This window comes from Pseudophryne corroboree, chromosome 1 (assembly GCF_028390025.1).
Source record: "Pseudophryne corroboree isolate aPseCor3 chromosome 1, aPseCor3.hap2, whole genome shotgun sequence".
Classification (NCBI taxonomy): Eukaryota; Metazoa; Chordata; class Amphibia; order Anura; family Myobatrachidae; genus Pseudophryne; species Pseudophryne corroboree.
The window spans coordinates 614,526,703-614,594,643 of NC_086444.1; the positions used below are offsets into that span (position 1 = coordinate 614,526,703).

Sequence of the window (67,941 nt, forward strand, 5' to 3'; positions counted from 1 at the left end):
CACAGTCAGCTACCTCATTGCGCCTCTTTTTTTCTTTGCGTCATGTGCTGATTGGGGAGGGTTTTTTGGAAGGGACATCCTGCGTGACACTGCAGTGCCACTCCTAAATGGGCCCGGTGTTTGTGTCGGCCACTAGGGTCGCTAATCTTACTCACACAGTCAGCTACCTCATTGCGCCTCTTTTTTTCTTTGCGTCATGTGCTGATTGGGGAGGGTTTTTTGGAAGGGACATCCTGCGTGACACTGCAGTGCCACTCCTAAATGGGCCCGGTGTTTGTGTCGGCCACTAGGGTCGCTTATCTTACTCACACAGTCAGCTACCTCATTGCGCCTCTTTTTTTCTTTGCGTCATGTGCTGATTGGGGAGGGTTTTTTGGAAGGGACATCCTGCGTGACACTGCAGTGCCACTCCTAGATGGGCCAGGTGTTTGTGTCGGCCACTAGTGTCGCTTAGCTTAGTCATCCAGCGACCTTGGTGCAAATTTTAGGACTAAAAATAATATTGTGAGGTGTGAGGTATTCAGAATAGACTGAAAATGAGTGGAAATTATGGTTTTTGAGGTTAATAATAATATGGGATCAAAATGACCCCCAAATTCTATGATTTAAGCTGTTTTTTAGTGTTTTTTAAAAAAAAACACCCGAATCCAAAACACACCCGAATCCGACAAAAAAAATTCGGTGAGGTTTTGCCAAAACGCGGTCGAACCCAAAACACGGCCGCGGAACCGAACCCAAAACCAAAACACAAAACCCGAAAAATTTCAGGCGCTCATCTCTATTCCAGGTGCCATGGAAATAAGGAGCCTGGTGGTAGTAGCATCATACCCACCCACTGCGCAGTGGGTGAAGTCAGTACCAGGCGGTTACTGATGGTAAGAGGAAATCCACTAATGGCCAGGTCCCATGTGACCCAAACCAATTCTGTGATTGCAGGGCGTAGCCAGTGAGGACGAGGAAGCGTCTGGTCACAGGCACAAACTATGCAAATATCTAAAATGTAGATTGAATATCCTGTACCACCTTCCAAAAAGTGTTTTGTGGTGGCCCAAACAAACCGGGCACTTCAGCCACAAAAGTGGCAGTCCCTGTCGCTGAAGAGCTTGGTCTGTTAAACTGTGCATGTATTTTTTAATATCCAACATAAGGGTGGATAGGAGAGCCCAAGGACAAGTCCATCTTGCACCACTTTTCATTTCTGCCACTGCTGTGTGGCAATGTTTCTTAGATGTACTATAAACTGCTGCGTGTTTGTGACGCTGCTCTGTCACTTAGTAACTAGCCAACTCGCTGCAACCTTTGGCCAAAAGCGGATGAAAACAATACTGTGAGCTGTGAGGTGGTCAAAATTCAATTAGTGGAAATTAATGTTATTAAGGTTAATAAAACTCTAGGAACAAAAAAGGTCCAAATTATGTGGTTTTAGCTTATTTTTACATTTTTGGAAAAAATACAAAACCAAAACTAAAACCAGTCATGGCTGAAATCCAAAACCGGATAACGAATTTGAACCAAAACCTAAACCATCTAAAATGGTCTGGTGCACATCTCTAGTTGTAAATGTATGACCTGTTCAATTGTTTAGTCCGATCCTTCATTTCTGCTTTTGTCACTGTGGCTGTGGGATAGCTGACATGCAGGAAAAAGGAAAATGTGCAACTACTGTATTGAGTTCTATTTTTGCAGTTGGAGGGAAGCTGGATGAAAACATATGACACCTGGCAAGGGTTGGGTATGGGATGCTGGCATTAAGGATGCCAGCGGACAGAATGCCAACTGCAGTATCCCATCTGCTTGAAATCCGACAGGGGCAGAAGAGGAAATTATCCCTAATCCTAACTCACCTTAACTCTCCCTCCTTGCAGCCTAACCCTAAACCTTTCTCTCCGCAGCCTAACCCTAACCTCCTCTCCCCGCAGCCTAACCCTAACACTCAATCCCTGCAACCTAAACCTAACCCTCCCCCCTTCGCAACCTAAATTTAAACCTCCTCCGTAGCCTAACCCTAACCTCTCCGGTATTCAGAATTCCAGCTCTCGGGATTCCGGCGTCGCATTCTGACAGCTTTCGGAATCCCAACTACATCACCCTGGAAAAACTGCCATTGAACATCTCTGGAAACTTCATGCACCCCAAAGAAGTTTTATATATAAGCCAAAAAAATTGCACATAAAATAGTGTAGACTTCTTTTTTATATTAAAAAATAAATCAGTTGACAAAAAAATAGAGAACCCTGATTTTTAGAGATTAAAAGCTTGTTCCATTTGATTGGTTTATGGTTAATCAGCCCCTGAGTTCAAACAGTACAACTACATTTATGGATTTGCTGCTGCTCACAGCCAAGTGATGTATACTAGGTGTATGCAGCTGGTGCCACTGCCCAGGGCACAGGGCTTCGGGAGTGGCACCATTGCTGCCCAGGTGGCACCTATATTTGGCTTGAAGACTGCCAGCTGGATGGAGATGGAACAAACTATCAGCATCCTTGTATCAGCCTAGGAGAATAGGACTGGCAACATGGTTATGTACTTGCCCCCTAGGCTAACATTTGCCAGCCAGCCTATGCCAGTGCTGCATTGTGTGTAGTATCTACCTAAACAGTCATATGGACAGATTCAATTACCCACAGGTCATACCGCAAAGTCTCTGCTCCTGAATAAAGTTCTCAGAGCTAATCAGTTAGAGATTGAGAGCAGCCCTGAGACAGCTAATGATATTCAGGTACAAGTACAGGGGCGGATTGGCCCACCAGGACACCATGACAGATTCCGATGGGCCGTTCCCATATCCCTCTCAGCCAGGCTGATTCACACTCAGACTGGGCTGGCTCACACTGCTTCCAGTACTTGCAGTTCATTGGAACAGAATCCGGAAGTTAAGCTAGAAAGGACTTCCGGGTCCCGCTAGCCGTGAAAAGTGGTGAAGCAGGTGTACCAACAGGGGACCTGGAGAAAGTTAACAAGCCCAGCAGCATCCTCTCCCTGGCCCCGGCCAAAGGTCTCTTCAATGAGCCTGTCCCAGGAGCAGCAGCATAGCTATGGTCGGAGCAGGGTTCACTATTCTCGCCACCACCTTAACTCCCGCATTTTCACTGAACTGGCCAGCGCGGCAACTGAGCACTGAAGGGGACCCAGCAGAGAGATTATTTTTAATTACATTATTTACATTATCATGTTGGTGTAAGGGTTAGGGTGTCCCCAGTCACAGTGTATGGTTGGGAAGTGGACAGGAGCAGGATGTACCTTGTTCTCAGGATGCCAGCTAATCAGGCAGCACTCACAGCCAACTTTGTAGCAGCATATGCATAAAGTCGCAGGTAAACATTAACATAACATAAAGCAAAGGAGGCCCCAACTGTGTCTATCTCAGAATCAGTACCTCTGAGGAGTGTGACCCCACCCTCTTAACAGACCCCTCCCCCTCAACAGACTCCACCCCCATTAGGGCTGCGTCCATAAATTTTCCGGGCTGGTGTTCGATCCCAATCCACCCCTGTACAAGTATTTAGGTAATCAACACAAGTAATCCTCACTTATTTTCTCCTCATTTTCACAAGCATAGTTATATTATTGTAATAATGAAAAAATATACACCCTTTGGGATTTAGGGAAGCTATGAATATTTTATAGCCTTGCAATTAATAACTGCTATACCTAGGTTTTCATCTTTCCAAAGTTACAGCAGTATAGTGTGTGTAAGCTCACCCTCAGCAAAATACTGGAATTACAGAAGAGAAAGTGAAAGAATGTTATTGTTGTGGTTGGGTTGTAGGTTATTTTCACATTACCAATGCCTTGAGGGCAATTTCGTCATAACCAATTGTTTCAGAAGCAATTGTTCAACTTTAATGGAGCCATATGTTGGATTTGACTAAGAACGTGTTGTAACATTCATCCTTGTTTCATAAACTTTACTGGTTCCTTGTCTCCTCTGTACTGTGTCCTAACCAAAACAGTTTGAATGCTAAACCTTATATTTTATATACTTTTCATCTATATAAAACTAGAATTCCCTCAGTTGTCATCCAGTTACACCCACTAAGCTGCAAACGGAGGACCATAGAGAGATTTATTAATACCTCTATATAAGAGAGGCTCATGCGCAGTGAAGTGTAAATACATCAGTTAGTCTGGGCACACTGGTATTTTATTAAGATTACTTTACTCTTTTTCCTTTATATAGCTGAAATGAGAAGAGCCGAATGCTCGTTTCGAGATCATTGTGCTCTATAGAGAAACAGTGGGTATAAATGCTTAAACAAAGTATGTGATATAAGAGTGACATGTTAAAACAGGATAAAGAAGAAAAACAAACAAGCTAAAGCCTTAATACTGTATGTCTTCTACCCCCTAGGGTTTAACAAAAGCAGTTGTTAAAAGGAGACTGCCAGTTCCCTTGAATAAAGAAATAAAAAGATTAACAGTGCTGAGCGTAACACTAATGCTTGTGGATTAAAATTATATTACAGTACATACACAATTATTATGTTTTTTATTGGTAAAATGAATTATACGTTTTATTAGGAGAACATGTATAAAACAAATAACATAAGTGATTTCAGTCTTATTCATTAAATTCATGTGCAATGATACTGTATATTAACATACTGTATTGTTATTAATAATGATTAAAAATGTGCAACTCAGAATAGTGTTTTCCTTAGAATGTATCCTAGGTCAGTGAAACCCGATGCGACCAAGAGACGTGTGAGTCCAAAAAGTGGCGTGGCTTCACATAAAGTGGCTTGGTCTCGCTGGAGTACCTCTGTCATCACTAAAGGGGCGTGGATTCATGGGAAAGCCTCTGATTACCCCAATCCGGGGGCATGTGGGATGCCCCCAGAGACTCTTCCAGCACTGCTGGCTCCTTCCCAGTGACAGGAACAGAGTGCTGCAGGTTAATGTCAAATTGCAGCACCCAGCTCCTGTCACTGCAGAGGAGTCGGCATTTTGGTGTCACCCCCTGGAAGGGTAACACTAGGGAGCTGCCCGCACCCCCTTTGAGACACCACTGCCCATGAAGATATTGATAAGCCTGTCATCATCATTAACTTGATGATAACTAGTATTGTAATGTACTTTCAAAAATAGATAAATAAAAACTACATCCGCCACATCTTTCAAAGTGGACTTTACACCAGTGCTCATTGCCGTTCCCCCACATTATAATAATTGTTGGGCAGACATATAAGCAGCATGATTTACAAGTCTAAATTCTTTTATTACTGTAAGTTTGTTATTTTTTTTGTAGTCTTTAGCAATTTTCTCTCTTAGTAACATAGTAACATAGTATCTGAGGTTGAAAAAAGACAATTGCCCATCGAGTTCAACCTATTTGTGGTCTCCTATGCATGATGATTTGACTAAAATTTCTGACTGATGCTGCTGTCAGCCGTTACATTTTATCCCTATTTATAGTAACTATAATGCATGACTATGCACCATACCCCTGGATATCCTTATCCATTAGGAATTTATCTAACCCATTCTTAAAAATGTTGACAGATTCCGCCATTACAACTCCCTCGGGCAGGGAATTCCAAACATGTATTGTCCTTACAGTGAAAAAGCCTTTACGCCGTATTGTGCGGAATCTCCTCTCCTCTAACCTGAGCGAGTGTCCACGAGTCCTCTGTGTTGATCTAACCAAAAACAGGTCCCGCGCAAGCTCTGTGTATTGTCCCCTTATATATTTGTAGATGTTGATCATATCCCCTTTAGTCTCCGCTTTTCCAATGTAAACATGCCCAGTCTTTCAAGCCTTTCCTTGTATTCCATCGTCTCCATGCCCTTAATTAGTTTGGTCGCCCTCCTCTGTACCTTTTCAAGCTCCAGGATATCCTTTTTGTAGTACGGTGCCCAGAATTGTACACAGTATTCAAGGTGTGGCCTCACTAGTGATTTATATAACGGGAGTATAATTCTCTCGTCCCTAGCATCAATACCCCGTTTTATGCATGCTAATATCTTATTAGCCTTCTTTGCTGCAGTCCTACTTTGGGTACTACTGCTTAGCTTGCTATCTATGAGGACACCTAAGTCCTTTTCCAGTACAGAATCCCCTAATTTTACCCCATTTAGTAGGTAGGTGTAATTTATGTTCTTGTTACCACAGTGCATTACCTTACACTTGTCTGTGTTGAATCGCATTCTCCATTTGGCTGCCCATGCTTCTAATTTAACTAAGTCGTTCTGAAGAGACTCGGCATCCTCCTCTGTATTTATAGCCTTACACAATTTGGTATCATCTGCAAAAATTGACACCATGCTACTCTAGACCTTCTGTTAGGTCGTTAATGAAAATATTGAACAATAGCGGTCCTAATACTGAGCCTTGCGGCACACCACTTAGCACTTCAGTCCAAGTTGAAAAAGATCCATTAACCACAACGCGCTGCTTCCTATTATCTAACCAGTTTTTGACCCAAGTGCATATTGTGCTTCCTAGCCCTGATTCTTGTAGCTTGTAGATAAGTCTCATGTGTGGTACAGTATCGAACGCTTTGGCAAAGTCTAAAAAGATTACATCCACGTCTTTACCCTGATCTAGGTTTGCGCTTACTGTTTCATAAAAGCCAAGTAAGTTGGTTTGACAGGATCTGTCCTTCATAAACCCATGTTGATTCCTTTTAATGACCTTATTGGTTTCAAGGAACTTCTGAATACTATCTCTTAGAATACCTTCCAATACTTTCCCCACTATAGATGTAAGACTAACTGGTCTATAATTACCTGGTTCAGCTTTACTTCCCTTTTTGAATATAGGCACTACTTCTGCTATACGCGGAAATGATATAGATTCTATTAATCAAAGCTTTCTATAAAGGCTGCTGTGCTATCACATTAACCAAGCTCCAGAAAGTGAAGCAACTGTATTGGCAATTTCTTTGGAGGGTGTTCCCCCCCACACACACTGATTCATGCGCCAGCCACTCATGCGCTGTAAGTGCCCAGTACCAGAATCAGGAAGCTCTTCACCCAGACAGGCGTTTATCAGTGCCCATCTCCCAGAAAGAGATTATTATTAAATTTGCATGAAATTGTACATTTTCACGTTATGTATATTCTAGAGCTGAGCGGGTTCGGTTCTCAGAGAACCGAACCCTACCGAACTTCACGTCTCGAGCCCGGATCCGAGTCAGGCTCGGATTTTCCCGCCTGACTCAGAAACCCGAACGCGGCAAAACGTCATCATCCCACTGTCGGATTCTCGCGGGATTTGGATTCCATAGAAGGAGGCGCGCGTCGCGGCCATTTTCACTCCAGTCTCGGAGAGTGTATTAAGAGGACGTGTCTTCAGTGTTCAGTGTCTGTGTGGGGGCGGGAAAGTGGGGTGGTGAGTCTTGTGCTGTGTTGTGCTGCTCAGTCCAGTCCAGTGTAGTCAGTGTATTGTGCTGCATCAGTCCAGCCAGTCACAGTGTTGGTGTCCTCTCCTGCCAGTGTAGCTGTATAAAGTGGTGCTGTGTTGTGCTGTCCAGTGTAGTCAGTGTATGGTGCTGCATCAGTCCAGCCAGTCAGAGTGTTGGTGTTCTCTGCTGCCATATATCTAGTGTAGCTGTATAAAGTGGTGCTGTGTTGTGCTGTCCAGTCCAGTGTAGTCAGTGTATTGTGCTGCATCAGTCCAGCCAGTCACAGTGTTGGTGTTCTCTGCTGCCATATATCCAGTGTAGCTGTATAAAGTGTTGTGTTGTGCTGCATCAGACCAGTGGTAGTGTCCTGTTCATCAGTCATTCCAGTGACGATATACTCTGCTGCTATATGTCCACTGCTGCCGTATAATAATTATAACAACAACCACAAGTCCCTTACAGTGTTGTTGTGTTGCATCAGACTAGTGGTAGTGTCCTGTTCATCAGTCATTCCAGTGATGATATACGCTGCTGCTATATGTCCACTGCTGCCATATAATAATAACAATAACCACAAGTCCCTTACAGTGTTGTTGTGTTGTGCTGCATCAGACCAGTGGTAGTGTCCTGTCCATCAGTCATTCAAGTGACGAGGCAGTCACAGTGGTATACGTTGCTGCTATATGTCCACTGCTGCCGTATAATAATAATAATAACAAGTCCCTTCCAGTGTTGCTGTTATGTGCTGCATCAGACCAGTGGTAGTGTCCTGGCCATCAGTCATTCCAGTCATTCCTGTGCCGCATATTGTCTTATATAACTCCCAAAAAATAATGGAGAACAAAAATTTGGAGGATAAAATAGGGACAGATCAAGAACCACTTCCTCCTAGTGCTGAAGCTGCTGCCACTAGCCATGACATAGACGATGAAATGCCATCAACGTCGTCTGCCAAGGCCAATGTCCAATGTAATAGTAGAGGGCATGTAAAATCCAAAAAGCCAAAGTTCAGTAAAAGACCCCCCAAAAAATTGAAATGGTCTGAGGAGAAACGTAAACTTGCCAATATGCCATTTACGACATGGAGTGGCAAGGAATGGCTGAGTCCCTGGCCTATGTTCATGACTAGTGGTTCAGCTTCACATGATGATGGAAGCCCTCATAACTGAGGCCTTGACACTTATGTTGGTGTTAGACGTGCACTCGGTATCTGCCATTAGTGCAGTGGGATTTAGAAAATTGATGGAGGTATTGTGTCCCCGGTACCAAATCCCATCTAGATTCCACTTCACTAGGCAGGCGATAGCGAGATTTTGCCATTTAATTCCAGTGATGTGAACGTGTAATTACAATGATTTTGACAATTAATGTCAGTGATTTATAATTATTAATTACAGTGATCTTGCCAATTAATTCAGTGATTTGGACATATAATTACAGTGATTTTGCCAATTAATGTTAGTGATTTATTATTATTAATTACAGTGATCTTGCCATTTAATCCCAGTGATTTGGACGTATAATTACAGTGATTTTGCCAATTAATGTCAGTGAATTATAATTATTAATTACAGTGATCTTGCCATTTAATTCCAGTGATTTGGACGTATAATTACAGTTATTTTGCCAATTAATGTCAGTGATTTACAATTATTAATTACAGTGATCTTGCCAATTAATTCCAGTGATTTGGACGTAAAATTCCAGTTGGAATTGTTTGTGTCGCTTGGCTTAGTCATACAGCTACCTCATTGCACCTCTTCGACATCTTTGCATGAGGTGCTGTTTGGGGCCTAGTTTTTGAAAAGTGCCATTATGTGTGACACTGCCGTATGAGTCCAGGGGTACTGCTGTATTAGTCCTGGGGTACTGCCGTATAACTCCACCAATTGCAGATTTTTTTAAAAGTGACTGGAGCGTGCTGGAGATGCTGTCAGTGGACCGAACAATTGCGGCCCACTCTCGACATTCAGCCACTGTGTGACACTACTAGATGGGCCAGGTGGTTGTGTCGCTTAGCTTAGGCCTACAGCAACCTCGGTGCACCTTTTTTTCTTCTTTGCATCATGTGCTGTTAGGGGCTTTTTTTTATATCTGCCCTCCTGTCTGACACTGCAGTGCCACGCCTAGATGGGCCAGGTGTTTGTGCCACCCACTTGGGTCGCTTAGCTTAGTCATCCAGTGACCTCGGTGCAACCTTTTGGCCTAAAAACAATATTGTGAGGTGTTCAGTGTTCAGAATAGACTGGAAATGAGTGGAAATTAATGTTATTGAGGTTAATAATACCGTAGGAGCAAAATTACTCCCAGATTCTGTGATTTTAGCTGTTTTTATGTTTTTTAAAAAAATCATCCAGTCAAAGCGACCCAGGACCCGTTTACGACATAGGGAGAGGTGGCGCGGAGATGAGCTCATCTCCCAGCACCTCCTCCACCCCCACTGCCGCCCCCCACCCCCTGCAGCTATGGTAACCGACCCAACAAATTGTCAGGTCGGGAAGCCACCTGTGAGGGTCCAATGCTGGACCCCACCTGGGAAGGACTGTTTCTAATTCCCGGGTGGGATCCTGCATTGGCGATGTTAAAGGGGGTTAAGGATCCTCTGTTTGATGGTGGGTGTTTTATCTCTAGTATCTGGCTCCCTCAGTCCACAGCCCTCATACTGCTTCCGCGTGTCTTTCTGGAGTGCAGTGGTGACCAGATCTGTTGTGGTAATGTGACTTCAAGTGTCGGGAGCCACATTTAAAGAAAGAAAGAGCCACATGCGGCTCAAAAGCCACAGGTTGGCCACCGCTGCTATAGACTGTTACAAAGGAAATCTGGAGCTTACGCAACTGAGAGCTGTATTAAGGACAGTTTTATGTCAACCAGCAAGGTAAGTGATGGAACAGAAAAAATTACTGATGTTGAGAACAATCTGCCGATGGTTGTGACAAATTTGTACTTTTTCATTTTTTTTCTGTTCTTTGTGCCTCAACAGAAATTATTAATATAAAAAGAGCTATTGTAGTAATAATGTTTTTTATTTAACTATTAACTAGAACAGGGGTGGCCAACCAGTCAGAGTCAAGGAGCCAAAAATCTTGTTAGGTACATCAAAGAGCCGTAGGCTAGCATGCAAAAATGGGGTGTGGCCTTGTGCCTGCTAGGCACCGCCCCTCATGTAAAATACATTGAAAAAGCCAGATCCACATAAATTACATTTTTAAAGCCAGATCCAACATAAAATACATTGAAGAGGTCACTTCCGCATAAAATAATTGAAAAATCCAGAACCACATAAAATATAATGAGACAATTCACATAGTACACTTCAGCTCTCCCATGTGTCACTTCAGCCAGCACCCTGCTGTGTCACTCCAGTCAGCTCCCCCACATGTCACTCCTGCTAAAACCCTCATGTGTCACTTCAGAGCTCCCCCCACCTCATGCCATTGTAGCAGCTCCTTATTACCCCTTTCACACCGCACAAATATCCCGGTATTGACCCGGCATATTGACGGGTGGACACAGGTTGGTGTGCAGTGTGAATGGGCCATGGTCGAATTCCTGGGTCACCTGACCCGGTAATTCAACCCAGGTTAAAAGCAGTGTTATTCCGGGGTTGAATACCGGGCCAGTGGCAGCGTAAACGGGTTCCGGGTCAATGCGATCCAGGACCCGTTTACTACATAGGGAGAAGCGGCGCGGAGATGAGCTCATCTCCCAGCACCTCCTCCACCCCCGCTGCCGCCCCCCACCCCCTGCAGCTATGGTAACCGACCCAACAAATTGCCAGGTCGGGAAGCCACCTGTTAGGGTCCAATGCTGGACCGCACCCGGGAAGGACTGTTTCTAATTCCCGGTTGGGATCCTGCATTGGCGATGTTAAAGGGGATTTAGGATCCTCTGTTTGACGGTGAGTGTTTTATCTCTAGTATCTGGCTCCCTCAGTCCACAGCCCTCATACTGCTTCCGCGTGTCTTTCTGGAGTGCAGTGGTTACCAGATCTGTTGTGGTAATGCGACTTCAAGTGTCGGGAGCCACATTTAAAGAAAGAAAGAGCCACAGGTTGGCCACCGCTGCCCTATAATATACTTTGCACAATTATATCTATTAAAACTGTTGGCAGTTACTTTATTACTTACTGCGTCTGCTATGTTGAATTGTGTGTGTAAAAAGAGCCATTACAGTATGTAAATGCCTCATATCCTTTCTACCTTAGTTTATGTGTCCTACGTACCTAGTTTAAATTAATATCATAAATTAAATCTAAACACACCTAAAACTGGGTAAATCAGAACACACCTAAATCTGGCAGATCAGTTGAGAATTTTATGATCAGCCAGATAATTGTATAATGTGTACACACATACAAACTTCATTAATAGCAAATCATTGCATGATTTTATGCATCCCTGAAAGATGTGATAAATTGAGTCAGGGTATTTTACACATTTTGCAGTGTGTACTGTCACACGACCAATTTGCCAACAGGAGTTCCAATAGTCATGGGGTGGATCAGGGGTGTCAGAACATTTATAGGTTGGGGGGCAAGTTAGAACCTCAGTTTGGCGCCCCTGGCGGTGGATCCACTGGGAGGAGGAGGCGGAACTATGGGAACTAAATGGAGGCTGCACCACAGTTGGGAGAGAGAGGGAGAGTACAAGGGAGAGAGGGAGAGAGAGAGAGAGAGAGAGAGACATGTGTCAGGTAGAGAGAGAGAGATGTCAGGAGAGAGCAAGAGGGAGAGTGTCAGGTAGAGAGACAGACAGTGTCAGGGAGAGATAAAGAGTGTTAGGGAGAGAGAGTGGGACAGGGAGAGAGGGAGGGAGTGGAGCAAGTGGGAGAGACACTACCTTATTTCACAGCACAGCCACACAGGTCTCCTATGAAGGGTGGGCACTCCTCAACATTAGGCCACGCCCCCTAAATAGCTGCAAATGACGGCGCTGCTCTGCTGGGAGTCAGGGTGGGGGTCCCTGCACTGCACGGAGGTTGTGATGTGAGGTCTTTCAACTGACCGCACATCACTCCTCCTGTACATCAGCTGGCGCCTCTCATGTTTGGGATGGGGGGGCGAGCTGCATCCTTGCACCCCCCACCCCCCATTCTGACGCCTCTGGGGTGGATAATGGATATGTACAGTAAATCAGTAATAATGTATCCCCTGTTGTCTTCTATCAGAGCAACTAACCATAGTCTTACGAATACCTCATGTATTATCTATTTTACATAAACTATGCCATCTAAGTTTTCCTTTTGTTATCAATGCGTATGCAATGCTAATGTATGCTGGTGAAAGAAAGTTTGCTTCTCCACTCTCTGGTGTGAAATGGCGCCTAATCACAAGGGAGGGACTTTTATATGAAATCCATAACATGCAAGATGCGACTCTGGTAAAATTATGCTTTACAGTACCTCATTCTGGGATCCTAGTTTGGCGGGAACACCCAAGTTGAGACTTGGAAACACACGGATCCCCTAAGTTTGGGTGTGTCCTGCTTTTGTAAAAACCCACTCCTACTGTATAAAAAAAAAATTCCTTTTTCATGTTTCCATGTCCATCTTTAGTGTACACTTGTTTACTGGAGATGTTCTCACAAAACCATGAAGTCTGTTTTCTATGATAAAAGAAAAATTGGAAAATGAAGTAATTAAAAAATACAAATAGAAAATGAAACATTCCCAAGCTAAGGAAAATCAGTTGTATTCACTATTTTTGATAGTTCTATTTTTTTTTACTGTAAGTTCTGCAATATCTTTGTGCTTGCTGTCTGATCGGGTGTAGTACGGCTGACCGGCGTTCAGGAGACTGCCGGTCAGCTTACCGACGCCGGGATCTCGGCAGCATACCACACCACGCTGCGGGCTCTGTGGCGACCTGCGCTCGCCATGGGTTCTATTCCCACTCTATGGGTGTCGTGGACCCCCACGAGTGGAAATAGTCCCTGTTGGTCGGCATGCCGACCATCGGGATAGTGAGGGGTCGGGATGGTGGAGGAGGTCATGTGACTGTCGGTCTCCTGACCACCGGTCACATGAATACCACCCGTCTGATCACCTCTTAAGTATTTGATATTTTAATGTATTTTACCCAAATGTGCCTTTAAAAATGTAAGCAATATCCTTTCCTTTCTATAATTTGTTCTTCTTTTTTTGTAATCTCTTTATTTATAATGGTAGCAGACATTGAAAATACAATAACAGACAGCGGAACAGTCATAACAGAATGTCCAACAAAGAAAATCAAATATCTGTATAAGATAGGTATAGATGTCATGACTAAAAGCATAAAAGTAATACAGATAATAGATCAAAAAATGTCATTTCAAATATGGACATAAAACAACTCAGATAAAAAGAGACATCATCAAACTAGACACTACCAGATTTTATTTTTTTAGGTACTTTCAAATCAGTAAAGCATACATATGATACCATTATAGACTAGAGTCTAAGAGGAATTATTATAAGGAAAAAGGAGGAAGAGAAAGAAAAAAATAATAATAATAATTAAAATAATAATAATAATATTAATAATAATAATAATAATAATAATAATAATAATAATAACTATTATTATTATTATTATTATTAGCCCAGGCCAGGCAGATTGTGATTAAAGTGAGAGTACCATGGTGTCCAAACGTCATGGAATTTGACTACAGTGCAGTAATGTACTACATGGAAACAGTGTACCAAACCTTATTTATCAAGGCTACAATAGACGGCGCATTGGGTTGCTTCCAGTTCAGAGCTATGAGCAGTTTGGCAACATTAAAAACATGTTCACAGATTTTATCAGAAGATTTAGACAACTCCGGTACTGGTAAGCAAAGCAATGCATGAAGGGGATCTTTAGGGGGAATGGAGGTGGTGAGACTTCCCAATAATAACATGACATTGTTCCAATATTCGGAAATAAGGGGGCATTCCTACCATATGTGAAAATAGGTACCTTTGTGTCCGCAGTTACGCCAACATAGATCTGAGGACATTGGATAGATAGAATGTAGCTTTTCAGGAACCAAATACCACTGAGTATAAATTTTATATGAATTCTCTTTCAAATTAGCATTTATAGAGGTCTTAGCTACTCTGACGGATAACTGACCATTCCTCAACATCTAAACATTTCCCTAGGTCTTTTTCCCATCCCGCTTCAAAAGATTCTTTAGTTGCGGGGTATGAAGAATCTAAAATAGAATAGAGAATAGATATAGCTCCTCTTCGTTCGGGTCGTATGTACATAAATGTTCAAAAGGGTGAAGGTCTCTAAGTGTCTGTGATTTGTTGAGGGAATGAATAAAGCTAACTATCTGCATATACGCAAACTGGTGGTTGGCGCACATCCCAAATTTCTCGCATAATTCGTCAATATAGAAATCGAGGATGGTACTGTGTAATTGCTCCAGGATGAGTATATTTATGTAGCTGACTCTAATGAGGATGATAATAATGTTGATGATTTTGATGCCAAAGATGTTGTTTGTGTAAATCAGCCAACAGTGGAAACATTTGTTGCCCATGATATGAAAAAGCTCATTGTCATTATGGGGCAAAAGACAAAAAAAAGCCTCCTCTTATGTGTTTAATTATTTCTACCCAAATCCAGACAACAATTGTAAAGATATCTGTATCAGCTATGCTGGTATTATATGAGCGTCCAGTATCCGCCATCAATGCAGTGGCTTTTAAACAGTTGATTGAGGTCCTATATCCCCGCTCCTAAATCCCTTGAGATTCCACTTCCCCAGAAAATCAATTCCCAGTCTGTACAAGAACATTAAAAAACCTTATTAGTATCCTCCAAAATGCCGTTGTACACACTGTCCACTTAACCACAGATATGTTGACAAGCGGGACTGGGTAAACTAAAAATTACATGACTGTGACAGCTAACTGGGTATGTGTATTGCCTTCAACAGCACAAACAGCAACAGTAGCAGCATCTCACAAATTCCAGCTCATTCAGACTGGCAGTTGCACCCGTTGTTGAAAAACAACTTCCAGCAGGCCTAGCAAACAGCATGGAACCTGGGAGTTATAGTTCAGCTGAAGAGTCACAGGCTGTTTTCTTCTGATGTAGAACAGCAAATCTTGGTCCCATTATCCCCAACAACCATCCTGAGCACAAAATAAACATCTGTTTACAGTGTGTACTATTAGAACCTCTCCAAACAAGGCCACCACCTTTATATTAATTGTACAAAAGATACATAGCATAGCTGTCACTCATTCACAAAAATGGCTGCATACACTGTGTTTGTGACAGGTGCTCTATAGATGTCATTCAGATAATCAGGTTTTATATGGTTGGTTGAACTTGGTTCACATAGGATTGAACACAAATGGGCTTCAGTGAGCCTGCTCCCATATACACCCCAAACATCTCTGTACAATTGTACAAACACTGCATAATCATTTCTGCCAAACTCTTCATGCTCAAATAGCGAACCTTCTCCAGGTCAGATATGTCTTTCAGGAACTGAACAACTTGATCCTACATTGAGGTTAAAAATAATTTTAACAGATGATTAGCAAACTTTCTCCAGGTCATAGATGTCTTTCAGAAAGTGAACAACTTGATCCGACATTGAGGTTGAAAATAATTTTAACAGATGATTAGCAAATCTTCTCCGGGTGAATGATGTTTTTCAGGAATTTAACTACTTGATCCTACAATGACCATGAAAATAATTTTTACAGATGATTAACAAACCTTCTCCTGGTCGAAGATGTCTTTTAGGAACTGGACAACTTGATCCTACATTGAGGTTAAAAATAATTTTAACAGACAAACAGATGATTAGCGAACCTTCTCCAGGTCAGAGATGTCTTTCAGGAACTGAAAAACTTGATCCTATAATGAGGTTGAAAATAATTTTAACAGATGATTAGCGAACCTTCTCCAGGTCAAGATGTCGTTTCTGGAACTAAACAGCTTGATCCTACATTAAAGGTAAAAATAATTTTAACAGATGATTATAGCATTTAAAAATACATTGCCATGTATTTGCTGCCCACTGCTGCCGCTTCGCTTAGTCAGCCAGCTAGCTCGGTGCAACCTTTTGGCTTAAACTGGATGAAATGAATATTGTGAGCTGTAAAATTGTCAGTATAGAGAGAACTTACAGGAAATAAATGTTTTTGAGGTTACTAATACTGTAGCAATAAAAACAGGCCCAAATTTCTGTGATTTTAGCTGTTTAAATTATTTTTTTTTCTTTTTAAACACAGATCCAAAACTAAGACCTGCAAGGGCGGTTTTGGCAAAAATACAGATCCAAAACACAAAGGAGATACAGATACAAAACATGGGGGTCAGCACACATCTCTAGTTGTAATACCCTTTATTAAATAACACATTTCAATATACTGCCATACCAGGGATACAAACCCATGACCTGTTGCATTACAGTCAAATACCCTACTCATTGAGCTATTTGATCCTGCATAAAAACTATGAGATTTCTAACTATATGAAGCAGCTTGCACTTTGTAAAAAAAATAATCAGCATTGCAAATGAACAGACCTATGTAGTGGGCAGCCACACATCCAATCCCTTGCAGTCACACACTACATAGATCTGCTCAGCTGCAATGTTCATAATTTTTTCATAAAATACAAGGTAAGCTTCAAATAGTTAAAATCTCTAGCTTAGTATTCTCTAGATTTCTATGATAGCTCAATGAACAGAGTGTCTGACTGCAATGCCACAGGCAGTAGGTTCAAATTCTGGGTATGTCAGCATCTTGAAATGTAATAAAGGACAGTGCGACTGAATAACAGCAAAGTTACTTTCATGGCTATCGTTTAGGTATTAGCGATGAAAGGAGTGAGGTAAGAGACAGGGGCGGATGCTGGGCTTCAAAAAGGGGGGAAGCTACAAGTGAAAGTAATTAAAAACGATAGTTGACAAGTGCTGCCAGCAGCGCCCCCTACCCTAAAGGGCTATGTGCGATGGCATATTCCGCACATGCCTAGTTACCGCCATGGCAAAAGCTTTAGTATAAAGCCCTCTGCAAGTTTATCTCTTAGCACATATAGCATTGCATTGCATATTACAGCATTGCGAGAGCAAAAGTATTAGCATAAAGTCTTCTGCAAGTTTAGCTCTTAGCACATATAGGGCCAGATGTAATAGTAGCAGAGTTTACTGGAGGTGCAGGATGCTAGCTGAACTCTGATTTTTTTTTAAAGGGGCAATCATGTACTAGGCATTTTAGCGCTGTGTGCAAGAAACGGCATTGGCGCCCCCTCTCCCCTATGCAAGATAGGGGCAGTGCGTGCCATAGGCGCGTAAAAAATGTATAGGGCCGTGGCTTCATGAGGAAGGGGCGTGGCCACAAAATAATATCAATTCATACTACGGTGCACAGTAGTCTCCATTATTCAAATTACGCTGTGCAGTAGCGCCACTACACCAGGTAGAACCCCTTTTACACATTACGGCAGTCCTCTTTTTTACGCATTTTGGTAGACAGTGTCCCCTATTTACACATTACGGCAGACAGCGTCCCCTTTTTACACATTACGGCAGGCAGCGCCCCTTTTTACACATTACGGCAGACAGCGTCCCCTTTTTACACATTACGGCAGACAGCGTCCCCCTTTTTACACATTACGGCAGACAGCGTCCCCCTTTTTACACATTACGGCAGTCAGCGTCCCCTTTTTACACATTACGGCAGACAGCGTTCCCCTTTTTACACATTACGGCAGACAGCGTCCCCCTTTTTACACATTACGGCAGACAGCGTCCCCCTTTTTACACATTACGGCAGACAGCGTCTCCTTTTTACACATTACGGCAGACAGCATCCCCTTTACACATTACGGCAGACAGCGTCCCCCTTTTTATACATCACAGCAGACAGCGTCCCCTTTTTACACATTACAGCAGACAGCGTCCCCTTTTTACACATTACAGCAGACAGCACCCCCCTTTTTACACATTACGGCAGACAGCATCCCCCTTTTTACACATTACGGCAGACAGCGTCCCCTTTTTACACATAACTGCAGACAGCGTCCCTTTTTTACACATAACGGAGGACAGCGCCCCCCTTTTTACACATTACGGCAGACAGCGTCCCCCTTTTTACACATTGCGGCTCTATAGAGAGGTAAATAGAGAGATAGAGAGCGAGAGAGAGAGACAGATAGATACTTACCATCTATCCCCGCTGGCAGTCAGGCTGCTAGGTGCTGGCAGATCCCTGGCAGGGGAGAAGGAGGAGGAGGGAGGGGGACTGGAGCCGCAGCAGCGCTATGTAATTGGTAGAGGTGCCGCTGCAGCAGTTCCCTCTCCTTCTGTATTGGCTGCCTGCTGCCGCTGTGAATGCTGGAATGAGGAAAGCGCATCCCAGCATTCACAGCAGCGCCGGGCAGCCAATGCGGAAGGAGAGGGGACTGCTGCAGCGGCGCCACTACCAATTACATAGCGCTGCTGCGGATCCAGTCCCCCTCCTTCCTTCTCCTCCCCTGCCTCCGGCGCTGCTGCTCTCCTCCCCTGCCTCCGGCTTCTCCAGCGCGGTGTACACAGCAGAGGCGGCTTTAAATGAGTCAATTTGACTCAATACAAGCCACTGGCCGTTGCGCTCTCAAGGCGACTGTGCTGTGTGCCAGGCACACCTGGCACACACGTAGTTACGGCGCTGGCAGGGGGTTTCCCTTATTCAGTGATGCAATCACAACTGAAATGCAATCGCATCGCTGGTGGCCATTAGCAAGCTGGACGGTCTTGCCCTGTGCTGGGCGGACCCCAACATGCGATCGTCAGCAGTTGCATGCTTGGGTCTGAACTGCAACTGAAGCTGAATAGGGTCCAAGGTGCTTTGCAAGTTTAGCTCTTAGCACATATAGGGGGGAATGTAATAAGTTGTGAGAATCAGAAAGTGACAGTTCTCCTGTTTTTTAAAGTGGCAATCATTTAGATAGCAAAATTAACCTGGTTTTGCCATGTAAATGATTGCCACTTTGAAAAAACCTCTAAGAAAATCTCTCACTTTCTGACTCTCACACCCTCGGCTGGATGTAATGGGGTATGAGTTTGAACAAATGTGCTAACAAATGGGCTCCTGAGGAGCGCACAGCAAATCAGGAAAGTGCTATGATGTGGCACTCCCTGATTGGCTGGTGGGTCTCCAAGTGACAAGTCTTGAAAAAAACAACAACTCGCACTTTATTACATCTCACATACCCTCCAACATGACCCATTCCATTAGGTACAAAATGCTCTGTTCCTGGACTTCCTTGCCATTGGCAGTTGCAGAGGAGGGGTTGCAGCACAGTTCAAAATTTAAATGGGGGGCCACACCAACTGCCAGTGAGTCCCAGATGGCAATGTCTGGCAGTGTTTGGGGTGACAGTTGGTGTGGCTCCCCTATTTGCATTTTGGACTGTGGTGCAGCCTCACCTCTGTAACTGCCACTGGCAAGGGAGTCCCCGAGCAGAGCATTTTGTACCTAGTGGAATGGGTCATGTCTGAGGGTATGATCCCACCGCCTATTACATTTCACCCATAGAGTGAAGCATGAAGCCAGCACAGCTCAGCATTTAAAATATTTTGTTTTAAATGAGCAGGCAAGTATCATAGTAACATGGCACCAACAGAATTTGACATAAACCTACACTTCATTAGCATTTCCATTTTAAGCTAGCAGGTGAGTAGCGTGAAACGAACAAAATATAAAGAAAAATAGGATTTTAATACCTACCGGTAAATCCTTTTCTCTTAGTCCGTAGAGGATGCTGGGGTCACATCAAGAACCATGGGGTATAAACGGGAACTGCAGGAGACATGGGCACTTTAAGACTTTCAAAGGGTGCGAACTGGCTCCTCCCTCTATGCCCCTCCTCCAGACTCCAGTTATAGGAACTGTGCCCAGGTAGACGGACATTTCGAGGAAAAGGATTTATTGTTAAACCAAGGTGAGATACATATCAGCTCACACCTCAAGCACGCTGTACAACATGGCATTCAACATAACGCAAGTCAACGGCATGAACAACGTCCGGCTGACTAAAAAACGTAACACAACATGTGTTGAAACGTAACAAAAAACTGCAGATACAGTACGCACTGGGACGGGCGCCCAGCATACTCTACGGACTAAGAGAAAAGGATTTACCGGTAGGTATTAAAATCCTATTTTCTCATACGTCCTAGAGGATGCTGGGGTCAGTCACATCAAGAACCATGGGGTTATATCAAAGCTCTAGAACGGGAGGGAGAGTGCGGATGACTCTGCAGCACCGATTGACCAAACATGAGGTCCTCATCAGCCAGGGTATCAAACTTGTAGAACTTCGCAAAGGTGTTTGAACCCAACCAAGTAGCCGCTCGGCAAAGTTGTAATGCCGAGACCTCCCGGGCAGCCGCCCAGGACGAGCCCACCTTTCTGGTAGAATGGGCCTTCACCGATTTCGGTAACGGCAATCCAGCCGTAGAATGAGCATGCTGAATCGTATGACAGATCCAGCACGCAATAGTCTGCTTGGAAGCAGGAGCTCCAATCTTGTTGTGAGCATACAGGACAAACAGAGCCTCCGTTTTCCTAAACTGAGCAGTTTTGGCGACATAAATTTTCAAAGCTCTGACTACATCGAGAAACTTCTATTCCAGCAAGGAGTCAGTAGCCACTGGCACCACAATAGGTTGGTTCAAGTGGAACGACAAAACTACTTTCGGCAGAAATTGCTGACGAGTCATCAACTCTGCTCTATCTTCATGGAAGATCAAATAAGGGCTCTTGTGAGACAAGGCCGCTAATTCAGACACCCGCCTTGCGGATGCCAAGGCCAACAGCATGACCACTTTCCAAATGACGAATTTCAACTCTGCATTCTGTAAAGGATCAAACCAATGAGATTGAAGGAATTGCAACACCACGTTAAGATCACACGGTGTCACTGGGGGCACAAAGGGAGGTTGAAAGTGCAACACGTCTTTCACGAAAGTCTGAACTTCTGGAAGGGAGGCCAATTGTTTTTGAAAGAAAACCGATAAGTCTGAAATTTGTACTTTAATTGAGCCCAACTTTAGGCCCGCATCCACACCAGCTTGTAGAAAATGGAGAAAACGTTCTAACTGAAATTCTTCCGTAGGAGCCTTCCTGGATTCACACCAAGACACGTATTTTCTCCAAATACGGTGGTAATGTTTAGACGTTACTCCTTTTCTGGCCTGAATAAGAGTGGGGATGACTTCCTTGGGAATATCCTTTCAGGCTAGGATCCGGCGTTCAACCGCCAAGCCGTCAAACGAAGTCGCGGTAAGTCTTGGAACACGCACGGCCCCTGCTGTAACAGATCCTCCCTCAGAGGAAGAGGACAGGGATCTCCTATGAGTAATTCCTGAAGATCTGGATACCAAGCCCTCCTTGGCCAGTCTGGAATAATGAGGATCGCTTGAACCTTTGTTCGTCTTATGATCTTTATCACTTTTGGAACTAGTGGAAGCGGAGGAAACACATACACTGACTGAAACACCCATGGTGTCACTAGGGCATCCACTGCTATTGCTGGAGGGCATCTCGACCTGGAACAATTTCTCTGAAGTTTCTTGTTGAGGCGAGACGCCATCATGTCTATTTAAGGAATTCCCCAAAGACTTGTCACTTCTGTAAAGACCTCTTGATGAAGACCCCACTCTCCATGATGGAGATCGTGTCTGCTGAGGAAGTCTGCTCCCCAGTTGTCCACTCCTGGAATGAAGATCGCTGACAGAGCGCTTGTATGCCTTTACGCCCAGCGGAGAACCTTTGTGGCCCCTGCAATTGCCGTTCTGCTCTTTGTTCCGCCCTGGCAGTTTATGTACGCTACTGCTGTTATGTTGTCCGACTGAATCAAGACGGCCCGATTGTGAAGATGTTCTGCTTGCAGAAGGCCATTGTAAATGGCCCTTAACTCCAGAACATTTATGTGTAGACAAATTTCCTGGCTTGACCATCTTCCCAGGAAGCTTTCCCCCTGTGTGAATGCTCCACAGCCTCGGAGTCTCGCATCCGTGGTCACTAGGATCCAGTCCTGGATCCCGAACCTGCGTCCCTCTAGGAGGTGAGAGTTGTGCAGCCACCACAGGAGTGAGATTTTGGTCTTGGAAGACAGGATTATCCTTCGGTGCATGTGCAGATGGGTCCCGGACCACTTGTCCAACAGGTCCCACTGAAACACTCTGGCATGGAATCTGCCAAACTGAATGGCCTCGTAGGCCGCCACCATCTTCCCCAGCAACCAAGTGCATTGATAGATCGATACTCTTGCTAGTTTCAGAATTTGTTTGACCAGGTTCTAAATTTCCAGAGCCTTTTCTACTGGAAGAAAAACTCTCTGTAATTCTGTGTCCAGAATCATTCCCAAAAACGACAGCCGTCTCGTCGGAACCAACTGTGAATTTGGCAAGTTTAGGAGCCAACCATGTTGCTGCAGAATTGTCAGGGAGACGCTAATGTTCTGCAGTAATTGGTTCCTGGATCTCGCCTTTATCAGGAGATCGTCCAAGTACGGGATAATTGTGACTCCTTGTTTGCGCAGGAGAACCATCATTTCGGCCATTACTTTGGTGAAAACCCTCGGAGCCGTGGACAGACCAAACGGCAACGTCTGAAATTGGTAATGACAATCCTGAACTGCAAACCTCAAGTAAGCCTGATGTGGATAAATGGGAACATGTAAGTAGGCATCCTTTATGTCTACCGACATCATAAAATCCTCCTCCTCCAGACTGGAGATCACTGCCCGTAGAGATTCCATCTTGAATTTGAATTTTCTCAGGTAGAAATTGAGGGATTTGAGGTTCAGGATTGGTCTGACTGAGCCGTCTGGCTTCGGGACCACGAACAGGCTCGAATAAAAGCCTTCTCCCTGTTGCGACAGGGAAACCCCGACAATGACTTGATTGTGACACAATTTTTGTATTGCGGCGCATACCACCTCCCTGTCCGGAATAGAAGCTGGCAAGGCCGATTTGAAAAATCGTCGAGGGGGAACGTCTTGAAACTCCAGTTTGTACCCCTGGGACACTATTTCTAAAACCCATGGGTCCAGGGCCAAACGAGCCCAGCACTGACTGAAGAGTCTGAGATGTGCCCCCACCGGTGCGGACTCCCACAGAGGAGCCCCAGCGTCATGCGGTGGATTTGGCAGAAGTCGGGGAGGACTTCTGCTCCTGGGAACCGGCCACGGCCGGTGATCATTTACCTTTTCCTTTTCCTCTAGAAGCAAGGAAGGAAGTCCCTCGGCCTTTTCTGTATTTATTGGGCCGAAAGGACTGCATCTGATAGTGGTGTGCTTTCTTTTGTGGTGCAGGCACATAAGGTAAAAAATTATGACTTACCCGCGGTAGCTGTAGATACCAAGTCAGCGAGGCCGTCACCAAACAATACACCACCTTTATACGGTAGATACTCCATAGCTTTCTTAGAGTCAGCATCAGCATTCCATTGATAAATTCACAATGCTCTCCTAGCTAAGACTGCCATGGCATTGGCCCTTGATCCGAAGAGGCCAATATCCCTCGCAGCTTCCTTTAGGTAGACTGCAGCATCCCTGATATAACCTAGTGTCAAAAGAACGCTATCCCTATCCGGGGTATCTATTTCAGATGACAAGTTATCTGCCCATTTTTCGATAGCACTACTCACCCACGCAGATGCAATGGCTGGTCTGAGTAGCATACCCATGGTGACATAAATGGATTTCAATGTATTTTCCTGCCTACGATCCGCAGGATCCTTTAGGGCTGCCGTGTCAGGGAACGGAAGAGCCACCTTTTTGGGCAGCCATGATAGAGCTTTGTCCACAATGGGGGGGGGGGGGTGACTCCCATTTTTCCCTATCCCCAGAGGGAAACGGATACGCCACTGGAATCCTTTTGGGAATCTGAAACTTTTTGTCAGGATTTTCCCAAACCTTTTCACAAAGCGTGTTCAGTTCATGAGAGGAAGGGAACTTTGCCTCAGGTTTCTTTCCTTTATACATACAGACCCTAGTATCAGGAACAGTAGGGTCCTCAGTGATATGTAATACGTCTTTTATTGCCACAATCATGTACTGAATGCTCTTTGCCAGTTCTGGATCTAATCTGGCATCACTATAGTCGACACTTGAGTCAGTGTCCGTGTCGGTATCCGTGTCTGCCAGCTGGGCAAATTAACGTTTTTGTGACCCCGAGGGGTCTGGACTTGTAACAACACATCCTCTACGGATTTCATCCGTGCCTGGTTCTGAGACTCAGATTTATCCAATCTCTTATTTATCAGAGCCACATTTGCATTCAAAGCACTCAAAACATTCACCCAATCAGGTGTCGGCTGTGCCGACAGGGTCACTCCCACAGCTGTTTGTGTCCCTAACATAGTCTCCTCCTGGGAAGAGTACTCTGCCTCAGACATGCTGACACACACGCACCCAACACACCCAGACACACTGGGCCTATAGGGGACAGACCCACAGTAAAGCCTGTCAGATGGACACAGAGGAAGTTATTGCCAGTTCACAACCCAGCGCTCAATCCCGGTCTGAAACACCACAGAAAATGCCCCAGACCTGCAGCGCTTTTATAATTAACATATAATGCACCAAAATAACTGTGCCCCCCCCCCTGTTTTTCACCCTGATACTTATGCAGCAGTGTGAGGAAGGACCAGCGTCTCTGCAGCCTTGTGTAGAGAAAATGGCGCCGGGTTGTGTGCTGTGAGGGCTAAGCTCCGCCCGCATAATGTCGTGCTTCAGACCCGCTCTTTTCAAATAAATTTTTATACTGGCGGGGGTCCGGACAGTGCCCTGGCACTATGTCCATCTTGCCAGCTACTTATAGAGGTCATATATGCTGCCCAGGGCGCCACCCCCCACCGCCCGCGCCCTGCACCCTGTAGTGCCGCTGTGTGTGGGAGCATGGTGCGCAGCGTGCGAGAGCTTCGGTACCTCAGAAGCCGTCACTGAAGTCTTCTTTTCTTCTACTCACCTGTCTTCTGACTTCTGGCTCTGCAAGGGGGGTGACGGCGGGCTCTGGGAGTGAACCCCTAGTCATACCTAGCGATCAGACCCTCAAGAGCTAATGGTGTCCTGTAGCCAAAGAAGCAGAGCCTTTAAACTCACAGAAGTAGGTCTGACTTCTCTCCCCTAAGTCCCACGAAGCAGGGAGACTGTTGCTAGCAGTCTCCCTGAAAATAAAAAACCTAACATAAGTCTTTTTCAGAGAAACTCAGTAGAGCTCCTCAGAGTGCGTCCAGTCTCACTGGGCACAGATTCTAAACTGGAGTCTGGAGGAGGGGCATAGAGGGAGGAGCCAGTTCACACCCTTTGAAAGTCTTAAAGTGCCCATGTCTCCTGCGGATCCCGTCTATACCCCATGGTTCTTGATGTGACCCCAGCATCCTCTAGGACGTATGAGAAAATCATATACACTAACACATTTAAATTGGGACCAGTACAGTGACATTTCAAATAACCCTTGAGCATGAGAGCATAATCATTAGTCCTAAACTTTCACCTAGCAGCATCGCGGTGACAGCCTAACAGCAGAAGTATCTCATTGTAATCAGCACCTTAGACACATATAAGTAAGGTCACAAAAGAAAGGGACAGGTTACTACACAGACTTCAATAACTATTAGCAGAATTTCAGCATATGCAAATAAACATTTGTATTACCTTGTCCAAGAATAAGCATTACACTGCGTCAGAGCAGGGGTCCCAGTTCAATATGAGGGAGAGCACTTGGCATAGCAGTGAACAAGTAAATAGCCCTAACTTCCTTCAGTACTTTTTACCTCAATAGTCCCTTAAGTTGGCCCCACAGTAATTCCCAGGCCTAAGCGCTTATAGAGAGGAAGAGAAGTCTAACCCCCTTTTCTTTTCAACAAGCAGGACAGACTCTGCAGCGGAGGGGCATAAGATAAAAGCGGTGTATCTCACCACCCACGTTGTGGCTCCTCTGCCTTCTTACTACCAGCATCAGGTCCTCCGATCACCAGCTCCACCCAGGATGTACTATACTGCACTGGGCAACTGTGAATAGGAATCTGGGGCAGGTCCTTTGCTGTTGTCACAGCCACAGCCTCTTGTCCTTCCCTTCCAGCTCCCTTGTAAACATGCTACGTCTGGGACTTATAGCAGGTGTCGACTCCTCACCACCTTGGTCTATTCTGAGTCTTCATGTAAGATCAATGTCAGGGTTGATTCTATATCGGAGTGGGAGAAGGGACCTTCTGACGTACCTAGGGGAGGAGACACGTCTCCAGGGGGAGGAGCTACGGCCGAACAGGTTACCCGAAAAGTACCCTCGCGGGCTCGCTTCGCTCGCCACGCTTCGGGCTCGGTGGCTCGCTTTGCTCGCCACCTAATTACTAAAGGTAATAGTTGGTGGCGGGGATAGTATAGGAACTATCCCGCTGGCCTAGCTCCTCCCCCTTGTGTCGTGACTCCTCCCCCTGACGGAAAAGGTCCCTTAGCCCACTTGGATCTAGCTTCAACCTCAATGTCAGTGGCGCAGAGAGGGGGGAGCAGGTATGAATTACCCAGGCCCAATGGAGGGGCCAGGAAATGGCCGGGTCCACCGCTCATCCACCCCTTACCTTTTCAGCCTGGGCCTCAGTGACTGCATGGAGGCTACCGCCATCAAGCAGCAGCAGCCTCCCCTGTCTGTGTGGCGGAGGGGGAGAGGCAACTATCACACTGATCGCGACCCCTCCTGATCTGTTTCTCGCTGGGATGCACCATGTCACCCCCCTATAGAGCACGTGGTGCTGCTTTGCAGTACCATAAATAATATTTGTAAACTTTTTTTGTGAGGTGTGGCCACGCCCCCTTACATTAGGCAACTCCCCTATTACCTGGGCGTGGCCACACTGTCTACGGCCATGCTCGATGTAGCTGGGATTCTGTCACTGTGGCAGTTCTCTGTGTCGGTGCCACATCCATTGATCCCAGACCATTCCTGCCATCTCCATCTTCTGGCCTCTGGGCATCCCATCTCTCCCATCAGTCCACACAGAACTCCTGGTTGCCACATGGTGAGACTGTCTGAGATGTTCCTCCTGCTCCTCAGCTGCCTCTTTTATCCCTTTCCTGCTGGGAGTGCTGCCTCCCCCCTGTCACGTTACTGGCCTGGCATCCCCTGGAGACAGCTAGCCCCCAGGCTCCTTTACCCTGCAACCTGATTCTCCAGTCAGCTGAGGGGGTTTCCTGTGGATTTGTGTTGCTGTCAGCTCAGGGACAGGTCCGTCTTTTCGTATGGGCTCAATGGGCTCTTGCCCAAGGGCTCCAGGAGTATAAGGGCCCTAGGCTGATAGCTGAGGGTCCCCTCTTTCCAGGGGTACCAGATTTTTGAAAATCGGCCCTGGGGAACTGGAGATATCTGACTTGAAAGCAGAGGTCCCCATCCAAGCCTGTTAATTGCACTTCCCAGTCAGATATCTCAGGTTCTGTCTGACTTAGAGTTTTTCTGAGAGTATAATCCAAAAGTTGTGACTCTCCCCTTTCAGTGGACACTGGCAGCTTGTCTATACTATGCACAGAACCAGAGATATCAGCCTTCAAGCAACTGGTCCCTGCTCCAGCTCCACACGCCTAATATGCACTTTTAGATTTTCGTTGGTGAATTGCTCTGGCTCCTGAACTCTGATCCTCGAGTTCCCAGTACCTCCTGAAAGATGGAACTCACTAGTTTTTTATCCCATTAAAATCTAAGAAATATATTTTCAGGAACTTGAGATATCTGTAGTAAAGCAAGCTGCCCTCCTACCGGAAAACAGTAAATATTAAGCCCACTCCACTATCCACCCCTCCCCTACGAATTAAACACCCCCTAACACCCTGGAAGTCATGTACCAGGGCTTCTTCAGTGAGCCCAATGCCCCCTTCTACAGTTTAGCCCCATCTGTGCAGTAAAGGAGTAATTAGCAGAAATTACTGCTCCAGGTCCTACATGCTGAGCGGAAGATAGAACACCCCCTACCGCCCGTGGGACATCAAAGCTGCCGCTGATAGCACCCCCCCACCCCTACCACTGGAGGATAGGTAGGGGGCCCAGCGCATTGCTGTGCCCAGGGGCCTACACTGCTGTTAAGACGGCCCTGCTCAGGGACCTTGCCAGACTCTCCTGCACATGCACAGTGAGGGCCCTGAAGAAATGGGCAAGTAAAGGTCACCTGTCTGCTCTGTTAGGGGCGAGTGGGGCAACAATTCACCAAAGGAAAAACTGCAGGGGCTGCAGTCACCCATGTAATACACCCCTCCCCTAGGCACAGTGACTTGACACCTAAAAACAAGGGGTGACCCTGTCTAACTCTTTGGGGTTCCTATATTTCTGGGGGTACCACAGTACTGTTTGTTATGTTCTCAAGTGTTTATTATCTATAGACATATAAGGCTTGGTTGTAGGTAGAACAATAACACCCAGGCTCACAATGATGCAAATCTGCACACTGTCATATATCCCCGTATATATGTAAGTTTTCCTGTCCACACAAAAAACTTTCTCATATATTCAAAACTATAAAATATGTTTTACTGTAACACAAATAAAATGGGCTTATGTACAGTAGTACAGTAAGTGCACTGGATGAATGATAGAATTGACAATCCCACAATAGAATATTTTTGTGTTTCATATGCTTGTTTTATGAAATATTTAATAAAATTTCATTTTTTTATTACAGGATATTGCTTTTGAAACAAAGTACAATTTCACCTGGGAAATTATTGAAGTGTATAGTGCCCATACCTGCTTGTGGAACAGCAAATCACTGGATTATTCCAACAAGCAGAGGAGGTCTGGAGCCCTGGAAGAACTGGTGAGGGGAGCCAGCACTATCCCTGTACAGCTAATATAGCATTGGTCAGAGTGAAGCTAGGGAAACATTGCATTGTTTTCAAGAAGGGACTCAAAAAGAGGGAAGCTTCAAAAAAATAAGTGGCAAAAGCAGATTAGACATATGAGAGGAAGGTATATGAAGAGGACGTGAATGTGGGTGCATCTATGACTTTGGCTATATTTGCAGTCATTTATATTTACCTACAGTACCTTGTTGTGGCATAGTAGGTACCAAAATACAGGTTGAGTATCCCTTATCCAAAATGCTTGGGACCAGAGGTATTTTGGATATTGGATTTTTTCGTATTTTGGAATAATTGCATACCATAATGAGATATCATGGCGATGGGACCCAAGTCTAAGCACAGAATGCATTTATGTTTCCTATACACCTTATAACCACAGCCTAAAGGTAATTCTAGACAAAGTTTTAAAAACTTTGTGCATTAAACAAAGTGTGTGTACATTCACACAATTCATTTATGTTTAATATATACCTTATACACACAGCCTGAAGGTAATTTAATACAATATTTTTAATAACTTTGTGTATTAAACAAAGTTTGTGTACATTGAGCCATCAAAAAACAAAGGTTTCACTATCTCAGTCTCACTTAAAAAATTCCGTATTTCGGAATATTCTGTGTTTCGGAATATTTGGATATGGGATACTCAACCTGTAATGACACATTGTTTAATTTCATTTTATTTATTTTTTTATGTAAATAATAAGCATACTAAAAGACAAGGAACACAATTAAGATAATGTTGTTCTGCCACTGCATGGCACCCTCACCATTGAAATAATTTAAATACTGCTCCCTATTTATTTTTTTTTCCTGTTCATCTGTATTTCCAATAAACTGTGTTCCAGTCTTATTACAGACTCAGAATATTCTGCAATATCATCCAAATAGGGTGTTGTACTGCACAGTGGCGTAGATAGTTATAGAGCAGCGGTGGCTCCTACTTTAGTGCCAGCAAGTCTTAAACTTCAAGCAGTAGAGGCTTATACAATTGGCTGGAGATGGCACCCAATGGGTAACCTAAAGAGTAGGATCTGGGTCACAACAGCAGTAGGTGGGACACTGTGTGTAGTTAGCAGGGCCGGTTCTAGCCCTTTTTGCGCCCCGGGTGGGAAATATGGGCGTGGCTTCACACATGGGGCGTGGTCAGTTACACCCCCTGTACAGTAGAGTAGCGCCGCTGAAATGCTGTGCGGTGCGCGATGACATCATCGTGCACCGCACAGCAAAGGTCCTCTCCACGAAGGGAAACTAGACGTGGCAAGATCCACTACTGGTGGTTAGGCAGCTGACGACAGTGCAGGATGAGCAGGATGACAGTTAGCAGGGTGAGCTGTGGGAGAGAAGCACAAATGGATCAAAATAGCAAAGGCGAAACTACAGTAAGGATAAAAAAGTAGCAGGAACTAGGTACAGGCACGGCTGAGAATCCAAGGCACTGACTCACAGAATATCCATAGGAATAGTACCAGAGTACAAGACTCCAGAACACAGACCAACACTTACACTAAAGTATAAGTTATAACTGGTAGAGTAGAGCAAGGCTGACTGCCTTTTAACAGAAAATTGGACCAATCAGAACAGCCAGAATGGGAAGGTTCACATTGCGTTCACATAAATGTAAGTGATGTGACTCCAGAGTCAGTTGTCATTTGTTGCAAAAAAAGTAAAAAAAAAATGTAAACAAAGCTAAAAGAAACAGTTTTTTTGGGTACAAATTGTTGTGTGTGCTGTACATGCAGTGTGACTCCATGCAGTGTGAGCTGAGCTGTGAATTAAAAAAGTAGAAAAAAAATATTGTTCTATTGTTTAATCATGAGATTAAGGATTGTTAAAAAGAAAGGAGTGGAGTAAATTGCAGACGTGTAGGCTGCATGCATGATACAGAGTATGAAGTGTGTGAAAGAGTTGGCAAGGAAATAAGGCATTACATTAAAGATTTAGAAAAAGAAAATGAGTGGTGTGCATTGTCTGATGTGTGCAATATTATACAGATGTGTCCTCATACATCATGCCTCATTACGCCATGCAGTGGGAGATGTATGACATGAGCGAGCTGACAGGTACCGCACAACTTCATTAACATTGGGCGTCTTTTTTACAGTGAATGCGTTTTATCTGCATCGCTATGCAAATAGGATGCACAAGCAGACTCTGCTGATTAAAATGATATGCTGCATGGCTATATTCTGTGTGCGTCTGTTGTAGTATCTGCATATGAAATGCTACGTTACAGAGTTTTCTAGGAAAACACTGTAACACGGCATTTCATATACAGATACAACTGCAGAGGCAAACAGTGTACAAGCATATCATTTTAATCAGCAAAAGTTGTCTGTGCATCCCATTCGTTTTGTTAATATCTAGTCACTCGACAGCATGGAGTGACTAGAAGGGCTGTTTAAAGTGCAGGGTGGCTAGATGTATGTAGACACATCTGTATATTAATTATTAATTTGGGGGCCTTGTTTTATAAGACAAGACTCTTACAGAATTGAGTGACCACAACTTCAACCCATTAATCACTAAAGCCAGCAAGACCGTTAATCTCAATACCTGACACTTTATCTCCCTTTTCTTAAATCTGGGGGGTGTCATTTACCTTTGGTCATTCAGTACAGAGCTAGCAAGATGGCAACACCAAAGTCTGTTGGGTCTAATCTCTGATCTGCAGTTATTTTTTCCTGCAGAAAATTAAACAATTTTAACACTTTCACCTCGACCTCCCAATTAACTACCACAGTTCATACGCGCTCTCTCTACTGGAATGTCTCTTGTCTGTCTGCCCTCCAATGTAATTTGCACTTATGTCTCCACATCTCCAAATTTGCCATGCACACATGCTGCACACATGGGCTGGGATGTAATAGGAGCTGAGTTTAGCGTCCGGGAAAAAGATTCACAAACTCGTACATTAAAATGTGCAACTTTTTCCCGAACGCAACCAATAGAATGGCATGTGCCTTTTGAGCTCCAAATGCAAATCGGATCCGACTTAGATCAGGAAGCGTCCGATTTTTTTCAGACCAACAGGAATGCGTCTATTAGTATAACAGTTGAACATTGTGATAGAAAGTCACTCATTGTCACCCAAAAAAACCTAAACACCCAGTCCTCCAGGATGTACAAGCAGAATCTACTGATTAAAATAATGGGGGTCATTCCGAGTTGATCGCTCGCTGCCGTTTTTCACAGCATAGCGATCAGGCTAAAAATCGGCTATTCTGCGCATGCGTATGGGCCGCAGGGCGCACGCGCCAAGTAATTTCACACAAGACTAAGCAATTTTACACAGGGGCGAGCAACGCTTTTCAGTTGCTCTGCTGATCGGTGAGTGATTGACAGGAAGTGGGTGTTTCTGGGCGGAAACTGACCGTTTTCCGGGAATGTGCTAAAAAACGCAGGCGTGTCAGGCTAAAATGCAGGAGTGGCTGGAGAAACGGGGGAGTGGCTGGCCAAACGCAGGGCGTGTTTGTAATGTCAAACCAGGAACTAAACAGTCTGCAGTGATCGCAATCTAGGAGTAGGTCTGGAGCTACTCAGAAACTGCAGAAAAAGATTTTCGAGCAATTCTGCTAATCTTTCGTTCGCACTTCTGCTAAGCTAAGATACACTCCCAGAGGGCGGCAGCCTAGCATTTGCATTGCTGCTAAAAGCAGCTAGCGAGCGATCTACTCGGAATGAGGGCCTGTATGCAGTATGGCTATATTCTGTGTGTAATTGCGGCTGTACCAGCATACCAAATTATGTTACAGTGATTGGCTAGAAAACACTGTAGCATAACATTTCATATACAGATACAGCCACACAATATAGATATGCCACATATCCTTTTAATCAGCAAAAGCTGCTTGTGTGTCCTATTTGCATCGTTTTGCATCTAATATGCATTTTCTGGGGTAAAATGTGCAACAATTACATGTACACTACATGGACTATTTTGGGAGATCAAAGTATTAGGTTAGAAATAATTTAAAAAAATGATTATTTGTTGTTAATGTGCTGTAAATTGTGTACTTGTAATTGATTTTCATATTGACAAATACAACTCACCCAAAAAAAACAGTTCTATTTATGTACAACTTTGTAGAGCTGTGTTGTGTGAGATTTTCAAACTCGAGTTGCATGTTTAACATGGTAAAAAAAAATCTGGATCCAACTTTTCACTGAGTGCTCATGCTCAGAGTAGAAAACATCTGAGTTTTCACTCGGACGCTATTATATTGGCCAAGTTTGCAAACTGTCTTACTTTTGTGGCAAAATCGGACAGTATACAAACTCTGCTCCCATAACATCCCGGCCGTAAATTCAAATTTGTGTACTTACCCTTCTCCAAGACCATGACCAAATTCAATACTGATTGATATCTACAACTCCTCTTCTGGCTCACCAGATTCACATTTCTCTCCCTGTCTCATGAGTTTGTGCTGGATGAAGACCATGCAGGGGGCCCGTCAGGGTACCCAAGTAGTATTAACATCAACTGGGGCAATCAAGATGCTTCTGGACTAGCCAGTCTCATTGTAACCTGCAATTTGGCTGGATTTTCTTGGAATTGCAAGGTGCAGTCATTCACCCATTCTCGGGAAAGATTTGATAAATTGAGTCACGGTATTGTACACATTTTGCAGTGTGCACAGTCAGACGACCAATTTGCTAACAGGTGTTCCGATAGTTGTTGGGTGGATAGGTAAATTAGTAATGATGTATCCTATGATGTCTTCTGTCAGAGCAACTGAACCTATGCCTTAATGTATTTGATGTGATAAAGTTTCCATTTATTTTATATAAACTATGCCATCTAATTTATCCTTTTGTTATCAATGTGTATTGATATTTCTGTGCAATCAATGCTAATGTACAGTATGTCCAAGCAAAAGAAAAGTTTGCTTCTCTGCTCTCTAGTGTGAAATGGCGCCTGATCATGAGGAAGGGACTTTTATAAGCAATCCATAACACGTGAGATCTGACTCCAGGAAAATCCATAACACACGAGATCCTGACTCCTTCAAGGATTCGAGTTTGGCAGGTAGACCCAAGCCAGGACTTGGAAACACTTAGATCTCCTAAGTTCGTATTTGCTCAAATTTATTAAATATATACCTTTTCCATGTTAGCCATGTTTATCTTCAGTGTACTGTTGTATACTGGAGATGTTTTCACAAAACCATGCACTCTGTTTTCTATGATTAAATATAGGAAATGAAGTACTTATAAAATACAAATAGAAAATTAAAACTTTCACAAGCCAAGGAAAAGTAGTTGTATTCACTATTTTTGATAGTTCTCATTTTTTTTTACTGTAAGTTCTGCAACTTGTTTATTCTTGAAGTCTGACCACCTCTTAAGAATGTGATATTTTAATCTCTTTTGTCCAAATCTGTTTTTTACATTTTTTATAAGCTTCATCAATATCCTGTCATTTCTGTAATTTGCTCTTCTGTGTGTATTTTTACAGACAGTCGTAGTCATATCTATCCAGTATCCTCACCCAGGGGTGTAACTAGGGGTCCGAGCGCCCCTGGAAATGTAAGGGGCGGCCGCCCCCACCCCACCCCCTACACACATTTGAAATAAGGTGTGATTATCGGAAATGGGGCATGGTCTTGTGGGGGAAGGGCGTGTACACAAAAGTACTTCCAATTTAAATTATGCCACACAGTAGTGTCCCTTATTCACATTACACCACACAGTAGTGTCTCGTATTCACGTTACATCTGTCCACCCCCCTATCCCTAACCCACCTTTCCCACAGCTTGACCCTAACCCCCCCACACACCCCAGCCTCTCCGGTGGTGCCTAACCCTAACCCACACTTCCTAATCTCCCTCCCTGCAGCCTAACCCTAACCCTCCCACCCTCGCAGCCTAACCTTAACCCTCCCACACGGCTTGCCAGTGGAGACTTTGGCACCAATTTGATCCCGTATTTTGGCATTCTGCATCGCTATCTATGTTGGGATGCCAGCATCAGCATTCTGAGCAGTTTCGGGATGCTGGCGTCAGCTTTCCGACCGCCAGGATGACAAACGCATTAATGTCTCATATGTCACCCCTGACTGAACTTCCTCCTTCCCTTACTTACCCCCTTGCACCTCTCATGCCCTCTGTTCCTCTTTAGCCCTGTAGTTTTCAGTCCCTCATTCCATCTCTCAGTCTCACCCCCACCTGCCCCCGCACCTCTCACTCCCTCCCTCTATCACCCATGTACCTCACTCCCTCCTTCCATCTCTCACATTACACCTGTACCTCACTCCCACCTTCCATCTCTTACACCTCTTCTTCACTCACACCTTCCGTCTCCCCTGCACCTCGCTCTCACCTTCCATCTCCCCTGCACCTCGCTCCCATCTTCCATCTCCCACACCTGTACTTCGCTCCCACCTTCTATCCCCCACACCTCTTCTTCACTCCCACCTTCCGTCTCCCCTGCACCTCGCTCCCACCTTCCATCTCCCATGCACCTCGCTCCCACCTTTCATCTCTCAAGCCTCTTCTTCACTCCCACCTTCCAACTCCCCTGCACCTCGCTCCCACCTTCCATCTCCCCTGCACCTCGCTCCCACCTTCCATCTCTCACATCTGTACCTTGCTCCCACCTTCTATCTCCCCTACACCTCGCTCCCACTTTCCATCTCTCACACCTGCACCTTGCTCCCTCAGACAGATTATTTCCCTCTAGTACAGGGATTCCCCTTCCTCTCAGACACATTATCTCCCTTAGCACAGAATAGCCACCTCCTCCCAATATAGAACATTCCACCATCCCCCTGAGACAGATCTCCCCCTATCAGCCAGTACAGCTCACACACAGAACCTTCTCCTGGTATGCGGTGTCCACACCATTGGCAGGTTAGGAATCACGGCAGACAGTGTCACAATGGGAGCCGGGAAGAGATGGTAACCGCACATTGTGACTGCATAGTGTGCATAATGTGTAATTCGTCAGCAAGTGGTGGCCAGGGCTGGTTCTATATTAAATATTTGTGCATTGTCTGACTAGGCATGTGGGGAGTGCCCAACATGCCACCAACCATGTGCAAGCCTATGCCCCCTCCCCCATAGCAGAGCAATTAGCCCCCCCGAGCCCCCCCCTCCCCATGTGTCTCTGCCTCATGCCCTACCCCCTAATAGCAATGTTATCAGCTGCTCCTACACCCCAATGTCTCCCCCCACTAACAGTGTCACAGTCCCCTGTGCCCCCACTTTCCATAGTTCTCCCCCTCATAGCAGTGTCTTTACCCCCTTCCCCCACTCCCCATAGGTCTCCCACTCCCACATAGTAGTATCATTACCCCCCTTCCCCCACTCCTCATAGGTCTCCCACTCCCACATAGCAGTGTCATTACCCCCCTCCCCCCACTCCTCATAGGTCCCCCCCATAGCAGTGTTATTATTATTAGCCACCTTCCTCTCCCCATAAGTCCCCCATTACCCCATCCATATCTTATAGAGCAAGAAAAGTGGCTGCGCTGTGTGTCAGCAGCTATATAAAATAGAGAGCACAACGTATAAAATGTAAAGAATTTATTCTCTTAATCAATATAGTTATAAAACATGTAGGTTAATAATACACCTATATCTGTCTCAGGTGATATAAAGGTTCAGCCGTGTGAAAAAAAAAGGCTATTCAATATATTAAATCCTAATTGTGCAATGGGAAGGGAACAGGAGAATTTGTAGATGTAGTTCCAGATAAATGTAAACATATACTACCTCTCCGGCAAGGGCTGGTATAAACTTGGCCGGGCGTCCCCGGCTAGTGAGTCCTGCGTTGCCCGATGTTCTGCACAGAGGAGAGGAGTATTGCGGTGCCCAGTGCCGAGCACTTCCCAATAGAAAGAGATGTATAATCGTCTCCTGTATTCCTGATCGCCAGCCGGCGATGAAGCAAGCTGCTGAAATGCACAATGTGATTGCACAGCGGAGCGGAAAGGTGGGTAACCCAATGCTGAGTACCTGCCGCCAGGAGGAAATGTGCGGTCGTCTCCTGTTCTCGTGATCGCTGGCCGGCGGTGATAGCAAGCTGCTGTCGGAGAGTCAAAGGCGGTTTCTTGCCGTGGTCAGCCGGTCAGCTGGATGGAAGAGAAGCTGTGTGGATTGCACAGGATAAATTCACCTGGACCAGGTGTATGGAAGGCGGGGTCCTAGGTCTTTTACTATCCTGCCGCCCGGGAGGCTGCCGGGAGGTTGAAGGGAAATCCTAGATGGCATGACGGACCGTCATGTCGTATAAATGTATGGGGCCCTTAACTCTCCTCTCTCCTCCTGGCTGGCTGCGATAACAGAGCTGGTCCTAGCCTTGGAATGGATGCCCCTGGGCATTCCAGATGCCCTAGACATTTGCCTATAATGCCTATTGGCTAGGGCCAGCTCTGGGTGAGAGTGTGTTACTGCCGGTGTCCGTCAGCACCGCACTGCACTAGTGATCAGACTAGTGTCCGGCAGCACCGCACTTGTAATCAGACTCAAAATAAACTACAGTTCCCAGCAGCCCTGCTGCTGTGAGCTGTAGTTTATTTGAGTCTGATCACTAGTCTGATCACTAGTGCAGTGCAGTGCTGATGGACACCGGTGCCGTGCCGGCAGTAGCAGACTCTCACCAGGTACAATCTGACAGTACTACTCTTCTACTATTTGGCTGCGGGTGGCACCGCCAGGCGGCACCCCCTCCTTGCCTGGCGCCCCTGGCGAGTGCCATCCTGGCCAATGTGTAGATAGTTACTAGTGATGAGCGGGTTCGGTTCCTCGGAAACCGAACCCCCCCCCGAACTTCACCCATTTTACACGGGTCCGAGGCATACTCGGATTCTCCCGTATGGCTCGGTTAACCCGAGCGCGCCCGAACGTCATCATCCCGCTGTCGAATTCTCGCGAGATTCGGATTCTATATAAGCAGCCGCGCGTCGCCGCCATTTTCACTCGTGCATTGGAAATGTTAGGGAGAGGACGTGGCTGGCGTCCTCTCCGTTTATTAATCTTGATGCAAATATTTGTGCTTATTGCTTAATTGTGGGGACTGGGGAGCAGCTGTATTATATAGGAGGAGTACAGTGCAGAGTTTTGCTGACAGTGACCACCAGTATACGTTGTCTGCCTGAAAAACACTCCATATCTGTGCTCAGTGTGCTGCATATATCTGTGCTCACACTGCTTTATTGTGGGGACTGGGGACCACCAGTATATTATATAGGAGGAGTACAGTGCAGAGTTTTGCTGACAGTGACCACCAGTATACGTTGTCTACCTGAAAAACACTCCATATCTGTGCTCAGTGTGCTGCATATATCTGTGCTCACACTGCTTTATTGTGGGGACTGGGGACCAGCAGTACTATATAGGAGGAGTACAGTGCAGAGTTTTGCTGACAGTGACCACCAGTATAGGTTGTCTGCCTGAAAAACACTCCATATCTGTGCTCAGTGTGCTGCATATATCTGTGCTCACACTGCTTTATTGTGGGCACTGGGGACCACCAGTATATTATATAGGAGGAGTACAGTGCAGAGTTTTGCTGACCAGTGACCACCAGTATACGTTGTCTGCCTGAAAAACACTCCATATCTGTGCTCAATGTGCTGAATATATCTGTGCTCACACTGCTTTATTGTGGGGACTGGGGACCACCAGTATATATATAGGAGGAGTACAGTGCAGAGTTTTGCTGACAGTGACCACCAGTATACGTTGTCTGCCTGAAAAACACTCCATATCTGTGCTCAGTGTGCTGCATATGTCTGTGCTCACACTGCTTTATTGCGGGGACTGGGGACCAGCAGTATTATATAGGAGGAGTACAGTGCAGAGTTTTGCTGACCAGTGACCACCAGTATACGTTGTCTGCCTGAAAAACACTCCATATCTGTGCTCAGTGTGCTGCATATATCTGTGCTCACACTGCTTTATTGTGGGGACTGGGGACCAGCAGTATTATATAGGAGGAGTACAGTGCAGAGTTTTGCTGACAGTGACCACCAGTATATATAGCAGTACGGTACGGAAGGCCACTGCTCTACCTACCTCTGTGTCGTCAAGTATACTATCCATCTAGATTCTATACCTGTGGTGCATTTTAGTTTTGCAGTTTGCTGACAGTGACCACCAGTATATATAGCAGTACGGTACGGAAGGCCACTGCTCTACCTACCTCTGTGTAGTCAAGTATACTATCCATCTAGATTCTATATCTGTGGTGCATTTTAGTTTTGCAGTTTGCTGACAGTGACCACCAGTATATATAGCAGTACGGTACGGAAGGCCACTGCTCTACCTACCTCTGTGTCGTCAAGTATACTATCCATCTAGATTCTATACCTGTGGTGCATTTTAGTTTTGCAGTTTGCTGACAGTGACCACCAGTATATATAGCAGTACGGTACGGAAGGCCACTGCTCTACCTACCTCTGTGTCGTCAAGTATACTATCCATCTAGATTCTATACCTGTGGTGCATTTTAGTTTTGCAGTTTGCTGACAGTGACCACCAGTATATATAGCAGTACGGTACGGAAGGCCACTGCTCTACCTACCTCTGTGTCATCAAGTATACTATCCATCTAGATTCTATACCTGTGGTGCATTTTAGTTTTGCAGTTTGCTGACAGTGACCACCAGTATATATAGCAGTACGGTACGGAAGGCCACTGCTCTACCTACCTCTGTGTCGTCAAGTATACTATCCATCTAGATTCTATACCTGTGGTGCATTTTAGTTTTGCAGTTTGCTGACAGTGACCACCAGTATATATAGCAGTACGGTATGGTAGGCTACTGCTCTACCTACCTCTGTGTCGTCAAGTATACTATCCATCCATACCTGTGGTGCATTTCAGTTGTGCACAGTATATAGTAGTAGTAGGCCATTGCTATTGATACTGGCATATAATTCCACACATTAAAAAATGGAGAACAAAAATGTGGAGGTTAAAATAGGGAAGATCAAGCTCCACTTCCACCTCGTGCTGAAGCTGCTGCCACTAGTCATGGCCGAGACGATGAAATGCCATCAATGTCGTCTGCCAAGGCCGATGCCCAATGTCATAGTAGAGAGCATGTAAAATCCAAAAAACAAAAGTTCAGTAAAATGACCCAAAAATCAAAATTGAAAGCGTCTGATGAGAAGCGTAAACTTGCCAATATGCCATTTACGGCACGGAGTGGCAAGGAACGGCTGAGGCCCTGGCCTATGTTCTTGGCTAGTGGTTCAGATTCACATGAGGATGGAAGCACTCATCCTCTCGCTAGAAAACTGCAGTGCCACTCCTAGATGGGCCAGGTGTTTGTGTCGGCCACTTGTGTCGCTTAGCTTAGTCACACAGCGACCTTGGTGCGCCTCTTTTTTTCTTTGCATCATGTGCTGTTTGGGGACAATTTTTTTGAAGTGCCATCCTGCCTGACACTGCAGTGCCACTCCTAGATGGGCCAGGTGTTTGTGTCAGCCACTTGTGTCGCTTAGCTTAGTCACACAGCGACCTTGGTGCGCCTCTTTTTTTCTTTGCATCATGTGCTGTTTGGGGACAATTTTTTTGAAGGGCCATCCTGCCTGACACTGCAGTGCCACTCCTAGATGGGCCAGGTGTTTGTGTCGGCCACTTGTGTCGCTTAGCTTAGTTATCCAGCGACCTCGGTGCAAATTTTAGGACTAAAAATAATATTGTGAGGTGTGAGGTGTTCAGAATAGACTGAAAATGAGTGTAAATTATGGTTATTGAGGTTAATAATACTATGGGATCAAAATGACCCCCAAATTCTATGATTTAAGCTGTTTTTGAGGTTTTTTTGTAAAAAAACACCCGAATCCAAAACACACCCGAATCCGACAAAAAAATTTTCAGGGAGGTTTTGCCAAAACGCGTCCGAATCCAAAACACGGCCGCGGAACCGAATCCAAAACCAAAACACAAAACCAGAAAAATTTCCGGTGCACATCACTAGTAGATACACCCCTGTCCTCACCATCACCTTCTTCTCCTTGTTTGTCATGGATAACGTTCTTTTGACCTCCACTTCTCCTATAATTTCATAACCAACTGCCTCCAATCTTTCTAAATAACCCTCTCCTCCAAACAGGTACAACTTCACCCGCTCTTTATTCATAGCACGCACATCCACCTTAGACATTATGGGCCTGATTCTGAGATGGGAGTAAAGCAAAAGAGTGGATGTAACTGTGCACCTTGGCCAGAGCCAGATTTATACCTCATGGGGCCCTAGGCAAGATACCTGTTTGGACCGATTTGGGGCTTTCTTCAAACAATCTATAAACTATATTTTTGTACCTGATTCATGCCCCTTACATTATTTGTGCTTTTCCTCCTTTTAGTAATGCCCTTACACATAATGCACCATACCGTAATGCCCCTTACACATTATACCTCCAACCGTAATGCCCCTTACACATTATGCTCCACACTGTAATGCACCTTACACATTATGCACCACACCATAATGCCCCTTACACATTATACCTCACACCGTAATGCACCTTACACATAATGCACCACACTGTAATGCACCTTACACATTATGCACCACACTGTAATGCACCTTACACATTATTCACCCCACCGCCCTTACAGATTATGCACAATAACAACCCTTACACATTATGCACTGCACTGTAATGCCCTTTACATATTATATTAATGGACTGTGGCCCTCATTCCGAGTGGATCGCTTGCTAGCAGTTTTTATCAGCCGTGCAAACGCTATGCCGCCACCCACTGGGAGTGTATTTTATCTTAGCAGAAGTGCGAACGCCTGCATCGCAGAGCGACAACAGATTTTTTTTGTGTAGTTTCAGAGTAGCTCGAAACCTACTCAGCACTTGCGATCGCTTCAGCCTATTCAGTTCCTGATTTGATGTCACAGAACTGCCCAGCGTTCACCCAGCCACGCCTGCGTTTTCCCTGGCACATCTGCGTTTTTCCAAACACTCCCTAAAAATGGTCAGTTGACACCCTGAAACGCCCACTTCATGTCAATCACTCTGCGGCCACCAGTGCGACTGTAATGCATCGCTAGACCCTGTGCAAAACGACATAGTTCATTGTGCCCATACGTTGCACGTGTGTATTGCTCCGCATGCGCAGAACTACCGTTTTTTAGCCTCATCGCTGGGCTGCGAACAAATGCAGCTAGCGATCAACTCGGAATGACCCCCTGTGTTCTGTGCTCCTTATTGGTGTGTGGAGTATAAAGTGTGTTATATAGGGTTTCTGTACTGCCCTTAGTTAATGGAGACTCTAATCATGTATTCCAATTTTGACAATATAAAATAAAAAAATAACCTTGGGTGCAGAGAGCGATACCCCAAATTATGATTATTATTTTTTTTCATTTTAATTCAGGGTTAAAATGTATGCTATGAAAATGTTAAAAACAATTAGAAACAATATAAATAATACAAGGTCTAAATAGTCTTAATTGCTATTAAGATAATTACATGTACACATAATTATCATAAAAACATATTACACTTGCAGTAAAATACATATAGAATAAAAATGGAGATGACCCTTTTCTAGTAGCTACTTATGTTGTTAATGCAGTTGCTGTAGATGTGATGCTGCCAGAGTTCGGCGGCTGTGCGGGATGCCGGCCGAACTCGGATGTATTTTTAAAGGGGCAATCACTTACAAGGCAAAAGTGATTACCCACTTAAAAAAAGTCTAAGTTCATCCGCCATCCCGCTCGGTTGCCAAACTTGGGCGGAATCTGGCCCTGGATGCTTGCTCAGTGTTGACCTGTAAAGTTATTGTTCCTGGTTCGGGGCTGGTTCAGTAGCAGGCTCCATGGATGTACCTCATGCCGAATGTGTTGTTATATATTTTATAGGTGACAGTGGGTGTGGATATGCTGCAGTGTGTGCTACGTATGTACACACTTCAAGCTACAAGAGGATGATCTGTACCATAACCGCTCCTTGTTTGTGTGGCATGTGGAGACTTCTGAGCAAAATATCCTTTTCTGTGTGTGTGCCATTATTTAAAGTTCATATAAAGGTAAGTACATGTAACTTTGGTTTTGTGCACATGGGGGTATATTTACTAAGCTCCCGATTTTGACCGTGATGGCGTTTTTTGTTCTAAGTGGCATCTCGGTCATTTACTAAACAGTAATCACGGCAGTGATGAGGCCATTCGTATTTTTTTTCTTGTCCAAGTGAAAAATTACGAATGAATACACCATCGGTCAAATTACGCCTGTTTAGATGTGAATCTCGGTCATTTACTAACCATTCGTAATTGTATTTGCTGCCGCGAAAATGGTTTCGCGGCCGCGAAAAATTACGATTCGCATTTTTTTCCTAAAAAAAAACGCGCCAGCCTTTGAAAACCGCGTTTACATGTGAACTGAATTATCCATTACTCACACCTGTTTTTTTGGCCCTATAAAAGTGTTTCAGGCACATTCTGAACTTCTCTCACTCTGAAATGGCGGCTGTGGTGTGTGGCAATGGATTTTTGTTGGCTGTGGGATACGTTAGACTGCTCCATGAGGCTTCCAGGAATCAGGACCAGGTAAGTGAACATGGCCAACAGGTTGTCCAGGTACCGCGGAGGCTGCGCCAGCCTCGTTTTTTTAGAGGTCGTTTAAACCTAAATGCATTGTCCGATGATAGGGTCATACAGATGTTCCGCCTAAATAGAAACAACATTTTTCACCTGTATGACCTTGTCAAACTGGGCATAGACCCTGAGACAGCACGCTCTCGCTCTGTCTCAGGCCTACACAAACTCCTGGCTGTGTTACACTTTATGGCTACTGGGAGCTTCCAGGCTGTGGCAGGCGACGTCATTGGGATCTCACAGCCCACCTTTTCAAAATCTTTGATGCAGGTGAGTCTAAAAATACATATGCGGTTATGGCTAAGTGTTGCTTGTGTAAGTTGAAACACCACAGTATTGTAGAGAATACCTAACATGACACTCACCTTAGCTTATTTAATGTCCACTCAGGTTTTGGATGTGTTGGAGCCACACATTAAAGCCTCAATCTGCTTCCCTACTGAGGAGTCGGAGTGGAGTGCTGTCAGGGTAGCTTTCTATGAGCTTGCTGGCATGCCCAATGTGCTGGGGGCCATAGATTGCACACACGTTCAGCTGAGATCACCTAAGGGCCAGTCACAAGTACAGTTATTTAAGAAACAAAAAATGGAAACCGCACTGGTCTTTTGATGTATATGTGTGATGATAATTATCTGTAAATACTGATAATGGAATTTAGGGTTCAAATCCTTATTTTGGGGAGTAGATACGTAAGGTAACACATTCCTTTTTGTATCAAAAGACTACCCATCAGTGGTGCTCCCCCGAGTCAGTTAAACATGATGTAAACTTTGAAAAGAAAAAAAGAAGACTCTTTTTTGGGAAGCACTCTTATACAGATAATATTGTATGACTCTAATGTCAAAAAATAGCTAGCTAAAATACAAAATTTTTATTAGTTCTCATTAAAAATGATTATTGGGGAGTTCAATTTGGCGCCAGTATATGTTTAAATAGTGACATTGCGAAAATATGGGGAATGATGTACAAGATACAAGGTACCAATACCTAATTCTGGCCGGGATGGGTATATCCAGCTGTGGCTCAGTCTGTGATTATAAGTTGCTCATTTGTTGGAAAAATGACCGTCATTTGTAAACTGCTATATATCCCAATTGGGAATTTTGATCCTAGCAGATGATTGAATCATAGGTCATAACCGAGACGTAAGGTGGTGCTCTATTACTAGTGACAAGTGGGCGGCAAATATTTGCAGTACCAGGGTGTTCCTTGGTAGTCTCCTATCCAAGTACTTAACCCGGCCCTCCACTGCTTGGCTTCCAAGATCAGATGAGATTGGGCATCTCCAGCGGGGTATGACCGCAGACCTTATGCTCACCCTTGTCACACTGTGTCCAAAATTGTGCACAGATGAGAGCCGATTATTATTGTCGTATGAGCCACAAGTGAAATTTTTTTATCACAGTTGATAGGATATACTAAATGATTAAATATCCATCTAGATTATCAGGGCTTAGGTAGTCGCAGTATGGGTAGGAAAAAACCTATATATTGCATAATTATCACATATATGTAAATCTAACATTGAATAAATGATATTATTATAATCATGCAGAAAATAGGGAACCTCCAAATTTGGTCTCCAAAGCCACAGATTGCATGCGTAGTTACACTATAAATTCTGTGAATCAGCTGAGCAGTGAAAAATACAACTCTCAAAAACCAAAAGTGAATTAATATCAACTGAGGTGACACTGTATGTATTCATAGAGTGCCCATACAGTGTAAAGGAGAAAACAGAAAGCGTTTTTGTTTTAAATGGGGTCTAGGGTTTAACAGATGTATCCACATCTGCTTTTTTTTGATAAAGATGTGGACCCCAAATCAGTTTAGTATATATTCCTTTGCTGTTGATAATTAATGTCACTTAGTGTAATATCGCAGTCTGTGTAACATATAGGTAAAATTTCACTAAGTACCTGTCCATGCGCTGATGCATAAATGAAATGAAATATCCAAATCTGATATATAATTTTAAGGTTTAGATCCTACTTGTATGGAGAGGGAGATCCTGGTATCTGAAAGGTGCCGGCCGCGTACGCCCGCGTCTGCCCACGTTGGGCTAGTTGCCGGGCTTTGGCCGCACTGTGCTTCCTGTTGTTCTGGTTCCCTAGGCGACGGACTTAGCCGAGAGCGGCTCGTTGCGGTCACGTGTGCGCACCACGTGACCGTGAGGATGTCCTGACGTACGTTTCGCGTAAAGCTTGGTCACAGGGCGTCAGTAGTTTCTAGCCTACTGGTTTGTCCTTATATTGGTGATACTGTGTGCTGATTGACTCTGAGCAATAGATTGATAGGTAATTTGGCCTATCATAATCAGTATCGTCTTTGCAGGTTCCCATTGAATGATATGTCCTGATTGACAGTTAGAGGGACCATTGAGCAATAAAATGAATGATCATATAGTTATTTTAATTATTTAAAATATTTAAAAAGAGCTGATAGAATTAATTCTTTTAGTTAATATTTACAAAGGGTAAGGATATGGTGATAATATCATTTGTGGAGCAATTGATTAGAGTATAAAAACTTGAAAGACACTAATTATTAAAAGCATGCACAGCACTTAGTTTGCCTGTGCCATTATTAAAGTAATTGTATACATAGTAAGAGGAAAATACAAGTGCAATTTTTATAAAGATTATTTTCTTATATATATATATATATATGAATTTAAAATAGAGGTATAGTAAAATTGGTGAGTAGGTGGTCGTGACTGCTGAAACCTAAGAGTGTTAAATTATTTATTATGATAATAATATGCAATTGTGTTTAAAGGAACAAAACACATATTTTAAAAATAAAATTATTATGAGAAGGTTTGTGTGTGAGGGGGGGGGGGGGGAAGGAGAAGGGAAAAGGAGGGGGAGGGAGGGATTGTTTTTGGGAAAAAGGTGGGGTAAGGTGGGGGGGAGGGGGTTTATTTAGGGGGGGGGGAAGGGGGAAAAAATTGGTTGTGGGGACAAGTGATTGTAAGGAAATTAATTAATTGAATAATATAAATAAAATTTGTTAATAAATATTAATTTTTATAAAATATATTAATAACATTATTGGTGGTTGTGATCTATGGTGTGAGTTAATTGTAGTATATGTACAATAAGTGCAATTAGTAATAAAAATTATTAGAGGGAAAAGGGGGTAAGAAAAAGAAAAGATAAAAAGAGAAGAAAAAGAAAAAGAAAAAGGAAGAAAGAGAAGAGGGGATATTAGAGCACTGGGATTGCTATATTTAATTTAAGAAAACTCCATAATTGATGTTTTCATTCATACCAAACGGGTGAATAGTGCCTAACTTGAAAATCCACTCGCATTCTTTCTTCAAAAGGATGTCAGTCAAGCTTCCACCACGTATTCCGAGTTTGATTTTTTCAAGTCCGAAGACTCTGAGGTCTTCCCATCTGTTGTCATGATGTTGGTAGAAGTGGCGTGCTACTGTGGTCAATGGTTTCATCTTTCTTTTATCAGAGATGGCATTACGTATAGTCCCAATGTGTTCTAAGACACGTTGTTTCAGTGGGCGAGTGGTCATACCCACATATTTTTTGTCACAACTGCATTTGATGCAATAGATGACACCTTCAGTAAGACAATTCATATAGTCATTAATTTTGAGTTCTGACCCATATTTGTCTTTTACTTCCTTCACTACTTCGATATGTCTGCAATCTCTGCATCTACCACAGGGATATGTTCCTGTTGTGGTGATTTTCTTAGTAGGTATTCTTTGAAAATGACTTTGGACCAAATGGTCTTTTAAATTTCTGGACCTTCGCCAGCTCATGGAGACACGTGTACCCAGTTTTTCTGATAAGACGGGGTCAGTGTGCAATACATGCCAATGTTTTTGTATTGCTTCACTGACTTCCTTCCATTCATGGCAATAATTACCCACGAATCTGATAGTATTTGTGTTTTGTGTTGTTTCTTTCTTCTTAAAGATGATTTCATCCCTGGGGACAAACTCTGCATTCCGAGAAGCTTTTTTTATTGAAGTATTACTGTACCCCCTTTCCCGTAATCGTTGGGCCAGTTCTATGCTCTGTTTTTTGAATTTGTGATCATCTGAGCAATTCCTGCGAAGACGCAGGAATTCTCCTTTTGGTATATTTTCTATGGTGGGATGAAAGTGTGAACTAGTCTGGTGCAGCAAAGTGTTTGTCGCGGTAGTTTTACGGTACAAACTTGTGGCGATCATTCCCTCTTGGTCCTTGTATAGCATTAAGTCCAAAAAAGGTAGCTCCGTTTGGCTGATGTTATGGGTAAGACGAAGATTAAGATTGTTGTCATTTAGGCACTCTATAAACTGATGTAACAGTTGTAGGTCCCCTTCCCATATCAAAAAGATATCGTCTATGTATCTTGTCCACATGATGATATTAGATGTAAAATTATCATGGGTATCTTTGAAGACGAATTCTTTCTCCCACCATCCTAAGAAGATGTTCGCATAGGTGGGCGCACAGGCCGCCCCCATAGCAGTACCCCGCGTTTGGAGGTAAAATTTGTCATTGAATACAAAAAAGTTATAATGCAATACAAAGTGCAACAGTTTGATCAGAAAAGTGTGAAATTCCTCCCAGCCTTCATTGTGCAGAAAATATTCGACTGCTGCTATGCCTTCTGTGTGACCAATTGAGGTATATAGCGCTTCTACGTCTAGTGATACTAGGTATTGGTTGTCCTCCAATTTCACGTCGTGCAATTTCCTAAGTATATCTGCTGTATCTTGTATATATGAAGGAAGACCCAGTACAAGATGTCTAAGGTGCAAATCCAGAAAAATGCTAGCCTTTTCAGTTAATCCTCCTATACCTGATACTATTGGTCGTCCAGGTGGTTTTAGAATATTTTTGTGCACTTTTGGCAGCATGTAATATGTAGGAATTTTTGGATTCTGAATATGTAAGTATTCATATTCTTGTTTTGTAATTAATCCTTGTTCTCGGGCCTGAGTAATAATTTTACAGTAGACCGACATGTAGTTATCCAGGGGGTTAAGAAGTATTCTTTTGTAACAGTCAGTGGATTCTAATTGACGTAATGCTTCTTTAATATAGTCTGTTTTTGGCCAGATCACAATATTACCTCCTTTGTCCGATGGCTTGATTAGGACATCCTGCCATGTTTGTATCTCCCTCATGGCCTTTCTTTCTTGATATGTCATATTTGAATGGCGAAAATGTTTTTTATTGGTATGGATGAGATCAAATTCTTTTGCAACTAGTTTTTGAAATACCTGAACTTCTGGACATATTTGTTCCGGTGGGTAGTATGTGGATTTCTTCTTAATAACTGGTCTGATAGGTGGTCTGTGGTCCGTACGATTGGACCTATATTGGTCTTGTTGTAATTCATATAATGCAGCCAGTGCTTCTTCCTCCATTGCTTGAAGATCTGGGGTTGCTTCTTCCTCCATTGCTTGAAGATCTGGGGTTGCGGTTTCTTCTATTTCAGGGGTTTCTCCTCTTGTAGTGGTGGGAGTTGTTTTATCACTGTAAAGTTTTGTCAGTATTAATTTCCTTCCAAATAGTTTCAGGTCCTTCTCCCATCTGAACCTTTCAAAGTGTCCTGTGGGAGAAAATGTCAGGCCTTTACTTAGTATGGATTTTTGTGCATCTGTAAGTATATGTTCAGAAAGATTGATGATTTTGAGTTTATTATCATGTTGTATGTTTTCCACCATAGTCAGGGGACTGGTGGTTGTCATCTCCTCTGTTTGTTTCGGGTCAGAGGGGGTGAGAAATCCCATTGTTGCTGACCTCTTCTTCCTCTTCCGCCCCCTCCTCGTCTTCCTCCTCTTTGTCTTCCTCGTACCCTCCCTGTTCGGGGGTTCCCTAAAAAAGAAGTGGAAGAGGTAGTAGAGGGGGAGGGATTATATTGGCTGCTACTTGTTTGTCCTCTAGATCCCAAATGTTTGTCGGGTATGTAGTCAACAGTGTCTTCTGTTCCAGATGTTTCCGCCTCTGAGGATAAATATTCACCTGTATATTGGGTTGTATTTCTTTTCCAGTTAGACCTTTGCCATTTAAAAACTCTTCCCGAGGCAAAGTCCTTTTTGTCTCTGGCGTATTTTGTTCGTTTACGATCTATGATGGATTGTTCATATGCCTGTAATTCTTGTTTGTTATGTTCAAAACACTTCTGGAATTGTGAATCCTTTTCCCAAGTTTCTAATTTTTTGCCCAGGTCTTCCAACTCGCGTTCGCATTCTTCCAGTATCAAGTTGTTATGTTTAGTTAAAATGTTCATAAGATCACTTGAACATTTTAGGAGAGTATTTTCCCATTCCTTCTTCAAATTTTCACTCGCTAAATCGAATGCCGGAAAGATTCTTGGACGAAGGCCTCTGGGCGATATTTTATTTTTAATATAGTTTTCCAGAGTTGTGAGGTCCCAGGTGGTCCTAATTTGTTTGCGTAGCAGCCCATTCAGTTTGTGAAAGTCTGATTCCCAACTGATATGAGGTTCATTATCTGTGATTTCACTCGGAAAGATATCATCTAGATTATCCTTATTTTTGCGTCTTAAACTCAGCTCTTGTTTAAGATTAAAACTCATATTTCATGAGAGGACTCCCGAAAAAAAGAAAGATAGAGAGAAAAAGTAATAATGAGGAACAGAGATTTCCTGAAGAAGGAATATCTGTTACCTTTATATTACCGTGCAGGTGTTTCCGAGAAGACTGGGGACCAGTCACAAGTACAGTTATTTAAGAAACAAAAAATGGAAACCGCACTGGTCTTTTGATGTATATGTGTGATGATAATTATCTGTAAATACTGATAATGGAATTTAGGGTTCAAATCCTTATTTTGGGGAGTAGATACGTAAGGTAACACATTCCTTTTTGTATCAAAAGACTACCCATCAGTGGTGCTCCCCCGAGTCAGTTAAACATGATGTAAACTTTGAAAAGAAAAAAAGAAGACTCTTTTTTGGGAAGCACTCTTATACAGATAATATTGTATGACTCTAATGTCAAAAAATAGCTAGCTAAAATACAAAATTTTTATTAGTTCTCATTAAAAATGATTATTGGGGAGTTCAATTTGGCGCCAGTATATGTTTAAATAGTGACATTGCGAAAATATGGGGAATGATGTACAAGATACAAGGTACCAATACCTAATTCTGGCCGGGATGGGTATATCCAGCTGTGGCTCAGTCTGTGATTATAAGTTGCTCATTTGTTGGAAAAATGACCGTCATTTGTAAACTGCTATATATCCCAATTGGGAATTTTGATCCTAGCAGATGATTGAATCATAGGTCATAACCGAGACGTAAGGTGGTGCTCTATTACTAGTGACAAGTGGGCGGCAAATATTTGCAGTACCAGGGTGTTCCTTGGTAGTCTCCTATCCAAGTACTTAACCCGGCCCTCCACTGCTTGGCTTCCAAGATCAGATGAGATTGGGCATCTCCAGCGGGGTATGACCGCAGACCTTATGCTCACCCTTGTCACACTGTGTCCAAAATTGTGCACAGATGAGAGCCGATTATTATTGTCGTATGAGCCACAAGTGAAATTTTTTTATCACAGTTGATAGGATATACTAAATGATTAAATATCCATCTAGATTATCAGGGCTTAGGTAGTCGCAGTATGGGTAGGAAAAAACCTATATATTGCATAATTATCACATATATGTAAATCTAACATTGAATAAATGATATTATTATAATCATGCAGAAAATAGGGAACCTCCAAATTTGGTCTCCAAAGCCACAGATTGCATGCGTAGTTACACTATAAATTCTGTGAATCAGCTGAGCAGTGAAAAATACAACTCTCAAAAACCAAAAGTGAATTAATATCAACTGAGGTGACACTGTATGTATTCATAGAGTGCCCATACAGTGTAAAGGAGAAAACAGAAAGCGTTTTTGTTTTAAATGGGGTCCAGGGTTTAACAGATGTATCCACATCTGCTTTTTTTTGATAAAGATGTGGACCCCAAATCAGTTTAGTATATATTCCTTTGCTGTTGATAATTAATGTCACTTAGTGTAATATCGCAGTCTGTGTAACATATAGGTAAAATTTCACTAAGTACCTGTCCATGCGCTGATGCATAAATGAAATGAAATATCCAAATCTGATATATAATTTTAAGGTTTAGATCCTACTTGTATGGAGAGGGAGATCCTGGTATCTGAAAGGTGCCGGCCGCGTACGCCCGCGTCTGCCCACGTTGGGCTAGTTGCCGGGCTTTGGCCGCACTGTGCTTCCTGTTGTTCTGGTTCCCTAGGCGACGGACTTAGCCGAGAGCGGCTCGTTGCGGTCACGTGTGCGCACCACGTGACCGTGAGGATGTCCTGACGTACGTTTCGCGTAAAGCTTGGTCACAGGGCGTCAGTAGTTTCTAGCCTACTGGTTTGTCCTTATATTGGTGATACTGTGTGCTGATTGACTCTGAGCAATAGATTGATAGGTAATTTGGCCTATCATAATCAGTATCGTCTTTGCAGGTTCCCATTGAATGATATGTCCTGATTGACAGTTAGAGGGACCATTGAGCAATAAAATGAACGATCATATAGTTATTTTAATTATTTAAAATATTTAAAAAGAGCTGATAGAATTAATTCTTTTAGTTAATATTTACAAAGGGTAAGGATATGGTGATAATATCATTTGTGGAGCAATTGATTAGAGTATAAAAACTTGAAAGACACTAATTATTAAAAGCATGCACAGCACTTAGTTTGCCTGTGCCATTATTAAAGTAATTGTATACATAGTAAGAGGAAAATACAAGTGCAATTTTTATAAAGATTATTTTCTTATATATATATATATATGAATTTAAAATAGAGGTATAGTAAAATTGGTGAGTAGGTGGTCGTGACTGCTGAAACCTAAGAGTGTTAAATTATTTATTATGATAATAATATGCAATTGTGTTTAAAGGAACAAAACACATATTTTAAAAATAAAATTATTATGAGAAGGTTTGTGTGTGGGGGGGGGGGGGGAAAGGAGAAGGGAAAAGGAGGGGGAGGGAGGGATTGTTTTTGGGAAAAAGGTGGGGTAAGGTGGGGGGGAGGGGGTTTATTTAGGGGGGGGGGGGAAGGGGGAAAAAATTGGTTGTGGGGACAAGTGATTGTAAGGAAATTAATTAATTGAATAATATAAATAAAATTTGTTAATAAATATTAATTTTTATAAAATATATTAATAACATTATTGGTGGTTGTGATCTATGGTGTGAGTTAATTGTAGTATATGTACAATAAGTGCAATTAGTAATAAAAATTATTAGAGGGAAAAGGGGGTAAGAAAAAGAAAAGATAAAAAGAGAAGGAAAAGAAAAAGAAAAAGGAAGAAAGAGAAGAGGGGATATTAGAGCACTGGGATTGCTATATTTAATTTAAGAAAACTCCATAATTGATGTTTTCATTCATACCAAACGGGTGAATAGTGCCTAACTTGAAAATCCACTCGCATTCTTTCTTCAAAAGGATGTCAGTCAAGCTTCCACCACGTATTCCGAGTTTGATTTTTTCAAGTCCGAAGACTCTGAGGTCTTCCCATCTGTTGTCATGATGTTGGTAGAAGTGGCGTGCTACTGTGGTCAATGGTTTCATCTTTCTTTTATCAGAGATGGCATTACGTATAGTCCCAATGTGTTCTAAGACACGTTGTTTCAGTGGGCGAGTGGTCATACCCACATATTTTTTGTCACAACTGCATTTGATGCAATAGATGACACCTTCAGTAAGACAATTCATATAGTCATTAATTTTGAGTTCTGACCCATATTTGTCTTTTACTTCCTTCACTACTTCGATATGTCTGCAAGCTTTGCATCTACCACAGGGATATGTTCCTGTTGTGGTGATTTTCTTAGTAGGTATTCTTTGAAAATGACTTTGGACCAAATGGTCTTTTAAATTTCTGGACCTTCGCCAGCTCATGGAGACACGTGTACCCAGTTTTTCTGATAAGACGGGGTCAGTGTGCAATACATGCCAATGTTTTTGTATTGCTTCACTGACTTCCTTCCATTCATGGCAATAATTACCCACGAATCTGATAGTATTTGTGTTTTGTGTTGTTTCTTTCTTCTTAAAGATGATTTCATCCCTGGGGACAAACTCTGCATTCCGAGAAGCTTTTTTTATTGAAGTATTACTGTACCCCCTTTCCCGTAATCGTTGGGCCAGTTCTATGCTCTGTTTTTTGAATTTGTGATCATCTGAGCAATTCCTGCGAAGACGCAGGAATTCTCCTTTTGGTATATTTTCTATGGTGGGATGAAAGTGTGAACTAGTCTGGTGCAGCAAAGTGTTTGTCGCGGTAGTTTTACGGTACAAACTTGTGGCGATCATTCCCTCTTGGTCCTTGTATAGCATTAAGTCCAAAAAAGGTAGCTCCGTTTGGCTGATGTTATGGGTAAGACGAAGATTAAGATTGTTGTCATTTAGGCACTCTATAAACTGATGTAACAGTTGTAGGTCCCCTTCCCATATCAAAAAGATATCGTCTATGTATCTTGTCCACATGATGATATTAGATGTAAAATTATCATGGGTATCTTTGAAGACGAATTCTTTCTCCCACCATCCTAAGAAGATGTTCGCATAGGTGGGCGCACAGGCCGCCCCCATAGCAGTACCCCGCGTTTGGAGGTAAAATTTGTCATTGAATACAAAAAAGTTATAATGCAATACAAAGTGCAACAGTTTGATCAGAAAAGTGTGAAATTCCTCCCAGCCTTCATTGTGCAGAAAATATTCGACTGCTGCTATGCCTTCTGTGTGACCAATTGAGGTATATAGCGCTTCTACGTCTAGTGATACTAGGTATTGGTTGTCCTCCAATTTCACGTCGTGCAATTTCCTAAGTATATCTGCTGTATCTTGTATATATGAAGGAAGACCCAGTACAAGATGTCTAAGGTGCAAATCCAGAAAAATGCTAGCCTTTTCAGTTAATCCTCCTATACCTGATACTATTGGTCGTCCAGGTGGTTTTAGAATATTTTTGTGCACTTTTGGCAGCATGTAATATGTAGGAATTTTTGGATTCTGAATATGTAAGTATTCATATTCTTGTTTTGTAATTAATCCTTGTTCTCGGGCCTGAGTAATAATTTTACAGTAGACCGACATGTAGTTATCCAGGGGGTTAAGAAGTATTCTTTTGTAACAGTCAGTGGATTCTAATTGACGTAATGCTTCTTTAATATAGTCTGTTTTTGGCCAGATCACAATATTACCTCCTTTGTCCGATGGCTTGATTAGGACATCCTGCCATGTTTGTATCTCCCTCATGGCCTTTCTTTCTTGATATGTCATATTTGAATGGCGAAAATGTTTTTTATTGGTATGGATGAGATCAAATTCTTTTGCAACTAGTTTTTGAAATACCTGAACTTCTGGACATATTTGTTCCGGTGGGTAGTATGTGGATTTCTTCTTAATAACTGGTCTGATAGGTGGTCTGTGGTCCGTACGATTGGACCTATATTGGTCTTGTTGTAATTCATATAATGCAGCCAGTGCTTCTTCCTCCATTGCTTGAAGATCTGGGGTTGCTTCTTCCTCCATTGCTTGAAGATCTGGGGTTGCGGTTTCTTCTATTTCAGGGGTTTCTCCTCTTGTAGTGGTGGGAGTTGTTTTATCACTGTAAAGTTTTGTCAGTATTAATTTCCTTCCAAATAGTTTCAGGTCCTTCTCCCATCTGAACCTTTCAAAGTGTCCTGTGGGAGAAAATGTCAGGCCTTTACTTAGTATGGATTTTTGTGCATCTGTAAGTATATGTTCAGAAAGATTGATGATTTTGAGTTTATTATCATGTTGTATGTTTTCCACCATAGTCAGGGGACTGGTGGTTGTCATCTCCTCTGTTTGTTTCGGGTCAGAGGGGGTGAGAAATCCCATTGTTGCTGACCTCTTCTTCCTCTTCCGCCCCCTCCTCGTCTTCCTCCTCTTTGTCTTCCTCGTACCCTCCCTGTTCGGGGGTTCCCTAAAAAAGAAGTGGAAGAGGTAGTAGAGGGGGAGGGATTATATTGGCTGCTACTTGTTTGTCCTCTAGATCCCAAATGTTTGTCGGGTATGTAGTCAACAGTGTCTTCTGTTCCAGATGTTTCCGCCTCTGAGGATAAATATTCACCTGTATATTGGGTTGTATTTCTTTTCCAGTTAGACCTTTGCCATTTAAAAACTCTTCCCGAGGCAAAGTCCTTTTTGTCTCTGGCGTATTTTGTTCGTTTACGATCTATGATGGATTGTTCATATGCCTGTAATTCTTGTTTGTTATGTTCAAAACACTTCTGGAATTGTGAATCCTTTTCCCAAGTTTCTAATTTTTTGCCCAGGTCTTCCAACTCGCGTTCGCATTCTTCCAGTATCAAGTTGTTATGTTTAGTTAAAATGTTCATAAGATCACTTGAACATTTTAGGAGAGTATTTTCCCATTCCTTCTTCAAATTTTCACTCGCTAAATCGAATGCCGGAAAGATTCTTGGACGAAGGCCTCTGGGCGATATTTTATTTTTAATATAGTTTTCCAGAGTTGTGAGGTCCCAGGTGGTCCTAATTTGTTTGCGTAGCAGCCCATTCAGTTTGTGAAAGTCTGATTCCCAACTGATATGAGGTTCATTATCTGTGATTTCACTCGGAAAGATATCATCTAGATTATCCTTATTTTTGCGTCTTAAACTCAGCTCTTGTTTAAGATTAAAACTCATATTTCATGAGAGGACTCCCGAAAAAAAGAAAGATAGAGAGAAAAAATAATAATGAGGAACAGAGATTTCCTGAAGAAGGAATATCTGTTACCTTTATATTACCGTGCAGGTGTTTCCGAGAAGACTGGGGACCAGTCACAAGTACAGTTATTTAAGAAACAAAAAATGGAAACCGCACTGGTCTTTTGATGTATATGTGTGATGATAATTATCTGTAAATACTGATAATGGAATTTAGGGTTCAAATCCTTATTTTGGGGAGTAGATACGTAAGGTAACACATTCCTTTTTGTATCAAAAGACTACCCATCAGTGGTGCTCCCCCGAGTCAGTTAAACATGATGTAAACTTTGAAAAGAAAAAAAGAAGACTCTTTTTTGGGAAGCACTCTTATACAGATAATATTGTATGACTCTAATGTCAAAAAATAGCTAGCTAAAATACAAAATTTTTATTAGTTCTCATTAAAAATGATTATTGGGGAGTTCAATTTGGCGCCAGTATATGTTTAAATAGTGACATTGCGAAAATATGGGGAATGATGTACAAGATACAAGGTACCAATACCTAATTCTGGCCGGGATGGGTATATCCAGCTGTGGCTCAGTCTGTGATTATAAGTTGCTCATTTGTTGGAAAAATGACCGTCATTTGTAAACTGCTATATATCCCAATTGGGAATTTTGATCCTAGCAGATGATTGAATCATAGGTCATAACCGAGACGTAAGGTGGTGCTCTATTACTAGTGACAAGTGGGCGGCAAATATTTGCAGTACCAGGGTGTTCCTTGGTAGTCTCCTATCCAAGTACTTAACCCGGCCCTCCACTGCTTGGCTTCCAAGATCAGATGAGATTGGGCATCTCCAGCGGGGTATGACCGCAGACCTTATGCTCACCCTTGTCACACTGTGTCCAAAATTGTGCACAGATGAGAGCCGATTATTATTGTCGTATGAGCCACAAGTGAAATTTTTTTATCACAGTTGATAGGATATACTAAATGATTAAATATCCATCTAGATTATCAGGGCTTAGGTAGTCGCAGTATGGGTAGGAAAAAACCTATATATTGCATAATTATCACATATATGTAAATCTAACATTGAATAAATGATATTATTATAATCATGCAGAAAATAGGGAACCTCCAAATTTGGTCTCCAAAGCCACAGATTGCATGCGTAGTTACACTATAAATTCTGTGAATCAGCTGAGCAGTGAAAAACACAACTCTCAAAAACCAAAAGTGAATTAATATCAACTGAGGTGACACTGTATGTATTCATAGAGTGCCCATACAGTGTAAAGGAGAAAACAGAAAGCGTTTTTGTTTTAAATGGGGTCCAGGGTTTAACAGATGTATCCACATCTGCTTTTTTTTGATAAAGATGTGGACCCCAAATCAGTTTAGTATATATTCCTTTGCTGTTGATAATTAATGTCACTTAGTGTAATATCGCAGTCTGTGTAACATATAGGTAAAATTTCACTAAGTACCTGTCCATGCGCTGATGCATAAATGAAATGAAATATCCAAATCTGATATATAATTTTAAGGTTTAGATCCTACTTGTATGGAGAGGGAGATCCTGGTATCTGAAAGGTGCCGGCCGCGTACGCCCGCGTCTGCCCACGTTGGGCTAGTTGCCGGGCTTTGGCCGCACTGTGCTTCCTGTTGTTCTGGTTCCCTAGGCGACGGACTTAGCCGAGAGCGGCTCGTTGCGGTCACGTGTGCGCACCACGTGACCGTGAGGATGTCCTGACGTACGTTTCGCGTAAAGCTTGGTCACAGGGCGTCAGTAGTTTCTAGCCTACTGGTTTGTCCTTATATTGGTGATACTGTGTGCTGATTGACTCTGAGCAATAGATTGATAGGTAATTTGGCCTATCATAATCAGTATCGTCTTTGCAGGTTCCCATTGAATGATATGTCCTGATTGACAGTTAGAGGGACCATTGAGCAATAAAATGAACGATCATATAGTTATTTTAATTATTTAAAATATTTAAAAAGAGCTGATAGAATTAATTCTTTTAGTTAATATTTACAAAGGGTAAGGATATGGTGATAATATCATTTGTGGAGCAATTGATTAGAGTATAAAAACTTGAAAGACACTAATTATTAAAAGCATGCACAGCACTTAGTTTGCCTGTGCCATTATTAAAGTAATTGTATACATAGTAAGAGGAAAATACAAGTGCAATTTTTATAAAGATTATTTTCTTATATATATATATATATGAATTTAAAATAGAGGTATAGTAAAATTGGTGAGTAGGTGGTCGTGACTGCTGAAACCTAAGAGTGTTAAATTATTTATTATGATAATAATATGCAATTGTGTTTAAAGGAACAAAACACATATTTTAAAAATAAAATTATTATGAGAAGGTTTGTGTGTGAGGGGGGGGGGGGAAAGGAGAAGGGAAAAGGAGGGGGAGGGAGGGATTGTTTTTGGGAAAAAGGTGGGGTAAGGTGGGGGGGAGGGGGTTTATTTAGGGGGGGGGGAAGGGGGAAAAAATTGGTTGTGGGGACAAGTGATTGTAAGGAAATTAATTAATTGAATAATATAAATAAAATTTGTTAATAAATATTAATTTTTATAAAATATATTAATAACATTATTGGTGGTTGTGATCTATGGTGTGAGTTAATTGTAGTATATGTACAATAAGTGCAATTAGTAATAAAAATTATTAGAGGGAAAAGGGGGTAAGAAAAAGAAAAGATAAAAAGAGAAGGAAAAGAAAAAGAAAAAGGAAGAAAGAGAAGAGGGGATATTAGAGCACTGGGATTGCTATATTTAATTTAAGAAAACTCCATAATTGATGTTTTCATTCATACCAAACGGGTGAATAGTGCCTAACTTGAAAATCCACTCGCATTCTTTCTTCAAAAGGATGTCAGTCAAGCTTCCACCACGTATTCCGAGTTTGATTTTTTCAAGTCCGAAGACTCTGAGGTCTTCCCATCTGTTGTCATGATGTTGGTAGAAGTGGCGTGCTACTGTGGTCAATGGTTTCATCTTTCTTTTATCAGAGATGGCATTACGTATAGTCCCAATGTGTTCTAAGACACGTTGTTTCAGTGGGCGAGTGGTCATACCCACATATTTTTTGTCACAACTGCATTTGATGCAATAGATGACACCTTCAGTAAGACAATTCATATAGTCATTAATTTTGAGTTCTGACCCATATTTGTCTTTTACTTCCTTCACTACTTCGATATGTCTGCAAGCTTTGCATCTACCACAGGGATATGTTCCTGTTGTGGTGATTTTCTTAGTAGGTATTCTTTGAAAATGACTTTGGACCAAATGGTCTTTTAAATTTCTGGACCTTCGCCAGCTCATGGAGACACGTGTACCCAGTTTTTCTGATAAGACGGGGTCAGTGTGCAATACATGCCAATGTTTTTGTATTGCTTCACTGACTTCCTTCCATTCATGGCAATAATTACCCACGAATCTGATAGTATTTGTGTTTTGTGTTGTTTCTTTCTTCTTAAAGATGATTTCATCCCTGGGGACAAACTCTGCATTCCGAGAAGCTTTTTTTATTGAAGTATTACTGTACCCCCTTTCCCGTAATCGTTGGGCCAGTTCTATGCTCTGTTTTTTGAATTTGTGATCATCTGAGCAATTCCTGCGAAGACGCAGGAATTCTCCTTTTGGTATATTTTCTATGGTGGGATGAAAGTGTGAACTAGTCTGGTGCAGCAAAGTGTTTGTCGCGGTAGTTTTACGGTACAAACTTGTGGCGATCATTCCCTCTTGGTCCTTGTATAGCATTAAGTCCAAAAAAGGTAGCTCCGTTTGGCTGATGTTATGGGTAAGACGAAGATTAAGATTGTTGTCATTTAGGCACTCTATAAACTGATGTAACAGTTGTAGGTCCCCTTCCCATATCAAAAAGATATCGTCTATGTATCTTGTCCACATGATGATATTAGATGTAAAATTATCATGGGTATCTTTGAAGACGAATTCTTTCTCCCACCATCCTAAGAAGATGTTCGCATAGGTGGGCGCACAGGCCGCCCCCATAGCAGTACCCCGCGTTTGGAGGTAAAATCTGTCATTGAATACAAAAAAGTTATAATGCAATACAAAGTGCAACAGTTTGATCAGAAAAGTGTGAAATTCCTCCCAGCCTTCATTGTGCAGAAAATATTCGACTGCTGCTATGCCTTCTGTGTGACCAATTGAGGTATATAGCGCTTCTACGTCTAGTGATACTAGGTATTGGTTGTCCTCCAATTTCACGTCGTGCAATTTCCTAAGTATATCTGCTGTATCTTGTATATATGAAGGAAGACCCAGTACAAGATGTCTAAGGTGCAAATCCAGAAAAATGCTAGCCTTTTCAGTTAATCCTCCTATACCTGATACTATTGGTCGTCCAGGTGGTTTTAGAATATTTTTGTGCACTTTTGGCAGCATGTAATATGTAGGAATTTTTGGATTCTGAATATGTAAGTATTCATATTCTTGTTTTGTAATTAATCCTTGTTCTCGGGCCTGAGTAATAATTTTACAGTAGACCGACATGTAGTTATCCAGGGGGTTAAGAAGTATTCTTTTGTAACAGTCAGTGGATTCTAATTGACGTAATGCTTCTTTAATATAGTCTGTTTTTGGCCAGATCACAATATTACCTCCTTTGTCCGATGGCTTGATTAGGACATCCTGCCATGTTTGTATCTCCCTCATGGCCTTTCTTTCTTGATATGTCATATTTGAATGGCGAAAATGTTTTTTATTGGTATGGATGAGATCAAATTCTTTTGCAACTAGTTTTTGAAATACCTGAACTTCTGGACATATTTGTTCCGGTGGGTAGTATGTGGATTTCTTCTTAATAACTGGTCTGATAGGTGGTCTGTGGTCCGTACGATTGGACCTATATTGGTCTTGTTGTAATTCATATAATGCAGCCAGTGCTTCTTCCTCCATTGCTTGAAGATCTGTGGTTGCTTCTTCCTCCATTGCTTGAAGATCTGGGGTTGCGGTTTCTTCTATTTCAGGGGTTTCTCCTCTTGTAGTGGTGGGAGTTGTTTTATCACTGTAAAGTTTTGTCAGTATTAATTTCCTTCCAAATAGTTTCAGGTCCTTCTCCCATCTGAACCTTTCAAAGTGTCCTGTGGGAGAAAATGTCAGGCCTTTACTTAGTATGGATTTTTGTGCATCTGTAAGTATATGTTCAGAAAGATTGATGATTTTGAGTTTATTATCATGTTGTATGTTTTCCACCATAGTCAGGGGACTGGTGGTTGTCATCTCCTCTGTTTGTTTCGGGTCAGAGGGGGTGAGAAATCCCATTGTTGCTGACCTCTTCTTCCTCTTCCGCCCCCTCCTCGTCTTCCTCCTCTTTGTCTTCCTCGTACCCTCCCTGTTCGGGGGTTCCCTAAAAAAGAAGTGGAAGAGGTAGTAGAGGGGGAGGGATTATATTGGCTGCTACTTGTTTGTCCTCTAGATCCCAAATGTTTGTCGGGTATGTAGTCAACAGTGTCTTCTGTTCCAGATGTTTCCGCCTCTGAGGATAAATATTCACCTGTATATTGGGTTGTATTTCTTTTCCAGTTAGACCTTTGCCATTTAAAAACTCTTCCCGAGGCAAAGTCCTTTTTGTCTCTGGCGTATTTTGTTCGTTTACGATCTATGATGGATTGTTCATATGCCTGTAATTCTTGTTTGTTATGTTCAAAACACTTCTGGAATTGTGAATCCTTTTCCCAAGTTTCTAATTTTTTGCCCAGGTCTTCCAACTCGCGTTCGCATTCTTCCAGTATCAAGTTGTTATGTTTAGTTAAAATGTTCATAAGATCACTTGAACATTTTAGGAGAGTATTTTCCCATTCCTTCTTCAAATTTTCACTCGCTAAATCGAATGCCGGAAAGATTCTTGGACGAAGGCCTCTGGGCGATATTTTATTTTTAATATAGTTTTCCAGAGTTGTGAGGTCCCAGGTGGTCCTAATTTGTTTGCGTAGCAGCCCATTCAGTTTGTGAAAGTCTGATTCCCAACTGATATGAGGTTCATTATCTGTGATTTCACTCGGAAAGATATCATCTAGATTATCCTTATTTTTGCGTCTTAAACTCAGCTCTTGTTTAAGATTAAAACTCATATTTCATGAGAGGACTCCCGAAAAAAAGAAAGATAGAGAGAAAAAATAATAATGAGGAACAGAGATTTCCTGAAGAAGGAATATCTGTTACCTTTATATTACCGTGCAGGTGTTTCCGAGAAGACTGGGGACCAGTCACAAGTACAGTTATTTAAGAAACAAAAAATGGAAACCGCACTGGTCTTTTGATGTATATGTGTGATGATAATTATCTGTAAATACTGATAATGGAATTTAGGGTTCAAATCCTTATTTTGGGGAGTAGATACGTAAGGTAACACATTCCTTTTTGTATCAAAAGACTACCCATCAGTGGTGCTCCCCCGAGTCAGTTAAACATGATGTAAACTTTGAAAAGAAAAAAAGAAGACTCTTTTTTGGGAAGCACTCTTATACAGATAATATTGTATGACTCTAATGTCAAAAAATAGCTAGCTAAAATACAAAATTTTTATTAGTTCTCATTAAAAATGATTATTGGGGAGTTCAATTTGGCGCCAGTATATGTTTAAATAGTGACATTGCGAAAATATGGGGAATGATGTACAAGATACAAGGTACCAATACCTAATTCTGGCCGGGATGGGTATATCCAGCTGTGGCTCAGTCTGTGATTATAAGTTGCTCATTTGTTGGAAAAATGACCGTCATTTGTAAACTGCTATATATCCCAATTGGGAATTTTGATCCTAGCAGATGATTGAATCATAGGTCATAACCGAGACGTAAGGTGGTGCTCTATTACTAGTGACAAGTGGGCGGCAAATATTTGCAGTACCAGGGTGTTCCTTGGTAGTCTCCTATCCAAGTACTTAACCCGGCCCTCCACTGCTTGGCTTCCAAGATCAGATGAGATTGGGCATCTCCAGCGGGGTATGACCGCAGACCTTATGCTCACCCTTGTCACACTGTGTCCAAAATTGTGCACAGATGAGAGCCGATTATTATTGTCGTATGAGCCACAAGTGAAATTTTTTTATCACAGTTGATAGGATATACTAAATGATTAAATATCCATCTAGATTATCAGGGCTTAGGTAGTCGCAGTATGGGTAGGAAAAAACCTATATATTGCATAATTATCACATATATGTAAATCTAACATTGAATAAATGATATTATTATAATCATGCAGAAAATAGGGAACCTCCAAATTTGGTCTCCAAAGCCACAGATTGCATGCGTAGTTACACTATAAATTCTGTGAATCAGCTGAGCAGTGAAAAATACAACTCTCAAAAACCAAAAGTGAATTAATATCAACTGAGGTGACACTGTATGTATTCATAGAGTGCCCATACAGTGTAAAGGAGAAAACAGAAAGCGTTTTTGTTTTAAATGGGGTCCAGGGTTTAACAGATGTATCCACATCTGCTTTTTTTTGATAAAGATGTGGACCCCAAATCAGTTTAGTATATATTCCTTTGCTGTTGATAATTAATGTCACTTAGTGTAATATCGCAGTCTGTGTAACATATAGGTAAAATTTCACTAAGTACCTGTCCATGCGCTGATGCATAAATGAAATGAAATATCCAAATCTGATATATAATTTTAAGGTTTAGATCCTACTTGTATGGAGAGGGAGATCCTGGTATCTGAAAGGTGCCGGCCGCGTACGCCCGCATCTGCCCACGTTGGGCTAGTTGCCGGGCTTTGGCCGCACTGTGCTTCCTGTTGTTCTGGTTCCCTAGGCGACGGACTTAGCCGAGAGCGGCTCGTTGCGGTCACGTGTGCGCACCACGTGACCGTGAGGATGTCCTGACGTACGTTTCGCGTAAAGCTTGGTCACAGGGCGTCAGTAGTTTCTAGCCTACTGGTTTGTCCTTATATTGGTGATACTGTGTGCTGATTGACTCTGAGCAATAGATTGATAGGTAATTTGGCCTATCATAATCAGTATCGTCTTTGCAGGTTCCCATTGAATGATATGTCCTGATTGACAGTTAGAGGGACCATTGAGCAATAAAATGAACGATCATATAGTTATTTTAATTATTTAAAATATTTAAAAAGAGCTGATAGAATTAATTCTTTTAGTTAATATTTACAAAGGGTAAGGATATGGTGATAATATCATTTGTGGAGCAATTGATTAGAGTATAAAAACTTGAAAGACACTAATTATTAAAAGCATGCACAGCACTTAGTTTGCCTGTGCCATTATTAAAGTAATTGTATACATAGTAAGAGGAAAATACAAGTGCAATTTTTATAAAGATTATTTTCTTATATATATATATATGAATTTAAAATAGAGGTATAGTAAAATTGGTGAGTAGGTGGTCGTGACTGCTGAAACCTAAGAGTGTTAAATTATTTATTATGATAATAATATGCAATTGTGTTTAAAGGAACAAAACACATATTTTAAAAATAAAATTATTATGAGAAGGTTTGTGTGTGAGGGGGGGGGGGAAAGGAGAAGGGAAAAGGAGGGGGAGGGAGGGATTGTTTTTGGGAAAAAGGTGGGGTAAGGTGGGGGGGAGGGGGTTTATTTAGGGGGGGGGGGGGGAGGGGGAAAAAATTGGTTGTGGGGACAAGTGATTGTAAGGAAATTAATTAATTGAATAATATAAATAAAATTTGTTAATAAATATTAATTTTTATAAAATATATTAATAACATTATTGGTGGTTGTGATCTATGGTGTGAGTTAATTGTAGTATATGTACAATAAGTGCAATTAGTAATAAAAATTATTAGAGGGAAAAGGGGGTAAGAAAAAGAAAAGATAAAAAGAGAAGGAAAAGAAAAAGAAAAAGGAAGAAAGAGAAGAGGGGATATTAGAGCACTGGGATTGCTATATTTAATTTAAGAAAACTCCATAATTGATGTTTTCATTCATACCAAACGGGTGAATAGTGCCTAACTTGAAAATCCACTCGCATTCTTTCTTCAAAAGGATGTCAGTCAAGCTTCCACCACGTATTCCGAGTTTGATTTTTTCAAGTCCGAAGACTCTGAGGTCTTCCCATCTGTTGTCATGATGTTGGTAGAAGTGGCGTGCTACTGTGGTCAATGGTTTCATCTTTCTTTTATCAGAGATGGCATTACGTATAGTCCCAATGTGTTCTAAGACACGTTGTTTCAGTGGGCGAGTGGTCATACCCACATATTTTTTGTCACAACTGCATTTGATGCAATAGATGACACCTTCAGTAAGACAATTCATATAGTCATTAATTTTGAGTTCTGACCCATATTTGTCTTTTACTTCCTTCACTACTTCGATATGTCTGCAAGCTTTGCATCTACCACAGGGATATGTTCCTGTTGTGGTGATTTTCTTAGTAGGTATTCTTTGAAAATGACTTTGGACCAAATGGTCTTTTAAATTTCTGGACCTTCGCCAGCTCATGGAGACACGTGTACCCAGTTTTTCTGATAAGACGGGGTCAGTGTGCAATACATGCCAATGTTTTTGTATTGCTTCACTGACTTCCTTCCATTCATGGCAATAATTACCCACGAATCTGATAGTATTTGTGTTTTGTGTTGTTTCTTTCTTCTTAAAGATGATTTCATCCCTGGGGACAAACTCTGCATTCCGAGAAGCTTTTTTTATTGATGTATTACTGTACCCCCTTTCCCGTAATCGTTGGGCCAGTTCTATGCTCTGTTTTTTGAATTTGTGATCATCTGAGCAATTCCTGCGAAGACGCAGGAATTCTCCTTTTGGTATATTTTCTATGGTGGGATGAAAGTGTGAACTAGTCTGGTGCAGCAAAGTGTTTGTCGCGGTAGTTTTACGGTACAAACTTGTGGCGATCATTCCCTCTTGGTCCTTGTATAGCATTAAGTCCAAAAAAGGTAGCTCCGTTTGGCTGATGTTATGGGTAGGACGAAGATTAAGATTGTTGTCATTTAGGCACTCTATAAACTGATGTAACAGTTGTAGGTCCCCTTCCCATATCAAAAAGATATCGTCTATGTATCTTGTCCACATGATGATATTAGATGTAAAATTATCATGGGTATCTTTGAAGACGAATTCTTTCTCCCACCATCCTAAGAAGATGTTCGCATAGGTGGGCGCACAGGCCGCCCCCATAGCAGTACCCCGCGTTTGGAGGTAAAATCTGTCATTGAATACAAAAAAGTTATAATGCAATACAAAGTGCAACAGTTTGATCAGAAAAGTGTGAAATTCCTCCCAGCCTTCATTGTGCAGAAAATATTCGACTGCTGCTATGCCTTCTGTGTGACCAATTGAGGTATATAGCGCTTCTACGTCTAGTGATACTAGGTATTGGTTGTCCTCCAATTTCACGTCGTGCAATTTCCTAAGTATATCTGCTGTATCTTGTATATATGAAGGAAGACCCAGTACAAGATGTCTAAGGTGCAAATCCAGAAAAATGCTAGCCTTTTCAGTTAATCCTCCTATACCTGATACTATTGGTCGTCCAGGTGGTTTTAGAATATTTTGTGCACTTTTGGCAGCATGTAATATGTAGGAATTTTTGGATTCTGAATATGTAAGTATTCATATTCTTGTTTTGTAATTAATCCTTGTTCTCGGGCCTGAGTAATAATTTTACAGTAGACCGACATGTAGTTATCCAGGGGGTTAAGAAGTATTCTTTTGTAACAGTCAGTGGATTCTAATTGACGTAATGCTTCTTTAATATAGTCTGTTTTTGGCCAGATCACAATATTACCTCCTTTGTCCGATGGCTTGATTAGGACATCCTGCCATGTTTGTATCTCCCTCATGGCCTTTCTTTCTTGATATGTCATATTTGAATGGCGAAAATGTTTTTTATTGGTATGGATGAGATCAAATTCTTTTGCAACTAGTTTTTGAAATACCTGAACTTCTGGACATATTTGTTCCGGTGGGTAGTATGTGGATTTCTTCTTAATAACTGGTCTGATAGGTGGTCTGTGGTCCGTACGATTGGACCTATATTGGTCTTGTTGTAATTCATATAATGCAGCCAGTGCTTCTTCCTCCATTGCTTGAAGATCTGGGGTTGCTTCTTCCTCCATTGCTTGAAGATCTGGGGTTGCGGTTTCTTCTATTTCAGGGGTTTCTCCTCTTGTAGTGGTGGGAGTTGTTTTATCACTGTAAAGTTTTGTCAGTATTAATTTCCTTCCAAATAGTTTCAGGTCCTTCTCCCATCTGAACCTTTCAAAGTGTCCTGTGGGAGAAAATGTCAGGCCTTTACTTAGTATGGATTTTTGTGCATCTGTAAGTATATGTTCAGAAAGATTGATGATTTTGAGTTTATTATCATGTTGTATGTTTTCCACCATAGTCAGGGGACTGGTGGTGGTTGTCATCTCCTCTGTTTGTTTCGGGTCTGTATAGAGTGCTTCCCAAAAAAGAGTCTTCTTTTTTTCTTTT

The 67,941-nt window shown here is 42.6% G+C and overlaps 4 pseudogenes; all 4 read right to left on the minus strand.

Annotated features, from left to right (window-relative positions):
• Nucleotides 1-44,935: 44,935 nt before the first annotated feature.
• On the minus strand, nucleotides 44,936-45,056 carry LOC134942897 (5S ribosomal RNA; annotated as a pseudogene).
• A 6,020-nt stretch (nucleotides 45,057-51,076) lies between these two features.
• Nucleotides 51,077-51,197, minus strand: LOC134942919 (5S ribosomal RNA; annotated as a pseudogene).
• A 6,019-nt stretch (nucleotides 51,198-57,216) lies between these two features.
• On the minus strand, nucleotides 57,217-57,337 carry LOC134942930 (5S ribosomal RNA; annotated as a pseudogene).
• Nucleotides 57,338-63,354: 6,017 nt separating this feature from the next.
• On the minus strand, nucleotides 63,355-63,475 carry LOC134942942 (5S ribosomal RNA; annotated as a pseudogene).
• Between the last annotated feature and the right edge of the window lie 4,466 nt (nucleotides 63,476-67,941).